The sequence below is a fragment of the Amphibalanus amphitrite genome, unplaced genomic scaffold, assembly GCF_019059575.1.
Source record: "Amphibalanus amphitrite isolate SeventyFive unplaced genomic scaffold, NRLGWU_Aamphi_draft 001762F_arrow, whole genome shotgun sequence".
NCBI lineage: Eukaryota > Metazoa > Arthropoda > Thecostraca > Balanomorpha > Balanidae > Amphibalanus > Amphibalanus amphitrite.
The window spans coordinates 27,028-98,882 of record NW_024883255.1 but is presented as its reverse complement, the minus strand read 5'-3'; the positions used below and the strand labels follow the sequence as shown (position 1 = coordinate 98,882).

Sequence of the window (71,855 nt, the reverse complement as noted above, 5' to 3'; positions counted from 1 at the left end):
CCTTAACACATGCAGATGAATTATCTGATGGAGACCTAACTGTGTACCGAGTTTCAATTCAATCGGCCCAACCGTTGTGCCGTTATTGAGGTTGCAATTTTGGGGGTTCTTAAAAAAATGTCCAACTTTACCACGCGCCACGTGCGGTAGTTGGCAAGAACGCATGGTGGCCATCACACCACAGAACTTTTACGTCCAAGTGACATTCAGTAAAGAAGACCGCTTGTCAATCGGATGTCCCGTTCCTAAGATATTAGCTTTTGAAGAGCGTCCCCACGGCCGGCCGGCCGGCCGGCCGGCCGGCCGGCCGCTCATACTCAGGATTTTCCCTTAATTCAGTATGAGACTCCGCTCGCTTCGCTCGCTCCGTAACAATAAATGCACACACTAAATCGCTATTACCGATATGCTCATCCAATCAAGTTTCGATAAACCCGTTCATCATCATCTCCTGCGGTTTCGAACACGCCTGTTAGGTGGTGCGATAGACCGCGCCCAAAGCCAGGGCCCCGGTAACGTGAGGTAGCCGAGTCGGGGCAGCGTGCGCTGACCCAAGCCGGGGCCGCGCGTCCTCCCGGTGTCATGTGATAGCCCGGGGCTGCCCGCGGGGATGCGGTAGACCGCGCCCAAAGCTGCGGCCCCGGCTTGGGTCAGCGCACGCTGCCCCGACTCGGCTACCTCACGTTACCGGGGCCCTGGCTTTGGGCGCGGCTTCTGCTCATACTTTGTGGTGCGGTGGTGGTGCGTCGGGCCGCGAGCTCTGACTTCGGCCAAGAAAAATGCGTCAGCTGATCATTGTCATTTCTGCCACTTGCGTGTGGTGAAATTGGGTCATAACTTAAGAGACGGCTTTTTCATATCAATTATTTTACATAAAATCATATTTCAAACCATAAATAATGTTCGACAGCCAAATAAAAGAAACAATACCAATACAGGCTTACAGTTTAAGGCTCGACATTGTGTTGTCTACGATTAGACAGCTGATAACTCATTCCCGTACGTCGTAACTCTATAATGACCAATGACCTTTGCTTATTGTGACATGTGCGCCGCATTCGCGATTGTTGCCGACGCCTGTATGCAGTTCAGCCGGGCTCTGGTATTAACTGGATAATTCGCCAGCTGACCCCGTATGGTGGCGCTAGTGGAGCAGCACCATATGACGTCAGCAGAAAACACCGTGAGCAGCTATGAAATGGGAGCGAGCACCACGGAAATATCGAAAGGTGATGGACATGTACTGACTTTGGTCATTCAAGTACCACCAACACCATACAAAAACCATATAATATCATCAAGACTGATTCTGGATTCGATTCGTTCGGGTATTTAAAATACATAAAAAATGTTTGTTACCGAATTCTGAAACAGTATAAGGATATTCTTGTTCCTTACTTTTACCTTGTGGAGTACTTTTACTTGCTTTCTAGTGCGCCCATCACTATCTTGAAATCTGGATTGCAACGCTGTAGGAAAACTTGTTTTTTCATTTGTCATTTCTTCCACTTTTAAGCAGTGATAATTTATTTGGTTTTATACATTAAATAATGAAGACGGCTCCTAACTTTTTAGGGATCTGCAGTGGCCCAGAGAGCAAAATCAGACATTTTCTAGAAACTTGAGGCCACTATTTTCTTATATGCTAGATAATATACAAATATTGACATGTAAAGAATGATACGGGTGTATAATTCTGCAGAAATATGAATTCAAAGTATTTAAATTTTTCAAGAACCTTTTTAAAATCTTCCATAATGACTTCTTTCAATACAAGGTGGAAGCAATTTCAGTTAACAATAAAGCAGCACAAGGCAGTACCTTGAGCTGCGATGATCCATAACCAATCGGCACCTGCAATTTGATTGATCTTCGAGATGTACCCTACCTCTGTTCCCTGACTTTCCCTTTTCAGTTTTCGTTGTACCGGGTGAAGTGAATATTCTGTGAATATTCTTCTGACAGTCAGTTTTAAGTCCTACATTATGTTGTCAATCAGATTTAATTGGTTCAAAAACCGTCGTAGTCCGTCTCATTCGCAGTCTACATCTCCACATGAGCACCCATACATGCTCAAAATTTTCACTACGTATGTACTATGTACCCTGCAGCGTATCCTGATGAAAAATGTTTTGTTGAAATCAGAGACACTTCCCAAGGTAGGCCATAGTCCATGGCCATATATTTAAGTCAAAACAGATGAAACAGATAAACACAATTCCAATCATCAAGTCAACCAGCATCGACAATCTGCACATAAGTTCTAAACCTATTGCAAGACTAATTTGCATTCAAACTTTGTATTGCAGAAGGGTGGAAGCTGCATGGAATTATGCGACAATTTCAGCGTGCATCCACGCTCGAAAGAGCAGGGTTAATTGTAACAATGTCAATACCATAACAATAACGTAATTGTAGGTGTTGTGATTCGGTTGTCTCTTGTCTGTGCTGGCCATTGCGCGGGCGGTCCAGCGGCGGAACTCGGCTTCGCCGCCGTGGCGCGCTGGCAGTTGCTTCTTCTTCTTCTTCTGCATCCCACCGCCAACCCGCTCAGGGGGGCGGCGGCGCAGGCAGGTCGAGCGGCGGCTCGGTCCGCCCAACATCCTCGATGAAGGTGACGACCTTCGTCGCCGGGCCGCCGAGGACGTCGACCAGGCGAGGGTCGACACCCCAGCGGCGGCGGCGGGCCACCTCATAGGCCGGACAATCGGTCAGTAGGTGCGCCGCGCTGTCGGGCTCCCCGCACGCGGGGCATTCGTCGTCGGCTTCCGGGCCAATCTTGTGGAGCGTGTCACGGGTCAGCGGTGATGTGCCGGTCCTCAGCTGGGACAGCGTCACTGACCCCAGCGCGCCAGGGAGTCGTGGCCAGGCGTGGGGTCCGGGTGTGGGTGGGCAGCGGTTGCCCTCTGTCGCGACAGCTCCCGGACATGGCGCGTGACGGCGGCCCGCGCACTCGACAGGTCGATCGGTGCGCTGTCTTGGTCGCCCGCCGTGGCCTCGCCAGCCAGGCGGTCGGCGGTTTCGTTGCCGTCCAGCCCGGCATGGCCTGGCACCCACTGGAGCACCGTCTCGGTGCCGTTCTCGGCGATGATGCTCAGCACTCAGCAGCCTCCACACCTCGGCAGCCAGGGCCATGGTATGGTTAGCTGGGCCGCGGCCGAGTAGTTGGAGCCCAGACCTTGAGTCGGTGAGGAGGCGGACCGACTTGGTCGACGCCAACTCCCCGTCCTCCAGGCCGGCCACAGCCGCGAACGCCTCGCGCATGGCGGTCAGTTCTGCTCTTAGGCTGGAGCAGACCGCCCCTGCAGGAGCGCGCACAGTCTCTTCTCTGTTGAGGTGGTGGAACTGGATCAGAGCCTGCGCCGCCCTGTTCCGTCCGCCGCGAGCCGAGCCGTCCGACCAGATAGTGACGTCCGGGTGCGGGAGCTCTGCAATGGCTTGCAGGGCAGCTTCCCTGCAGACTGCAGGCGGGTCCGACCGGCGGGTGGCCACGGGCAGGTCCACCCTGAAGGTGATGCCGCCGCGGTGGCCCAGCCATGGCGGGTCGCAGCTGTAGAGCGCCGAAACCTGTAACACAATAAAATTGCAATTGTAACAAAGACCTGCATGGTCAGCACACATCTGCAGTGACTGTCATCCCAAGTTGGTATGAATTGGCACAAAGTTGGGTCATGGTAGCAGACGTAGCACAAGCTGTTGTGATATGCCATACCGCAGGACTAGGTCGTAGGTTGTAAATTTTAGGTTTAAGGCTGTAGTTTGTAGGTCAGGTTAGGTAAGGTTTGGTTAGAAAGACCCATTCTCATGCATCGGGCAGCTTGTGCTACATCTACCTTACCAATACCCAATTTAAATTCCCAAAATTGATGGCAAACAGGCTTTTTGTATAACAAGTGTGGTTAATTGTTCTAATCCCCGCTGCAATATGAGGGTAACTGCTTTTCTACAATCACAATATTTGAATTCATATATGTAGGTGTTCACATGTTCAGAAAATGATACAAAATATGACACAATTATAGCTGCAACTGGATAGTGGATACCAACCTCAACTTAAAGTTTCTGCAGCCTTATAACCTAACAAATGACTAAATTGCCAAAATAAATCCCTCAGTACAATAGCTTGACTCTAAAATAACAGAAATTTTGCATGCAGACCCTGAAATGGAGGGTTTATGAAAAGTAACAAAAATAAACATTCACTAATATCAATATGTTGTTATAAATTTCATATGTAGCATAAGCGCCAATACTGCCTTCATTTACAATGTTGCTACTGTTTTCCACTCACAAACGCTGCCCTCCGTGGACAGCAGCAGCAGCAGTGAAACGTCACCCGTGGTGTGACATCATCACCCATGACGTAATGGAAATCCAGTTGTTACCAAGGCCCGTTCAGCCCACTACAGTTGTTATACATATCGAAAAACCGATAAACTTTTAGGCGAAAAAGGCACTATTCCAGGCCCATTTTTGATTTTTTTTGCGATATTAGGTAAAAACAGAAGCTTCTTATCCTAGGAAAAATAAAATGAGAAATCTTTCAAAGGTGGCACACTACCTTTAAAAGTTATAATTATACATAGGTAACTAATTCCAAAACATTTTATCGTTGATCACCTCTGGTGACCTCAATATTGACCTGACCTGAAAATGTTTTATGTAAAAGTTGTAGATCTTTAAACGACCTATCAAACGCCGTTCGCCGTTTGTCGCTGCGATGTGTAGTTTTTTAGATCTGAAGGGGGGGGCCGAATCGGCCCCCCCGCCAGTTTCTTGTCCCGGCGGAGCCCGCGGAATAGGGTTAATGGCAAAAAGCAGGCATTCTATGTTTATACGCGGGTAGTTCATAACTGACCTCCCGCCTCGAGATCCCTGCAAGGCATACTGTTCGACGATTAATTACCTAACTCATAAAATTAAATGTTAGAATTTAAGAACATTTACTATTTTACGATAGAAAAGGATACATCTTTAAAGATGATGTGTGTCGCCTGTTTCCTGAGCCTGTGACTCAACTCTTTGTCACGACAAAGGGACACAAAGGGCAGTTGTGTCAGTTCAATGTCGGTCACGTGACTCGTGTGTCTGAAGACGACAAACGTGAGAGCCGGTCCATTGATTTTGTCTGCAAACTGCGCAAACCATTGGCCGTTTCCATTTCACGCTCGAGGGCGCTCGTGTCTACCTCAGCCCTCTTCAAGAGCCGCTTACGTCTGACCGCGCCACGGCACAGAAACGTAACGCGTTCTGTCCGGCCGCTTTTTATTGGCCCCCGGCCACCATAAATTCAGGCACGCTACCCGTGGTCAACAATGGCCCGGGGGCGTTTGGCGCCGCCGGCTGGGCGGCGGACGGACCGAGCTGTTGCCACCAAAACAGCCATCCGTCTGCGAGGGTTTTGAATCTAAATGGGATGCCGCCCGCGGGGCCGCCTTAGCCGAGAGCCCTCAGCTGGTGGTCCGTGTGAGCCTCGCTAATCCTGTTTTCTTCTTTAGAAAGGCCGTTGGCGCAGATTTCGGGGGAAATTGAACAATCTTGTGCCCTTCGGCGAAGCGTTCTGTCTAATGAGTCGCTAATATTGCCGATCAAGATGAAAAACTGTCCCAGTGTTGATTAGATCATTTGGCGAGGATTTTCGCGTTAAATCGCTCAGAAGCTGGCGATGCCGCTGCGTTCCCCGGGGATAGTTAACAGACGTTAAACTTCCTCGGTTCCTCTAATCCACGCAATCCTTTCTAAAAACATAAGAGCCAATAAGGTTCAGTCGGAGTCCTTATCTTCATTTTTCGAGACGATATATTCGAGTTAATCGAGCGTGCATGATATATGCTTACCTGTGAAGTTGTTCGCGTCTAACTTTGCACGGTGTGTAGGGGAAGTTGGGGGAACGCCGAATACTTTTTTTCTGACGCCCGTAGCACGCAAGGTAGACAACATAAGCTATTCTTGTGGGCGTCATTCGAGAGGCCAGTCTTTTGTCTTTCAAACATACCAGGCGCATTTGATGAATTCGCATACCGCTAAGCGCAAAAACTAAAAATATCAAAGAACTGACTTTTTCGGCGTTGCCCCGGACTGCGGGGAAAGCCGAAAATGGGATAAATGATCTACGAGGAATGCCGACATTTATGTTTTGCCAATTTATCTCAAACTTTATTATTATTATTATTATTATTATGTCAAACATCCACCAACCACAGAACAGTGGGCATTACGGTGGCATAGCACAAACAGACGCACACATGCATACAATTTCACACATATTCATATATGAACACTTAATCGACTAACACAATATTCGGCGCAGTGTGAAGCAATCCATACGCGGAGATATAAATAACCATGTGTCCCATGTATGACAATTAAACTGTGTGCTCCTTTGTTTGAAGATATTTAATCAATTCCTTTTTAGATGCACTTCTTATCTGTGTCGGCAAACTGTTCCACAATTTTGAACCCTGGTATGATAAGGAGCGTTTTAAGAAGTCAGTTTTAGGAGCAATAAGATCAAGGTTACAAGCCTGTCTCGTATTACGTTCCGATTTCCTGGTCCTAAAGAGGGATGAAAGTAACGGCGACATGGTTTCTGGATAGAGTAGGCACTGGCGAACAACGGTGAGGACAGCAATGTTGCATTCCAACTCGAGGTCACCGCGCCATGCAATATTTTGATGTTCTCTACCTGCGATGCGCCGCGCAAATTTGACAATTTTTGATATTCTCTTCCTCTGAGCCAGACCACATGTGCCCCAAAGAGACACACAGAAGCGAAGATGAGGAAGAACTAGAGCATTTATCAATAATACGATGGTTTTGGGAGGTAACACATGACGAAGGTGACTTAGGCGGATTAACATGCCTATACATCGGCCTACGACGCTGTCAATATGACTGCTCCAGGTGAAACAACTGTCTATTGTCACGCCTAGACTCACCAATGTACTTTTGACGGGTATCACAGCATCAAAGATAGTAATGCTCCGCAAGTTGATTCGCCTCAAAATAGTTTTAGAGCCAAAAACAGCTACTTGTGATTTACTGACATTGATCGTCAGGCGATTTCGAGAGAACCATACACGAAGCCTGTTCAGCAATGTTTGAAGACGATTTATAATGTCATCAATGTCTTGAGGTTTACCTGAAACAATTATCTGAGTATCATCTGCGTATTGGACTAGGGAGCCCAAGTTATTGGCAACAGAAGTCATATCATTGACAAACAAATTGAACAACGTCGGGCCCAAGACACTGCCTTGCGGAACACCTGATGAGACCTTGCCTCTAAAATCATCACAGCCTCGAACATACTGACATCTCTCAGCAAGGTAGCTCTCAAACCAGGGGTGTTCAATTCCGTAATGAGAAAGTTTTTGAAGCAATATACTGTGATCAACAGAATCAAAGGCTCTGCTCAGATCTAATGACACCAAGATACATATTTTGCCGCTATCGATGGTGGACCGAATTGACTCTGTCAACGCAATGAGAGCATGGTTTACGGAATGACCAGGTCGGAATCCAAACTGCTCGTCCGATAACAGACAACAGTCTTCTAAATATGTCTTAAGCTGAAGTGAAACAACTCTTTCAAGAATCTTAGACACAACGTTTAACAGAGAAATCGGTCTGTAATTAGTCGCATCCCTGGGGTCACCTTTACCCTTAAAAATAGGGACAACTTCTGCAGTTTTCCAACACAGTGGTATGGTACCGCTGTTGATGGAGGCGTTCAAAATACGCAAAAGCGGCAGAAGCTGCCTGCCTGAGAAAGACTTAAATAAAAATGTAGGCAGCTTATCGGGACCAGCTGATGAATGCATTTTGAGCGAACGCACTACAGAACGAAGTTCGGCCAGCGTTGCTGGACGAAGATCAAATTTGGTGGATAAAACTCTAGTTGGACCAGAAACAACGTCAGTGTCATTCCTATTCCCAACAACATTAGCACTGGTGGATGAATTAGACCCTAACGAACAGAAGAAGTCATTAAATGACTGTGCTGTATGCTTATCTAGGACCTGAGTGGCCTTTGACCTACCCAAGGTCGAATTTATCAGATCCCACGTATCTCTGCTGGATGAATGAGTTGTGATACTGGACTCAAATTTTAAACGTCGCTCTGAGGAGATGGCACTCCTTACCTGCCGGCGCATGCGCTTATAAAGAGCAATGTCAGCTGGGGAACCAGAGACACGAGACACACGCAGCTGAATAGTTGCTGAACGGATAAGCTGTCTTGTTTCAGCTGAAATACCAAAACCAGATTTATGTTTAAGTGAAATAGTAATGAATGGGGCATGACGATCGATGACAGGAGTTACAGAGTCTGTCCACCCTTTCCATGCCTCATCAAGATATCATCACCTATTTGTGACCAGGAAATCGTCCGTAAATCTCTAGAAAATGACTCAAAATCGATATTTTTCCAGTTGCGGAATGTTATTGCTTTGGGTTTCACTTTAGTTCTCCTTACTTTAATTTTTGCTATAACTAAGTTATGATCGGATGCAATACAGTCTAGCGAAGAGCATTCTGTCACAATAGAAGAATCACTAACAAGAACTATGTCAATGAGGGTGGAACTAGAGCTTGTAATGCGGGTCGGGTGGCTGACGCACTGTTGCAGTCCAGTATTGCCGATGACAGAAAGCAGTGATCGAACGTGGGGAAGGTTTGGTTGAAGCAGATCACAGTTTAAGTCGCCACACAATACAACACATTTACCTGCCGATAAGAGCTTTTGAATCGATAGCTCTAGCGTCTCAAAATCTAATTTAATGCCATCGTACTTGGGCGGTCTATAGACACAACCTATGGCCAGTGCTCGGTTATGGCCACACTGTACATTTATCCAAGTTAACTCAAGCCGGCTGGAGCCATGAAGAGCCGGGCTAGAGAGTTTCGAGAACGTAAGGTCATTGCGGCAGTAGATGGCTACACCGCCACCCTTCTTCCTCGACCTATCGACTCTACTGGCCAACTTCATACTGGCAATGGGTACATCAGGCTCACCCCTCCTTAGCCAAGTCTCTGTAAGGCACAACACATCAATGTGGTGACGCTTAACATAATCTGACACAATATCTGATGAGGGTGTCAAAGATCTTACGTTCAGGTTACCTACTGATAAGACGTATTTTGATGACGGCACGCGACTATGGCTGATGCTGGTACCCAGCACTCTACATGGACTCGAGACCAAGGCAGCGGCTACTGATGGCAAGGAAGGCGAGGTACGAGACGCGGGGACTGGGGAACCTGACGATTCCTTGGCTGGCTCATTAACTACACTATGTTTGGGTCTTCGGTGCTCAGACCCTATAAAAAAGTATTTCCTGTCAACTGTAAGATCGATCTGAGGGTCTGCGTGGCACCCTCCCTATTGTAGTGAACTGCGTCTCTCGCTAATCCGCTGAATCTACAGCTGTGCAGAGCCTGCCGCAAGTCAATAAATTTGATGTCAGGACTCTGTGAGCAGAGAGTGCGCAGCCTATTGTTGACGCTCTCAGATCTGCTGTAGATGAAGGATCCGGTGTCCTTTCTTGGGATTATACTACATATAAACACATCGCTTACACCATCCCTACGCTTAGTTTGGTCAGCTAAACTGAATATGTCCTTTGCGACCAGTTCGGATCCTTTGCGAGTTACGTCATTAGTCCCAGCATGTATAACAACCCGTTTAGCACCACATTTGCGTATGGCCTGGCTGATGTCCTGTCTCACGTGCTCGGTAGTGGCACCTGAGATGGAGTGAAAAGCGGGTTTACTGGGGCCGCGTTCACTCATTCCCTCGAGGCGCCTCACGTTGGAGTCACCGATCACCAGCAAAGACGTCCCTGCATTAGCGGGCTGGCGACCGGCGTGCCGTTCTCCAGCGGTCGTCCGGTGTTGGCGAGATAAGTCCTCAGCTGTCAGTAGCTGCTGTGTGTCAGCCTCTGCTGGGTACTGGGCATGACACGCTGAAGAGCGTTCAGGTTGACAGCCGTTCTGCTGCTGCAATGAATGAACCAGCTGCCTCACCTGACTGATGTCTTCAGCCATCCTGTCCAAAATTCATCAAAGCTGACACGCGTTTTAAGAGCTTGAGGACGCTTGGTGCACACTGGAAGTTATAATTGTGTGATATAATAAGAAAATGCCAGGTAAATCATTCCTTATAGGTAACAGGCCGTTGTGCCGGCTGAAAGTGTAATTTGTAATTTGTTTAACTAAAAATACGCGTTGCTATTCTACAGCAGTAAAGTCCACGTAGCGTGCTTTAACGTGCGTGCCGTAATTGCACGTTTTCGGCATTACCCCAGCCAGGCGCCAGCCATACTTTCATTTGCAGGCCCATAACTTTTAAACGTGCTGTATAAATTTCAAATAGGCAGCACACTTATGCAAAGACATGCTGAAGATTACTTGACCGAATTGGCCAGACAAACAGTAGCATAATGAGTAAGAAATGCAGCTTCAAAGGCGCATGTAGTACAAGGGAAACGTACCTTGAAAACGCTTTTGGCGCCCTCACAGCCGAAGTATTCCAAATGACGACTCGTAACAAACATGCGATAATTGTAGTCACTTAAGCTTCAGAGCATCACTGGACACTGAGGCGTGGCATCCATGTCGTACGGTTTTAGAAATATCTCGAATTTCGGCTTTGCCCCAACTTCGGCATTGCCCCAACTTCCCCTACAGTGTAAGTCTACTTACTTACTTAGAAGTACAGAATTTAGTTGGGCCACTTGGCCTTAATGTCCGTTCCAGTCGAGCTGCTTAGTGTGAGTTTTACTAGTCTCTATTGTATTTCAAATTATTGCCTCGTTTTTTGAAAGTGTTTGATATTGACCCAATTTTTTCTTTAAAAAAAAATTGAGTTTAACAAAAAACGGATTATGTGTTAGAGAGGTAGTTTCTGTGACCTACAATTCATTTTTAAGAGGAATCAGTTAAAAACTGTAGTAGTTATTTAAATGTTTGGGTACGACGTCACGACGCATTAAACGTAAAAAAACGTAATTTTTGGAAGGTCTATACCTTTTACGACTCGAGTACAAAAAAGCTCCATTCGATTCATTGTGAAAAACTGCATCAGATGGACACCTTTCTAGTTCAAGCAACTTCAAAATTTGACCTCACTTGACCTGAACTTGACCTTAAATTCATCCAATTGTGGTCCATGTCACTAATTGAGTGTGCCCATTGAATTCTACGAATAAACAGACCCATAAAACATATGTCGCACATGACTTTTTCTATATTTCGTTTGCGGTGACCTGACCTTACCTTGACCTTTGTATGGCCTTGTATGCAACGCATCTTGTCTTGGTAGTCTAAGAATGCGTTTTGGGTCATTAGTCCCAGTCCATTCTTCGCCAACTGAGCTCCAAAGCCGATAATGTAGATATTGGCATTTTGCATCATTGACCTGACCGCTGACATGCGTAAGCAAAAATAAAAATGACATCAAAGAGAGAGCTTTCGATTGCCGTTTTTTCCCCAGCTTTCTACGACCATCGGTTCGGAAGTTAGACAGGGGAAGGGGGAGAATATGCCTCCGCCAGCAGGGAGCGTATGGATGAAGCACAGCGGGACGCGGGTTAAATTTTTCTGTCGTCTCAGCTTGATATGTATCGTACCCGTACGTAACTCGTAGTTTGTACAGATGCCCCATATTCTTATTAAAATGAACAAAAGTTACGAAAATACCCTCATAACTGCCCGCATGGACTCTTCTCTTCTGTCATGTGGAATATGGGTACCTAAAGCTAAGCACTAAATACCACATGTATTATTAACATGGGTGGAGCTTTTCCAGGAAAGTTGGTGGGGCAAAAAGTTGTGATATCTACAATATCCATTTGTTAAGTTAGATAAAATACAACAATAAATAAATTCCTATCATTACAGAGATATTATTTTGCATTACAGACATTTCAAAGCTCTTCAATGCAAAAACATTGGTTTGCTAAGCAGTAAAGTCCTGCAATCGGCTTAAGTTGGTGCAGCAAAACGCCTATTGGTGGGGCAAAACGCCTATTGGTGGGGCAAACTGGCAAGTTGGTGGGGCAGCCGCCCCTCCAAGTGAATAGGAAGCTCCGCCTGTATAGGTAGGTAAATGCCCTCGTAACAATTATATGCTTACTCTCCATGCCAAGTTTTCGGATCCAGGAAGGGCACGCAAGGAAAGGGTGATTTGCCCCTACCGCTCTACATTGACAAAATGTTGTGTTTCTCGCGTGGAAAATTTTCTTCTTGGTATAGTTAATCATGAAAGACATGTGATGGCGACCACCCTGTGTTGGTCGGCGGGTCCCGATAATCCATTTCGTTTCCTCCAACTGCGTCGTGCCGGTCCATCGGATCGTCGATCAATTCTCTGAGGCGGAGCTGAGGACCTTGCCCCGGGCGGTCGGCCGTCGAAGACAGAGAACAGGAGCTCGGAGAAGGGTACGGACGGGCTGGAGCATCAGGATAGGGGTGCGGCTGGGAAGGCCCCAGCGGCCAACTATGGAGCGCTCCATAGTGTGGTCGAGCCGTTTTTGGAGCTCCTACGTCTTAGACTGGCCAGTGAAAGGCGAACTGAAGCGCCCTGCTCTGCATATCAGTGTCCGCCACTGGCACGAGACCATTCAGCCAGTCTGCGGATCATTATTGACAACTGAATACATGCATCTAAAAGAGATCATAGGCCGTACTGGAGCTAGCCGATTCTAGCTAGCCGAGCTATGGCTGAATCATGAGCCAGGAACCCGGAACCGGCGGCGGCCAACTGGCAGCCAGCAGGCGAGACCGACTGATGAGCAGCGCTGCGACCCACCGACCATGCTCCGCGAGCGAGTCGGTGTGTGCGTGGGGGGGGGGGGGGGTTGCACAGTGCACACCAATGCTGCAATTCAGGGGAAGCGGGGGGGATTGCACAGTGCACACCAATGCTGCAACTCAGGGGGAGCGGGGGGGGGGGGGGGCAAAGTGACCCATGACACTGTTCAGGGGGAGAGGGGGGGGTGCACACTGGCAATCGACATTGTTCTGCCGAGAGGTGATGATTCCACATAATGACGGGATGATGGTCCACAAGTAATTATTTCACTATTTGCTTCTTTTTACGTCGTTAGAATTGTTTATTCACTAATTAATTCCATTGAAACTCGTGGACGAAATGTCGTTGTTGAAAGCGATCTTGAATCTAATAACATTCAACGTTATATGATCTGCATAATATCTACTAATGATCATATACCTAACTTATCAGTTAGGTATACAGATCATATGACTGTTACTTGTTTGGAGCCACATGCGCTTTTGCCGAGCGTAGCTATCCGTCAATGTTGTGTTCTGTGCTAAGACTTCACTCACACTGTTGTGGTGCTTCATGTTCGTAGTTTCTACGATAAAAATACAGTGGTGGAACGTTTCACTGTCCAATCTCGTATTCTTTCCAGTCCGCACATATTCCAATCAGCCCCATTCATACCCAAGGCCAACGCCCATGACAAAGGCACGGTGGGCGTTTTGCTGCTTTATTCAGTCGTCCAATATATATGCAACACCAGCGGGAGGCGCAGTAAACGACATTGCCGATAAGCAAAGCTATGGTGAGACAAACGCGCGTGCACCCGCCACCGAAGCGTTGTCAGTCCGACGTAGGCTCGGCGACCCCCAATCGGCCTCCGCTGGTAAACGGGTACAGAACAGAGAGCCTGTATCGCGGCGTCGCGGGTCGACAAAACCAGAGACAACCTAGCCCAAAGACGCGCGAGGGACGGCGCTAAACGCAGCACAGAGATTGAGACCATAGACGGACCGGCGACGAACAGAGAGCAGACGCGGCGGGACCGGAGGGAACAGCGGAGAGACGTGCCGAGCGGGCCGAACACAAAACGGCCCGCCGCCCTCTCAGCTGGCGCCGGCACGACAGACATTAGCCGAAAACTACCTAATGCTACATCTAGTACATCCAGTGTTAGCCCGAAGGGATGTGGCGGCGGAAACCAGCCTGCCTGACGGGCCAGGAGCACCGGAGGGGCAGACCAGCGGGACGCCAGCTCCGGTGCACCCTGGCCGAAAATCTAATGTGGGAGCCCCCATCGAGCGGTCCGGGATCGGGCGGCACAAGACCTATACAGAGCAGACACGGCGCCCCCATTCGGTGGCCCTCCTTATCCAAAATAGCGCGCTGCGCCGGCACAATGGAGGCGGCTGGCGCGGTCGCCGGCCGGGCGGCCGCGCCGTGGCCGGTGTGGGAGCGGCCGCCGATCCGGTGACCTCGTCTGACCTCGGCTGACCGGAGCGGCGCGGCGCCGGCCGCTCGGCGGCGTCCGGCGCCGCGCCGGGCGGCGGCCGCGCCCCCACTCAGGTACACGCTCTGGCGCCGGCACGTTTGTACTCGCTTTAAAGTACCCGGGGCTGCGGCGCGGCGGCCGGCCGTCGGCAGGCCTGGCCGTTCGGCGCGCCCGCCGCTGCTTCTAGTGAGCACTGACACACATACACACACACACACACACACATAGAAAGGGGACGGCGCCGGCGCGCCCGCCGCCCGCACAAGCGGCCACCTACCACACAACCTACCCGAAACACGAGCGCCACAAAAATACAACAGGTTTCCGCATCGATTTTCACTCGCTTTGCGTTCTTTTCAGAGTGTTTCTATGAAAAAGCATGCAGCCCAAAATAGTCTGGTGAAGCCGGCGGCTGCGGCGCCTGCGCCGGCAGCAGCGCGCCGTTCCGAACGTCGCGTCGGCGCCATGGTACGACGCAGTCGGCGGCGGGCCGCCTCGCCGGGACCGCCGCACCGCCGCCCAAAGTCAAGGTCGAATAGAGGTGAGCCGGCTGTTCGGCGGCAAACACTTGGCAGCGCTCCAGCGCGGCGGCGGCGGCGGCGGCGGTCCCGTCGGCCCGCGCCGGCCACGACGCCGAGTCTCAACAGGCGACGTTGGGGGGGGGGGGGGGGGGAGGGTAATGGCAGGTACTTCAGGTACGGTACGGATCATGGACACTGATCGCCCTTCGCAGGGCGGCACAGAGGCTATCGTAGATCAATATTTTTGTAGTGTTTTGTGCGTATTACAATGGCACTGGACGAAACTAACTTAACCTAATCACAGCGGTTTCGGCTATGGTTGACACTGGTTAACACAACGAGACACGCAATCACATTCGAACAGCAAACTACACAATACAAATATGCCTACGTCAGTCAGAACCCAGACACCGACACACAACTCGGAACCACTCACACAAACACACGCTAGAACCAAGCACTACAAAAATCGACACACAAGTCACAGCGCAACGCAAAACGGCCCGGCCGCCGGGGGTTGGCCTCGGACACGGGCGGAGCGCCGGACACGGAGACACGAACGGGGACACACGCGGACACGGACACGGACGCGGACACGGCCGGCGGGAGCGCGCGGCACGGCCACGGAAGCACGCCGCCCGCTGGGTCGGCCGCGGGTAGGGGCAGGGGCCTGAGAGGGACTTGTGAGGAGGCTGACGGCGGGCGGCCCCGGCGCCGGCACGGGACCGGACCGGGGCGCGCCGCCGTCTCGCCGCCAACACCTGAGTCGAAATTTTGAATTTGAATCAACTCCTGAGGCGATTTCTGTAAACCTGAGTACGACTGTGCATCCGAAGTTTTCGACCACCGGTGAGAATCCAGGGCACAGCCTAACTAGCGGGCCGGCGCTCGGAGGCCGGCCGTCTACGGCGCCCCGGTGAGCCGCGGCGCGCGCGCGCGCGCCGTTACCTCGCGGTCGCGCTCCTCGCACGCCATTGGACCCAGACACCCGAACACGGCCCGACCGGCCAGGAAGACAGCCGCCGTCACGGCGCCGGCAGCGCGGCGGCACGAGCCGCTCAGACACGACCCCGTCAGACACACCCGCGCACCCCCTGACACAACCCCTTCAGTCACATGCACGGACCCCTCAGACATTACCCCCTCAGTCACACCCGAAGACCCATCAGCCAAACAGCTGCTCAAACAAAAATCCTTAGCCAAACTCTCAGCTCCCAGTCACACTCCCCCAGTCACACACACGGTACCCTCGACCACACCTTCCTCAGACAGGCGCACTTTGCGTGTCCTGGTCGGCCGAGCGGCCTGCGCCAGGCCACAGCCAAATGATGCCTCCCTTCCCATCAAGTCACCCCTCCAAAGGCGGAGCGCGGGTCGCCGACAGCATAAGGCATGAACACAGAAATACTTCACAAAGCCAGCTGAGAGAAAAGGCAAACGCGGTCTATTTGCGCGACAGAAAAGCTGGGATTAGTGCAAGGTGTTACTGGTGAGGAGTGGGCTCTGTGAGGTATTTCTATGACATCGATCGGCCCGCGATCCGCCATCGTCACAGCCCTTCAATGCAGCGCTCACGCAGCTCTCCAGAGCGGCGCTGCCACAGCCCTCCAATGCGGCGCAGGCACAGTTCAGCGTGGAAGCACAGCGCCGCCGCAAGTCAGCCACGCGCAGGTACGGAAGCAAGAAATGCACGTGTCCCAACTACACACTACGGGGAAGACGGTGATTTTTCGGGGGGAAGGGGATGAAGCGAGGCGGAGCGAGGTGTACCGAGCACTACAGCTGCGTCCCATCCTAGCGTACAGCAAGAGTGCACCGGAACATATCTAGGGTAACTGAGAACAAATCCGGGTTTCGCCGGCACCAATTATCGCACGAAAACGGATCTGCACCGGTAACTGACATCGAGATTTGAAGTCAGGCCAGAGAAGGACACGAAGGAGATCATTTCCAAATGGAGAACTAAGCAAACCTGAGGAATGAATAAAACCACTGGCGTCTTTCGGGCGGCCCGACTTCAGATCTGGATGGTATGCGGCTGGCCAGAGGAGCACCGAACGCGGAAAATGAGGATCAGGCCAGCAGGGACGACATTGCGGGCCACGAGACGAGAAGCCCCAACGGGCGTGGAAATGCACCATTGGATTATATCTTACGACGAACGCTGTCAGCGGTTAGCGATGACAACGGACGGCGCCCCACAAGACTAACCGCCGAGTGTCACAGCCCAGCACATACACACGCACACACACACCGCGAGCGCAAAGCGAAACACCACACCACAGCCTTACAGCAGATTATAGCCGTTCGAATTGGACAGGCGCATTTCGGAGACCAGCCGCCACAACCACAACCCCACCAGACAAGAGACCTTGTGTCCCCACCGGGCGCCACTTCTTAACACTAATCACAGCCGGCACCGGCCGCTGGAGACGGCACATTGGACAGGACAGGACATTCACTAAGGACACTCACACGACTGAGGTCAGGAAACAAACACGGCTGACGGGTGACATCACCTGAACGCAGGCCGATACAAACGGAAACTGACCGGTGTCGGCGCGGCGGTGGCGGCTGGGCGGGGGCAGGGCAGCCGGAGACCGCCAAGCCGCACACGCCACCGCCGCCGCAGCGCCGAGACCCTACCCTGCCCTCCCTCAGAACACCCCTCACAACCCCCCACCGCGAGCCTGCCGGGGTCAAGCCACCGGCGGCCGCGCCTACTACACCCTACCGCTCACAGCCCGACTTGGGGCGGCCACAAGGCTCGCCCTCGCCCTCTCCGCTCCTCGCTACACGTATGTATGGCTAGTGACCAGCCGCGCGCCGGTCGCCGCACGTCGAGCGCGCTCCGCTCGAGAGCGGTCAGCGCGCGCCAACCGGCCTGCTTTCCTCGCTTACACACGATCACATACACGGCACACACAGAGACCTCACGTTCACCGACCGTGGCGACAGCACGGCCATACTCAGCTACAGCACGCCAGGGCCAGCCCACGGCCGGAGCGCCCCATTTGGTAACAGTCCGTCTCGGGGACGAGGCTCCCGCCGGGTGCGGGCGGCAGCGATAGGCCTGAACGGTGTCGGCCGCGCCCGACGGGCAGCACGGTGGGTGCAGGCCGCCCCAGTGTCAGCGCGTGGGTGCAGGCCGCCCCCAATGATAGCGAAGTGGGTGCAGGCCGGCGCGGCGGGTGCCGGTCCAACTCTCTCGGCTCACCCGGCGGCGGGAGAGCCGGGAGCCGAGCAGCCCGAGGGAGTTCGACCGGCCCACGCGGCCGCCGACCATGAGCGGCCCGAATCGATAGCCTTGGCGGCGTTGCCATGACGACCCACGGTCAGCGCTGCGCTGGAGACTCTCGAGGCCAGAAATGGACGCAGCGACCCCGGATGTTCAACCGGGGCGGCCGCACACACAAATAGACGAGAATCCCTCTGAAGCAAACTGAAACAAGCGCTCTTCAACCAAACCAAAACAAGCACTCTCGAACAAACATCATATAGTTACACTGGCCCTAAAGTTTCGAAGCTTGGTGAAGTGTTTGACTGATTTGTCTTTTTCTGCTCACTCAAAAGCGACCACTGAACACCTTCCGAAATGAGAAAAAGAGCAGACCGCTTGGTAACCCTTACTGTCCTTATTTCCATCGAGATGTCTTGGATTGTGAGTAGGGTGGCCTTTTCCCCAGAATGAGAAGTAGCTTTTTATGGGCCTTAATCAATCGATCTTGCCGGGAGAAGATATCACGTGTCGGTTTCCATACGATGTCTTGATTTCCAAAGAGAACGTTCCTCATTGGAAGTCAAGGCAGCCCATGGAGCTGGTGCGACTGGAATTGACAAATCTCGAGTATCGAGTTCGCCGCCATCGTCACGGCCTCGGCCCGGGTCACGTGACAGCGCCCGTGGAACGCTGGCCGGACGGGCGGGCGGTCACGTGGTGCGGCCGGGACGCGCCCGGCCGACTAGACTAGCACTATTGTTACCGGCGCCGGCCGGCGGGCTCCGCTCACCACTTGTACTGCTTCAGGATGTTGTACTCGCTCTCCGTCCCCGTCAGCGGGACCTGCTCCCCCCACGGCGCCGGACGCGCTCTCTCGCTTACACATCAGCCGCCACGACAGCGCGGGCCGCCGGCCGGCGCTCTCAGCTGGACTTATGTACAGGCGCGCGCGCCGGCCCCGCATCGGCGGCCGGCAGCGGCGCTATCTCAGAATCGGGGACACCAAACACTTGCAATGACAGCGTGTTGTACTTGGGCACCCGGCAGGTGACTTCCCGGAGTGGACGGGCTGCCGGGGCCGGTCACAGGACACTCCCGATCAGAGGCACATCAGTCGAGAGTACGGCAATTTCGGGCGACTGGACGGCACGTCGGGCCGGCTGCCGGCGGTTGGCGCGGCAGGCGGCCCGGCTCCGAACAGTCACCTCGGAGGCACGCGGCATCAGTCCGACCGGCCGGCGCGGCGGCGCCCGCGCGGACTCCGCCCGGGCGCCGCCGGCCGGCGAGGTCGAAGGCGATCTCAGGACGCACCACAGACGCTCTTCTGACACTCTCCACGACAACGTCCCGAAGGCCGGAAAGAAGGTACCGCCAGACGGGGAGACTAGGCAACCACTCCACAGCGAGCGGCCAGATTAGAATTTCTGACTAAAATCTGTTCCCTGTTTGTGAACTAGAGTAACTCATACATACACGGCTTCTTGCTTGATGAGAAGAAGTGCTGGATTTTTTGTGTCGTCATGTTATGGGTTTATTTTTTTATTCTTAACTGCCGAGGCGATTCGCACTGCGGCAGAGGTTTTCAACATTCCCTGTTATCGTGTCATTTGTTATACAAAAATACGGACGCATGCACAGCTTTCCATTCATTAATTTGCCTGGATTATTATTTCTCTTTTTTTTTTTGTTATTTTTTACCGATCTAATATCGTGATCGGGGACGGGGGCGGCGGCGTGGAAATTCGGCGTGCGCAAGACCACGCCTGCTGTTCTATTTACACCCACACATCCACTCCCACAGCGCACGCACACAGCAAGGGTAGAAAGACGTTTCGCCAGGCCGCCGCGCCCATCCCCGGTCGTCGATGGCGTCTCCGCGCACTACCTTACCGGCTACTCACAGCCGCCACCGGGCGGGTCGGCTCTGTGGGCGGGGGCGGCCGGAGGCGCCGCCCGACCGCCCCCGCCCTCCGCCGGCCCGCCGTCAGGTACGTCAGGACACAGCAACACGTAGTGCGCGGCCCGCCGCACCCTTACACCTATCAGGTACGGTTTTGTCACACGACACACTCACACTGTGGAACGCTATGGTGAACGGGACAAGGCACACAACGTCGATTCAGCACAGGGCACACTGTCACTGGAGGCTACACAGGCGCGCGGCGAGGCACAGCGCTTGATACATATCAGCACGGACGAAATACACTACGCAAAACACAGGCGATTGACGGCAAACACACAATACACGAGTATGGACACGTTATGCATTACACCACGACGAAATTACACTACATACAGCCACGTGATTATAAGCAACACAACACCCATCGGGACACTGAACACAGAGATGACGAACAGAGCAGTACAAGCTAAACTGCCACAGCGAGGCGGACAGGCGGCACACACCAGGCGAGCTCCACCCACTCTGTACCAAACACAGATACACAGACAAGCGGGAACCAGCCACGCGCACACACAAGACACAAGGTGGAGCACTCAGTCAGACAGTGTTCTCATGCGGGAATGGCCCGACTGGCGGTGCGCAGCCTGCCGCTCAGACACAGCTGATACGTCGAGTTCGGCGGGGCGGAGGCGGGCGGGGGACGGTGGGAGTCGGGTCAGGTGCGGCGGTCGGTGCGGTTCGCCAGCGACAGGTGACAGCAGGTGACAGTCGCTGACAGGCCTGTCGGCGGTCTGTCAGGTCGGACGGTGGACAGGGGCCTCTGGGGACCAGAGGCTGTCGGACGGGTCGAGATCTGGTGGCCGGGACTGGGACTGGACTGGAGTGGAGGCTGTCCCGTCTGCTGGGCCCGCGCCCGGCGCCGCGGCCGGTGGGTCCTCTGTGGCGCGGCCGGGCGCGGGCGGCGGCACCGGACGGCGGGCCGGCCGCCGGCTCTGGTCGGCGGCCAGCGTCACAGCCGGTCAGCGCACGCCGTCCTCTCACACGGTATTTGTACTGGGTGCCGGCCCGGTGCCGACGCCAGCAGACAGGACAGGGGACAGGAGACAGGCGAAAAGAAAACAGCGCAGAGACGGGGGGGCTAGGGCTAGAGAACGGAACAAGGTGACGCTCGACAAGGGACGAGGGAAGGAGACAGGGACATGGGAAAGGGTGGAACAAAGGACAAGAGCTGGAGAAACTGAGACACGGCGGAGACGGGATAAACAAGAAGGGTGGTGGGGTTACCGGCCAGGTGGACGGCGCAGTGCACAAGCCTTCGCGGCGGTCAGCCGGTGGGGTCGGGGGCGGGGTCGCTGGTGGGGTGGGCGCCTGTTGAGACTCGGCGGCGGAGGCCGGACTGCGGTGGGCGGTTAGCGCGGCCCCTCGGCGGCCGACGGCTCTGTCAGACAGCTCAGTATGGCCCGCCGAGGGACCGGTGTCCGACAGCGTCCGACGCGCCACTCAGCCTACAATGTAGTCGGTAGAAAAGTACCCCTCCCTCCCCCGCTCCCCCGGTAAGCCACACACACACACACGAACAAGCGCCCTATGTACAAAAATACTGGCCCTGGGCACGGTCAGCTCTGAGCGCCCTCACCTTCAGCTGGCTCACCCAACGCAAACGGCAAACGCAAACATAACGCGAGACTAGGCAAACACAGGCTAAACCAAAATCATCTAGTGAGTCCCGAGCGGGTGGCCGGCTGGAGGGGGGTCAGACAGTCCCGCGCCGCCGGGCCGGTCCGCGCCGGCGCCCGCGACGCTGCTACGCTAGGTATCAAAACATAGAAAACCGCCGGTCAGGTCAGGTCATGTGTTGCCTGTGGCGGGCGGCGCGCCGGGCGGCGGGCGGTGCCTGCTCGGTCGGCCGCCGGCCGCCGCGGGCCGCCCCACCGGTCCAGTGAGCCACCTGGCCGGGACTCGAGTCCCCGTCCCCACCCATTGCCGCCTAGTGGTGAGGCCAACATTACGCTGTCGGCGGCACGCGCTGGTAGAAGGAGAGCGCCTTGACGAAGTGGTTCTCCAGGGCCGTGCAGAACGGACAGCTGACCATGTGGCTGTAGTCGGAGTAGAAGTTGAGCCGCTGGTCAGGCGCGATCACCGGGCTGTCGCACTCGTTACACTAAAACACACAGAGGGCAGAGGATGTGTTTTAGCGAAACACGTCGCACGTCGTCTGAAACATGTCGCACTTGTTACACTGAAACATAGAGGACGGAGATCTGTTTTAGCGGACTGAAACACGACACAACAGAGGCATCGGTTACATCTAGACAACAGTTGGGATACTGGTACAGCAAAACAACAGTTACACTGTTCAATAAAACATGCTGAAAGGAAATTCGATCGGTTTGTCGTGCTCAAAACAAAGGTGAGACACCGGAATCGTCACGAGACTCCACCTGACGGCCCAATGACGCCAGCCTGCATGGGGTACATGGGCAGAACCGCAGATCACCTGTCTGAGCGCGTTTAGCACACAGGCCCTCTCAGAGAGCATTATCATTACCCCACCCCCCGTAGCGCACACATCTCGTGTTTACTCTCCGTATGAGAGCACAGCACTTCGACAGGCGTGCCAGCTTATTGCCAAACCGGCCGATAAGGGATCTCCACTTCTCTATCGGACACTTGGCCAAACGTGGAGAGACTAAGCCTTAGGACATCGACCCAGGACCAAAAACAGGAGAAAAAACACTCGAAACAGCGCTGCGCAGTAGTCACCTGAACAGGGGGTGTCAGCGCACGGATTAGCAGTGGTGCCACGATCAGAGGGGGGGGGGCGTACAGGTGGCAGGTGTGTAGATCACTATCACGAACACTCGGCTCGGCGGAGAGGACGCAATTCAGTGAGCATAGGTATAGGACCGGACCCAAATAAAGAGCGATAAAAGGGAAAAGTGATACGGACCAGTAGTTTCGTAATTCAGGAGCGTTTAAGGACTGATATTTGTTTTGTTTTACATTGGTTTGTACAGTAGCTAGGGAGCTAAGATTTAGTTTGAGTGTAGAGGGGGTTGTCAGTTAAACGCAAAAGCCATGTGTGATGTGGCAGCATCATCTCATTGCCTGTCGAGCTCTCTGTCGGAATGTCGAGCTACAGAGCTCTGGAGCTCTCGGTCCGAGTCCGATCCCACTCCGTCGGCCTGGATCGCTCGGCGGGCCGCTGCGCCTACCTCCCTCGGCCCTCGGCCGCACGCGGCGCCGGCCGGCCGGCCCGGTGGCCTTGGGCGGTCGGTGCGCCCGCTCGGCCGGCGGCCGCTGCTAAAAAGCGACGGTGACCCACTAACGGGTCGTTGGCCTGCGCCTGCGCGCCATGCACGTCACGGCATGACGCAACCGGCGCCGGCAGCTGCGGTCGATGCCGGTCGGTCGGCCGACCCCGCCGGCGGCGGCCCGACAGACGTGCCTCTCGGCCCCGCCACTGACCGCGGGGAGGTATTGGTGACACTGACCGGCCACTGGGACGGGCCAGCCACGGGTCAGACACAGAGATCGCCCCAGGGTGATCGTATTGAAGCGAGGAACCGCTGCCAGGAACGCTGCCCCGCTCTATGCATATGAAAAGACGGCTTACTGCAGGCGCCTGAGCTGCTGAGGACTTTTCCACGGTGTCACACACCGGCAAAGGCTGTGACTGACAGGGGGCTGGACCGGCACTGATCGGTCGCCAAGGAGCTCAGGTCGGGCCCAACCTCTCCGACCGCGGCCCGGGAGCAGTGGCGCACAGACCGACACAAAGAGGACCATCGGCGGCGGTCGGCGGTCACAGGGAGCCCCGGCGCGCCGCCCGCGCCATCCAATCTACTGCTAATGTGACTGTAACGCGCCGGAACGCCGGCACTCGGCAGCCGGCGTGCCAGGAGGGCCGGCGGGGCAGCCACGCCGGGCAGTTTGAGTTAGGCCGGGCACCGACCTCCCCATCCAGGTCAGACGTGCCGCTCCCGCCCGCAGCCGCCCGCCGGCCATGACCGTGACAAAGTGGCAGTCGACTGGCAGCGGCGCGACGTCCGACCGCCAGACCCAACAGCGCCGTGCCATTGTCAGCAGAACGGCAAAACAAAAAGCTCGAAGATATGCCTTCGTAGAGAAGAGACAAAGAACAAAACCGAAAGCCAAGGATGATAGCGTCACTGACCGCAACCGGAGGGCAACGACACCTCACACGGCCTCGAGCGTTAGAAAGGGCAGCAGATGAGGAGGGCCCGTCCCTAGATGGGCGCCGCTCGGGGCAGGGGAAAGTGACCCCCGGCCGGCGCGGCTGGCGTCACTGATGGTTTGCCGGCCCCCGGCGACACGTGGCGGCCTCACAGGGCGGCGAGAGACCGTTTCACAACGCCAGAGCGGCGGCAGCACGCGGCGGCACCGGCCCACCGACCCAGCCGCAGTGAAAAATGACCACAAAATGGGAATAATTTTGCACAGTCATTTCCTGTTTTAGATCGCAATTTTCCAGGGCAATAGCGTCAATTATGTTGGGTGAGTGCCCTGATTAAGAGTGGCATGTAACGCATTACCAAACGATTCATCAGTTTCGCTCTGATGAACAAAAATATTTAGAAATTTTAGTTCATAACATCATTAGCTTCATAACATTATTATTTACTGGGAATACAAGTAAAGAAGGGCTTCATTAATTAAAAAAAAAATCCTCTCGGTGAACGCGACATTTACGACTGATCACATCTCACAAACTGCAACCACGTGTGAATTTGACCGACGTGCAAACACCACAGCCGGTGCCACCACACCCCAAATAGTTGCACGGTTCAGCCCACACTAGTCCCGCCGTGAATCATACTTCTGACATTTAATGCCGCGGCAAAACTGAACACCCGTCACCGAGGTCGCAAACCCGACCTTCACAGCAACACCCGTCAGCCCGTCATTTCAAACAGTAGCGGACCAAAGACCCACCCCCTCGCAACCCTACCCGGTTTAGCGACTGACCTCTACATAAAAATACTTCTTGCACAAAAATACTTAGGTAACTAAATAGATAGTGATTTACGAAGATTTCTCGGCGCACTACAAAAAAAAAATCAGACAATTTACCTAGAAATTATACCGAGAAGCTGAAGGATTGCATTAGGAAGTTGGCACATTAGATAATTTGCCGCCGTAGGCAAGTTTACTAAGAATATTATTTGCCCATTCTTCCTAGCTAGGTATTTTGGTGCAAGAAGCTCTGTTCTCTACGGCCTGCTCACCTTCAGCCTCTCGGAGCAGCACGGCGTGGCGGCGAAGATGTCGAACGTGTACATGGTGCCCAGGATGAGGTGGGATCCGTCCCAGGGCTGGTGGCAGCGGCGGCAGCGCAGCCGCACCGTCCAGCCCTCCAGACAGCCCATGCACACGGCCGACAGGTACTGCACACGGTTGTCGTACCGCACCTGAGACAGGTCACAGGTCAAAGGTCAGATGGGGAGATCGGTGTGCGACTAGGGGGCGGGAGGGCATTTGGGGGAGGCAACTCTGGGGCGGTACACAAAACTGCGACAGGCAGACATACCGCGTGCTGAGTGGAGTGTGGACATGACTGGCGACTGCAAACACGCACATAGTCACGACATTGTGTGGTGGCGGTGATGTATAGTATTGTGTAAAACGTGACCGACTTTGTGATGTCAGTACGGCAATGTGTTGAACATGTCCGGCTTGTCAGAGTACAGCGCCGTGGGTTGCATGACCTTGACGAAAATAAATCCGGCTTCTGAGAACGACCATGGGCTTGGCGATCGACCGTGGGAGGCGGCCGTGGCGGCCGGGCCGTGGCCCACTGACAAAGCCAGCCCACTCCGGGGACGGAGCCGTCCACCCCGGTTTGGTCCGGCGCGCAGCTCGGCACTTCCAGGAACTGAGCCGCACAGCTCGGCAGTTCCAGGAACTCAGCCACCATCATCGAACGGCCGGGGTGCTGCAGCGGGCTCCGGCCAAACGCGGAAGGCTCACGGCCTACGCCTTAGAAGTCATTGAGCGCTCCGGATCGGAGATCTACAGCCTGCTTCTACCGGGTGACTGTTAAACAGGGCTAGGGGAAGCACCACAGTGGCGCATGAATCCACAGGTTTTAAAAGCATTCTAATTAAATTAGAAAGGTATTTGATAGACAAATTGAAGTCAGATCCCACGCTAAGCAGAACTTGTTGCAAAAGCCCTGAGCTCCTTCGCCCGATCGGTACCAATCTGGTTCACTGGTAAATAGAAGCCGAAGTTCACACATAACCGGACACCGCGATCTCAATAAGTGAAACTTGGCTGACTGGACCATACCCGACAATGATCTCTTGAATCGAGCGCTAAGATAGCACGGGCTCGGGCTCTTGTCACCGGGATGTTCTACCAAATGATCTATACAGCGGACAGTCATGCCCCGTGCACGGCGCCCACCGAGCGCCCGGCATTCGCATCTGTCCCAGTCCGGCTGCCAAAACAAACCGGCTGCCCGCTCGGCCCGCTGCAGATGTGGAGCAGCCAGCGCTCAGCCGGCGGCCCTCCCGTCCGTCCAGCCGGCTCTGGAACCCGCTCCCTCCCTCTCGGCTCGGCGGCAGCTGCTGCTCACTAACCGGTCTGTTCAAGGTCAGCCGCAGCTCGCGGCGCCGGCCGCCACGCCAGGCCCGCCGGCCGCCCCCACCGCACTGCGTAGTAGAACTAGAACATTGTGGCGACGTGTGGCGAGGCAGTAACGCGAGGTCCCCCTCCCCCCTCTGCAAGAGACGTCTGACGTTCAGGAAATGCGAGCCGACCGACGAGCTAACCGCATGACGAAACGGACCAGCGGCAGTGGCCGCTGCTGCAGGGGACATGTTTGGAACTACATACGACCGATACGTGCCCGCCAAGTCAACAGCAGCAGTTCTGATAGCACACCTGCACAAGATAGAACTGGTCAATAGCGTCTCCGACGGTTGTCCGACGGTTGGAGGCTGGGCGATACCAAATGCGCTTCGAAAACAGCCCGGGAAGTCAGATACGCCACCGAGGGCGGCTGTTTATAAACAAGTGGTCACGACTGTCAGATTATGCTTGCGAAGCGCGCCTGACCGGCTCGACCTAATTCAGTAAACACGGCAGTGCAATGGCTGGTATCGCTCTAGCGATATCGAACAACGCAATTCAGCAGTCGGCCCACAGTCTGCTGAGCCAGAGCGACCGATCTGCTCTGGTGCTGACCCTCGGCGACCGGCCGTGGCCGTCCGCCGCCGTCCGCCGCCTGTTGACACAACGGGGCCCCAGGGGCGGCACCCGAGCCTCGGGCCAGCCAAGAGCGCAGATGGCTCAGCCCGCCGGCCTCCGTCACCGGCCCCATCCCTCTCCATGGCCAAACACGGCTAGTGCCCACTATTTATAGACACGCCGAGTGTTTTAGTGTTCGTTGCGCAGGCTCCGTGTCGCAGCGGTTGCTAGGGTGCCCCAGAGAGCTCTGAGTGGGGGGATCAGCAGCGCTGGCGCCAACTGAGCGCCGGGCCGTGGGCCGGCCGGCTCAGCCTTGACGTTGGCCCTGAAGCCGTCAGCCTGGGGGCACTAGCAGCCGCAGCGCGTATCATTATGGGTGTGCGGGCCCATCAATCCTATCATTATGCACCGTGTGCGCGCACGAAGAATAGCGCCATGGAGAGGCGTGCTCGAGTGTGCACAGCCACTCGCTATCGCAGCGTGCACGGGCCTTCCTGTGCACGGCGCACCGATGTGCACAGCCTCTGTGCAATTGTGCACAGCGCAGACGAGCAGCAACGGACGAAGCGCGGTGTGAGCACTGCAGGATGGCTGCCAAGGCCGCCGCAACGGCCGGAGCCGCCGACAACGCGGGCACTGGGCAATGGGCAGTCAAAACACACGTGTTGTGGACCGACTGCCCCTTGCCCGGCGCCGCTGCACGTGACGTGGCCGCCCGGCGGACCGGCAGCTCACGTGCCGCGGCTACCGGCGCACGTGACTGTCAAGTCGAGCTCCAAAGGTCGGATAAACGAGTTCTGACAGGAGCCAAGTGACACATGTCCTTAGCAAAAGTGGATCGCGGATCAAAACACTGACCAAAACACTCGAGTGGATTGAGTGTATCCTATTATATGTCGGCAGATGCATACAATCGTGTGACGAGCGTTTATGCGTTCTGTGTGTGAATGTGCTCGTGTATCCTGCTAGTTGTAGATGAGGGTGGTTTGATGAGGATTGTTTGATTGTATCAGGGGCGTAGGCAGGGGGGGGCCACTGGGCCATGGCCCCCCCCTTGGGCGCCGAAGGCGCCCTTTGCGATTGGAGGGCGCCGAAGGCGCCCTCCAATCGCAAATGCAATTGTGATATAATCGAATCGAAAAACAATCGCGACTGGAGGGCGCCCTCCAATCGCGAATGTGTTTACAGGGAAAATACGGATGGAGGGCGCCCTCGGAGGACGCCCATTCCAAATACGCCCTCCAAATACGGTTGGAGGGCTCCCTCGGGCGCCCTCCAACCACATTTGTAGGCTGTAGCTCTCTAAGCGTAACGGTGGTCGCCTATGTAAGCCGCTGTCCTGTAAATAAACGCCCTCTCACCCGAAGGCGCCCTCCTGTAGGTCGCCACCCTGCTACACATTGCCGCCCTTCTGCTGATCGGCGTCCTCATAATTATTGGCGCTCTCCTACCTATTGAGCCCTCATGTGAAATTTTGAAGGCCGCCTTTCTCCCTTTTGGCACCCTCTTGTTCAGTGCCGCCCTCCTACCTATTGGTTCCCTAGTCCTTCCTGTTGAATGTTAATCGGGGCCCTTCTCCTATTGGGGCCCTCGTGTAGATCGCCGCCCTCCTAACCACTGGCACCCTCCTGTTGATCACCGCCCTCCTATCCACTGGCACCTTCCTGTTGACCAGCGCCCTCCGCACAGACGCCCTCCTGTTCGTGTCATCCTCTTGAGCAAAGGCGCCCTCCTCACCATTGCCACCCCCATTTTAATCGTCACCCTTCCGCTCATTGGCGACTTCCAGTTGATGACCGCCCTCCCACCTATTGGCGACCTCTTGTTGATCGCCACCCTCCTATTGGTGCTCTCCTGTTCCTCGCCACCCTCTTACCTGGTGGCGCCCTCCTGTTGATTGTTGATCGGCGCCCTCCTACCTATTGGTGCCCTCCTGTTGATCGCTGCCCTTCTATCCATTGGCGCCCTCCTGCTGCTCGCCAACTTCCTACCTATCGGTGCCCTACTGTCGAAACTCGGGATGTTGATCGGGGCTCTTCTACCTATTAGTGCCCTCCTGTGGATCGCAGCCCTTCTACCTATTGGCAACATCCGTTGATCGCTGCCCTCCTATCATTTATTTACTCCTTTGGCATGTTTTTCAACTTAGTCGTTCTATTGCACATAGTTGATGTCTTGCCTGTGAAAACTGCCACAAATGAACGTGCATTCAGCACAATGAATGAAGTATCTATACCTACCAAAACTATCTACGCTCTACGATGCATAAAACACGTCTTTGGTCTTAACGGATTGATCCTACTTTACGTGCATCATGGCATCTATATGGATTACGATTAAGTATTGTCAACAGGTTCGGGCGCAACAGCAGGCATCTGAAGTTTCGGTGATTGAAACTGGTTATGTGGGTACACTGTGTGTATGCATCTGTGAGAAGGCTATGAAGGCTGGTCTGAGGTAATTTGGATGATGTTTACGCATCTCGCGCTCCGGTATCAATCCGATACGGTGATCTGGTGCGTAGATATGCCACCGCCAATAAACTTTTATACATCGACACCCATGAGCCAAGCTTTCTGTACAGTTTGTGTGGCAGCGGCCCGACCAAACCTTAGGTATTTTTTACACCTTCAAATTTGGTAAAAGAGCGAGAGGAGCTTTGAACAGTGATCGTATAAAAGGCGTGCCTAAAAAGCGGAGGAAAAGGTTGTTTTCAAAAATTTCGCGCGCCTTCGGCGCAGCATTTCAAGAACACTTGACCTTTTGTGACCTGGAGTATAATGAATACACACGATGCAAAATCAATGCAGCACGACCTATACGAGGTTACGCAAAAAAAAAACTGGTGGCATGGTAAAAAACGCCTCCCAACCCCCCAACCCCCATTGAGCGATTTTTTTATCTCGCGACCGTATGGCGCCCTCCTTGGGTGAGGTGGCGCCCTCCAAACCCTTGGCCCCCCCCTTCGCGATTTTCTAAATACGTCGCTGGATTGTATACTAACTATAGGTGTTGTATTTTTTTTCTGCGGGGCGAAATAATACCTCATGCTTTATAACGAAATTGCGTTCACATCCCAATTTCGTTCGTCATTACGTCACAGTCAACGCCCGACACATGACCCGTCAAATTACACGTCCCGTTTTTTGCCTCGTGCCCATACCTTTTCTAAACTAGAGTGGTTATCGAAAAAAAACCAGCAGTTAAAATCCCGAACAATGGAAATTCAGCACTAAACGAGAACCGAGAACCACTTTCACTATTGGAAGTGCAGGACCTATGACGGGGAGGGGTGGCACAGGGTCCCATGGACCCACCCAGATCCTCGGGAAGGGTAGTACGCGAAGGGACAGGGGGAAGTCAGGGCCATGCAGTGAAGGGCCGAGACCAACAGGGCGGGGCGGGGCCTACCTGGACGGAGGCGCGCGAGTGCTGCCGCGGCCCGATGAAGAACGTGCCGTCGATGATGGGGTAGCGGTCGTACACGGTCAGCGCGTCGCCACAGACCACGCAGAAGGTGCGGCACATGCGCGCCGACGCCAGGGACGACAGCAGGAAACAGCGCGTGTCGTCGTTCCCCTGCGAGCCCTCGTCCTCCATCTGGGGAATAGACAGGTCGCAACAGGTCAGAACAGGTCACAACGGGTCACACTCACAACAGGTCACAGCGGGTCACAGCGGGCCACAGCGGGTCAGGTGAGATCACAGCCGGCCACAGCAGATCAGATCACAAAGAACAGCGGGTCCGAGGTCCGGTCGATTGAGATTCAGGACAGGCCGGCTACGACATAAAAGAGAAGCGGGCCTCTCAAAAGTGGACAGCTCAGATCGGGTTAGAGCGAGGCGAGCCAGACGCTGGCCTCTTCGATAAGAAGTGTCATCATATTTGAATAGCAAATGCATAAAGAAATCCCTGAATCTGCCCATACTGTCTCAATAGCATTCCTCAACTGACAGAGTTCCCGCTCGATCCGACATGATCCGATAATGGCATCGGTTCCGCGTTGTTCTCCAAATGTGGCGGCGCGGCGCACCTGCGCCGCCGGTCAGTGCGCAGATCCGGCAGCAGGATTGATTGCACTGCCAGTTCCGACACGGTCATGCGCGCCACACGATACGGCTGATGCAAGAGGCCGGTGAGGGGAGGACGGAGGTCGATTTGGATGACCAGCTCGGCAGCCAGCCGTCCGGGCGGGAGGACCGTGGTTTACAAACAGCGACACGGCACGCGGCACTGCACGGCCAATAGATGGCTGTATCGGGCGCCCTTCGACTCGGTAACAACACGGAAGGGGCGCGTCGCGCATAGAGGCAGAGACAGAGGATAGAGAAGACAGAGTGCTGGAAACGAGGGACAAAGAAGAAGCAGCCCTTTCCGCTGATCGCCACGCGCTGTTTTAATTGCCGGCGCTGAACGAAGCCATTACGTTTAAGCACCCTGGGGCCGTCTGGGAGCCGGGTGGAGCCGCTCCATTTGTCTCGGGGGAGTCGGCGAGCCGCCGGCGGAGCGCCGCTTCCCAGTCGGCGCGGCGCCCCCGCCACAACAAAGCGGTGACGTCAGCCGCGGGGCGGAGGGGGCGGGGCCGGCACGGCGGTGGGGGCGGGTGGCCGCCGGGTCGGGCCGGGTCGTGGGCAGCCGCTCCGGCCCGCCCCACCGTCTGCAGCCCAGTCAGCACGGCCGGCCGACCGCCGCCGCTGCACGGCCGGCATGCAACAAGTCAACTGCGCCGCGGGCCGACCTTCAGCTGACCTCTGGCGCCGCGCGGGGGCGCTTTAAAGCGGCGCTATCGCCGCGTTTAAACACACGGCTGGCCCGGACCAATAGACAGCCCGGCAGAAACGGCACTGAAGTCGGAGCCGAGCCAACGCCAAATCGAGCGCACACTCCAGCACCGTCCAAGACTATAATTTATATATAGGAGTCTGTGCGAGGTGTTTACTACAGCATGCTATTTATCCAAGCTAGTCGTGGCTGGCAGATGCGATATCGAGCAGGTCCCAGAAGCGACGTGCGTGTTTTGGTTGGAGGCTCTCGCTAGCTAAACACTCGGTGTTACAATAATACGATGTTGCTAGGGCGCCCGAGACTCGCTCTCACTAACAACCTTGGTCCCTCGCCAGGCTATTGGGCAATGTCAACAACGCAAAAAGGTCATCCAGGAATGGATGGAGGACGACCTCTACATCCGGACGGCTACCGTCCGGCGCCGCGTCCGGCCGGACACAGATTGGCTAGACCCGGACGGCCCAGACGGCCGGACGTCAGACAAAGGTCCTGGCTGGGCTGGCCCGGACGGACACCCGGTGCAGCCCGGCAGCGGGCCCCCAGCCATGCAGCCGTGTTTGTGTTGAATGTTGATGTCACCTTCCACGAACTAAGTTCTCAAGAACCAGGTCGAGTGTGTTTATTATTGGTTATTTGAAGCTATGTCGGGGACATTGCCAAACAACTTCTCATATTTCAATTTTTAGAATGCGTTATATGCATCTGATGTTTACTATCGACACAGCCAAAACAACGGTTATATTTTGCTACCAAATTTTCAAGCATGGAAGAACGAAAAAAAAACTCCTCTTCCCCATCCCAAAACTGTCGGTCTTGTGCTACGGTAAGTGCACATCGCTTCCACAAGTAGGCCGATATCCGTCGCTCCTTCGCTGCGCCGCACCCTCGTCCCGTCTGAGACCCCGCCGTCGTGTTCGGCACCGGACACATTTCACTGTGGCGGGCTCCGGTCTCAAGGGGCGGCCCGAAAATGGGGCACATTTCCTGCGGCCGCCGCGCCGTCGGCGCACAAAGGCACATAAAGCGCGCCGTGGCGGCACAAAGAGCTTCCCCGCGTCGGTCGTCGGGCCCGACTGCGTGCGTGCGTCGTACACCGGTCGGGGAGACGCCGGAGGTCGGGACGGGACCAGTCCGACACGCCAGACAGGGGACGGAGCGGCACGCGGGCCGCTCAACGCTGAGACGCCGGGCGGACGATAGGAGGTCGAGTGGGCCATCCACGGCTCAGCGATCATCTCACGCGGGTGACCTCGGCTGAGGTCAGCCCTTTACCTCGCCACCCTGCGTGTCCCTGTCCCTCGCGGCGTGACGCCACTCTTCCGGAAGCGGCCGTCATCGATCGCCGTCGACATTGACGGTGGCGTCGGAGGGCGCGCGCGGCGGCCGGCGCGAGTCACTGCCAAGGCGGCCGGCCGAGCGGCCTCGCTTCCGGGACACGCCAGACAAGGGGGCGGCGCCGAAACCGAGTGGCTGGCAGAAGGGCGGGAGACAACGCAGGACCCGGAAAGGGGTCGGGTCAAATTTGATTTTATGGATTACTACACATCGCGAAACCTTCTAGATGATCTTTCGCCAGAGTAAATAATTTTCTTCACAACCCCTTGCCGGAAAAAAGTTGCTCGGAACAGAGAACCCCTCGATGCCTTGCCCCTCAATTTCATTGCGACGAGTTTCGAGGAAAACGAGCGATTCGCGATTGATATAGTCAACTGGGGATCTGACTGGTCAGTTTAACAACGCGTATTTCCAGTGTTAAAATTTCGTTATTTGCCTTGTTTATGAATTGTCGGCAAATTGTCGTAAAACAACCATCTTAACACCATTGGTACGTCGTATCACCCCATGTCGTGACATAATCTTTGTTCGGAAAAGATAACGATTAATCCAACATTAGCTTTGTTCGGAAAATAAAACGATTAATCCAACATAAGCTTTGTTCGGAAAAGAAAACGATTAATCCAAGCCAAATACCTACCTAATATCGGGCGAGGATCTCGAACGAGCAAGAAAGTAGGCATTCCCTGCATAAAATAAACAAAGGCCAAGACCTTACCAGTACCTCTGATGTTAGTTGTCGGACTTTCGTCCCCGTCTTGAGTTGAGATGTTAGTTTCACAACGTTTCGGCCAGTTACTTCTCCGGCCGTCGTCAGGTGTTCTTTGGCCCTTAGAAGGACCTGGATGTTGGTGGCGTTGCGCCGTACGCGTCATACCGTTCGAAAGCTCCTGTAGTCAGCGGGAATCGAACTCGGGTTTCCCCGGTGATAGTCCACGGTTCTAACCACTCCACTATCGAGGCAGACATCGTTATGGAGCTGGAAACTTGGTGTCATTTATCCCCCAGATGTTTTTGTGATTTCCTTAGTAGTGGGAGCCATATTGGGCTGATGTCAACGCTTGGCTTGCTGATGGGGTTGCTAGCCAGCGCCATGTGTGCGGCTTCCTTGATTTTTCTGATTTTCCAGTGTGGCTCCTTGTCGATGATGGTGGTATCATCCCAAGCAGGTCTGTGATCTCCTTCAGACCATGCATGCTCCGCCACACCGGATTTCAGTGTTTCGCCTCGGATGGTGGCCTTCCTGTGTTCTTCGAGCCTGACCGCCAGTGGGCGGCCAGTCTCGCCCTTGTATGACCTGCCGCAGCTGCACGGGATGTCGTATATGCAGTTCTTTGTTTGCTCCTTGGTGGTTGGCGGTCTGACCTTTGTGAGTGACCTGCGGAGGGTGGTGGTACTTCTGAAACTAACATCTCAACTCAAGACGGGGACGAAAGTCCGACAACTAACATCAGTGATACTAACACCTCGTCTCAAGCATTCAGAAGAACTTACCAGTACCTACCCGTAAACAAGCTGAACGGCAGCTGGGACATAAAATAAACAATGAAACGATCGATTAAAACGATTTGTCTCGTGTAACTGTAATTTAAACATAACCATTTCCTGGCTCCTGCATTCCTCACAGCTTGTTAATGACTCCTAGGGGCCAAACCATACCAAATAGCGCAGTAACTAATAATGCACAACATAAAAAGGCGCATTTTTGGTTTTACTCGACAGTTGATAATCCTGAAAAACGGGGGACCATCAAAGCGTTCAAAACCGCAGCATCCAAAGTACGCAACATCCAAAACCGCAGCGTCCAAAGTACGCAACGTCCAAAATACGTCCAAAATCGGGTATATAGGGAGCATTCACAACGTCCAAAACCGAAACATCCAAAACCGCAACGTCCAAAAACGTATCATCCAAAAACGCAACATCCAAGGACGCATCATCCAAAGTACGCAACATCCAAAGTACGCAACATCCAAAGTACGCAACATCCAAAACCGTTAGGTTAGGTTAGGTTAGGCTAGGTTAGGTTAGGTTAGGTTTCCTTATCCCCGGTAGGCATAAATCAGTAGGTTAGGTTAGGTTAGGTTAGGTTAGGTTAGGTTAAATTGGGTTTCCTTATCCCCGGTAGGCAAAAATCAGTAGGTTAGGTTAGGTTAGGTTGGGTTAGGGATAGGCAAAAATCAGTAGGTTAGGTTAGGTTCGGTTAGGTTAGGTTAGGTTAGGTTAGGTTGGTTTTGGATGTTGCGTGCGGGGGACCATCAAAGCGTCCAAAACCGCAGCATCCAAAGTACGCAACATCCAAAACCGCAGCGTCCAAAGTACGCAACCTCCAAAATACGTCTAAAATCGGGTATATAGGGAGCATTCACAACGTCCAAAACCGAAACATCCAAAACCGCAACATCCAAAACGTATCATCCAAAAACGTAGCATCCAAGGACGCATCATCCAAAGTACGCAACGTCCAAAGTACGCAACATCCAAAGTACTCAACATCCAAAACCGTTAGGTTAGGTTAGGTTAGGCTAGGTTAGGTTAGGTTAGGTTTCCTTATCCCCGGTAGGCATAAATCAGTAGGTTAGGTTAGGTTAGGTTAGGTTAGGCTAGGTTAGGTTAGGTTAGGTTTCCTTATCCCCGGTAGGCATAAATCAGTAGGTTAGGTTAGGTTAGGTTAGGTAAGGTTAGGTTAGGTTAGGTAAGGTTAGGTTAGGTTGGGTTTCCTTATCCCCGGTAGGCGAAAATCAGTAGGTTAGGTTAGGTTAGGTTAGGTTAGGTTAGGGATAGGCAAAAATCATTAGGTTAGGTTAGGTTAGGTTAGGTTGGTTTTGGATGTTGCGTGCCTTGGACGTTGTGGTTTTGGAGGTTACGTACTTTGGATGTTGCGTCCTTGGATGTTGCGTTTTTTGGATGATACGTTTTTGGACGTTGCGGTTTTGGATGTTTCGGTTTTGGACTTTGTGAATGCCCCCTATAAACCCGATTTTGGACGTATTTTGGACGTTGCGTACTTTGGACGCTGCGGTTTTGGATGTTGCGTACTTTGGGTGCTGCGGTTTTGGACGCTTTGATACGGACCCCTGAAAAACATCCGAATATTTTTTCACATGCTTCAACGCTAAAATTGTCGTTACCTTCCCGAGGGGAAGTGCCGCAGGACTGACGACGCAGCCCGTAATTCACACCTGACTATTGTGTACGCCCGGCGTGTGTTTATCGAGCGACGGCGCCCCTCCCCCATCCCTCCCACCGGGGGCAGACCACGCTCGCCGCCACGCCGCCTATCGATTCGGCGGCCGCCGCCGGCCTGACCTTGGCCGTGGCTCAAGGGCAAACTGCGCGGTCGGCTGGCGCGCGGCCGCCGCGCCGGGCCGCCGCGGCCGCCACCCGGAACAAAGTGAAACCCGCCGCCCAACTGACGGAGCCACGGACACGGCGGGCCCCGTCAGACCGAGACGGATAACTGGAGCCGTGACAGGAAAACACGACACAAATATTGTGCTGTGTTCAAAACACAATTCAGCTGTTCATTGAAGTTTCGCTTCACAGTTGTACGGCACGCAATGCAAACGCGTATTTGAGGCATACGAGTACTTTTACGAATACTTTTACGAATACTTTTGAGCCAATATTATGGATCGCTTCAGCAGCCATGGTCATTGACCAGGAATACATAAGCAGGGCAAATTCGCAATACAAGCTTATTACAATGCTGAGCGAATGGGAAACCCTGTTCGTAACGCGTGTTTACTTACAAACGTATCCCCGGTACAAAAAAAAACATCGGCGTGCCCCGAGGGGGCGGCTGCATTCAGTGTATCTGTTTACACTGAACTGCACGAGATGATTTAATATGAAAAATAATGCATTTGTGCAAATGCACAAGAAAAACAAAGCGCTATAAAATCAGACGCAGAACTTAAAAACTAATGCATACCTATTCAAAGGCGTCTCACACCGGACTGAAAACACGCATTTGCTTTGACCCAGCTTCATGCAGTCCCACTGTTTTGAAAAAAGCTTCATGTGACAACCAGCTCAGATCATATGCAATAGGCATATCTACATCCTCACTCATTACCGATAGCCTTGAGGGCCCAGCCGTTTGGAAGGGGGCGGGCACGGACGAGATAACACGGGCGTCGGGCGTCCAACCGTCAAAATTGTAGTTCGATTTCGAATGTTTATTGTTTTTCAAGAGCTGCTATTCGCGTTACACTAAAGCCCTTTGGGCGAGCCATCGCCTTGCGGCAGGCAGGGTGCACATGACTGCGATTCTCACCTTGATATGATAGGAGTTGATTTTGTGTTTCGGTAGAATGTTGAAGGAACTGAAGTCCGTCCTGCGGGCGAAAATTCCATTGCCTCCAGAATTGTGCCTGTGGAAGAAAGCATGTTATAGAATACGTTTTTTTCAGTGATCGTATGTTAATGTACTTTAGGTTAACAAACATGCAAAAGATAAGCCAAAGATCTTTGCTTTGGTAATACTCAATATATTAGGGCTGGTGAGCGCATTCAATTAAGATGAGAAACACGAATGACAACAATTAATGATAAAACTCTGGAAAACGTTAAAATGAGGGGTCGGTCGTACACAAGAAATGGGTGTCTAAAACCATGACAATCTTACCTAAGGCGTTCCGTTAAGAACTCGTTCTTTGGGTTGGACCGTTTTCGCACAGACTGGTAGTGCTGAGGGCTGTGAGGAGACTCGCAGCCCGAGGACGGGGGAGATGATCCCGTCGACCCCAGGCTGTTCGCGCGTGACCTGCCGTGACAGCCGATGGCCGGCGTCTGAATGGTGAGGGTCAGCACGGGCTTCGTGCTCTTGTTATGCTTCTTCCTCCTCTTGGTGTTGTCCTCGTCATTTGTCTTCGAAGAGTTGGTCCAGTCGAGATCTTTCTTCAAATGCCCCCTGCCACAACGACACCCACAAGCCTTGAAAGCCAGATCATACCCTTTTTTAGTCCACAAGTTTTGGTGCCGTTGCTTCTCAGACCACGACCTAGCGCGTCCACAGGATTTGAGGTATGCCAGCACACCATCTTCCCAGTTGTCAAAACACTGCCGGTGCATGTAGCCCGAAAAGGGACATTGTTCGTTGTTACAGAGCACCTTGCTGACCCCATCCTTGTCTTGAGGGTTCAAGACAACATCAGGGGCCAGACAGCCGTTCGGCACACTGCAAAGTACCGATTCGTAGTTTTGGTTTTCAATGGCGGCTGGGTCCAGTCTCTGTTGACCAGCAACCACTGGGGCTTGGTGGCGACGATTATGCGGCATCTTCGCTCTCACACAATCAATCACACTTCACAGCCAAAGTTCCACCAGTCTCCACTTCTTTCTTCACATTTCGAGACCCTCCACACCCCTTCGCCTCCTACATCCGACTAGCACCCTCGCCGGCCGGCTCCGCTGTTTTGATTCAGCTGCGGCGCTGTCTGGCGCGAGCTGCCATGCGCGACTCGACGTAACAGCGTTACCGCCACCGGATTGGCTGACGCCAGACCACGTGAGACTTGCCCTTGAACGCTCCTCCGCTGTTTTACGGCAAGGTAAATGAATTTACTACTAGAGGGGTGGGGCCCGTCCGCTTCGGGGGGCGGGTAAGATGCACTGAGGATGATATGCGGGCAGGTCTAAGTCCGATTTGCCGGACGGGGGCGGAAAGGCAGAGCTTTGAGCGGTAGCTCTCCCGCCCGCTATCGATCGCGGTGGCCGGTCGGAGCCGCCGCGGAGCCACGTGGTCGGCCCGTCGCCGGCGAACAAAGAAACCGTCTTCTCCCCTCGTCACCTGCAGTCTGCAAGTGACGAAACCTCAGCCATTTTTCTTGTGTTGCAATTGCTCTAGGGTCTTATTTTTGAAACAGCGAAGCGACCGGGTGTATGGTGGTATATGCTCTCAAAAAGGGCAGGAGGCCATCATCGGTTGGACGGCTTTCTGTCGACCCGGACCACGGTGCCGGGTGCGTAACGAATAACTATTTTTTCTAGTATCCAGACATGGTATTGTATTGGACCGGAATTTACGTAGCAAATATTTAGATCATGCCCAAATCAAGGTCATTTAACCCTCGCCGGGCCGGGGGTGTTTGAACACCCCCCCCCCCCCCTGCGGTTTTTCGCAAATATCTCAAAAACGGGGGCGCGGAGCGCCGCCGTTTTCTGCCTTCTGGCACACCTGTTCGTGCATCTTTTCCGCTTATGTTGTGAAAATTTCAGACCCAGACTGCTTCCTTATTGCATAAGAGGGATAGACTGCGACACACACATAATTTAATGGTTTCTTTGAGTATATAATTGGATAAAAGCATAATAAACTAATAAGTAAGTTGGATAAAATTAACATTACCGATGATAATTGGATTTGGGCATATAAGAATACCTAAGTAGGTATCCCATGACCTCACATTAGGTATCTTACCTGCGCCCTGGTGGTGGTGGTGGTGGGGTGGGGGCCGGGGGGGCTATTTTTTGCTCCCCTTCGGACTTTTCAATATATCTCCAGAACCGCTGCGCCGATCTTCACCAAACTCAGTACCCTCGCGGGCAACAACTCTACACATTGTGACCAAAATTTTTCCAAAGGCTATGATGAGGTGGCCGCAAATGACGTCAGAGTGACGTCATGCTCTGCCGTTTTCGACCCAAAAAAGATTGCCCAAAAATGAAAAAAGAGCTGTCAGGTCTATAGCTTTAAAGATACAAAAAATGTCTAGAACATAAAAGGTGTAGAATTACCAGGGCTACTAAACTGCTGTCACGAAATTCTCGGTTTGAAATTCTCGGTTTTTTACCCCAAAAATAAAGAAATAGTATTTTTTGATATAATAGCAAAAAAAAAACTTTTCGACTTTCGAAAAAAAAAACGGAATATATGTGATAGCCCCTACCGACGTCTATTCACGTACTAAATTTTAGATCGATGCCTCTTTTTTGGCCAAGTTATACCAGAAAAAAAATGTTCAAAATTGACGACGTCAAATATTAAAACTCTATTTTTACGATTTTAGACGACGTAGCGCAAAACGAAGACCATCATTTGACTCGCCGTCACGAGTTGCATCGAATTAATACCATTTTATGCAAAAATATCAACTTTGAAATTTGACCTTTTTGACCTGACATTGACCTGACCTCCACCAGGAAGTGACCTAAACTGTTCCTGATGGTCTTATAACCAACACCATTGAGTAAGAAGAAATGCAAATTGGCCGTAAAATTGTAAAATTGGGTTCATGTGCTGACCCTTGGTGACCTGACCTGTTCTGTGACCTGACCTGGTTCTATCAGTGACCTCTAATAGCAACATATGTATTAGGCAATTGACGCCCTATCGCTGATTTTCGATTAAATGCGTTTTACTCGATCTTATAGCGCCTATTTCTTATAAGACCACCCGTGAACGGCAAAACATTTTATCTTTGACCTGAACTGTGACTTCATCGATGACCCCGAGATTAATGACATTAATTTTCGTTCGACAAATTCTTCCGAACCGATGGTTGTAGAAAGACGAGAAAATGACAATCGAAAACTCTCAGCAAGACGGATCTTTAGAGCCGTCGTTTTGCTTTGGTAGGTCAGAGGCAAGGTAAGGCCGGTCAGGGTTCAGGTCAAGGGTACAAATTGCAAGTTTCAGCATCATCGGCTTTGGAGCGCAGTTGGCGAAGAATGGACTGATGTTGATTACCCAAAACGTGTTCTTAGGCTACCAATTGACAAAATGCGTTACATACGATGTCATGCGAAGGTCAAGGTCAGGTCAGATCACCAGAGACGAAATATAGAATAAGTCATGTGCGACACATGTTTTATGGGTCATTTTGTTCAAATAATTCAACGAGTATACTCAACTAGTGTTATGAACTATATTTGGATGATTTTCAGGGCGAGGTCAGGCAGTGGCGGCGGAATAGGGGGTGCAGGGGGTGCAGCTGCACCCCCATCGAAAAACATGGGAGTGCAAACATATCTTTTTGCACCCCCAAAATCCGTACAAGGGGCCCGTCGCACCATCCAATACATTTCTCCTGAAAACCAGTGATCGTGAACCGAACACTGATGTGGAATAATCCGGTATGTCCAATTATGGTCAGGAGCGCCCCATGCTAGTCTTTGGGGCCCCCACACCGGCTAGAAGTGTCCTGAGCCGCGTTTGGTGCTCCACGCGGCATCTGAGGGCCCCCCCACGACGGCCTCAGAGGGCCATTTTATGACGATCTCTGAGGGCTCCCAACTGAGGGCTTTGTCCCCTAGGGCCCTACAACGGCCACTAAGGGCCCTCATGACGACTACTGAGGGTCCCACAGAGACTCCAGGGCCCCAAGGAGACTCCAGGGGCCACGCTGGCCTCTGAGGGCACCTATGACGGCTTCTGAGGGCCCTTACGATGATCTCTGAGGGCTCTCACGACGAACTCTGTCCCCTGGGGCCCTATAACGACCACTAAGGGCCCTCATGACGACCGCTGAGGGTCCCACAGGACTCCAGGGGCCCCACTGGCCCCTGAGGGACTCTACGACGGTCTCTGAGGGTCCTTGTGACGGCCCTAGACCCAACTCAAGTCTGAAGGCCCATTTGGCTTCAGACGGCCCAGCGACGGCCTCTGAGGGCCTCAACACAACCAGGCTGCAGGGGCTATGCTGGCATCTGAGGGCTCTGCAACGGTCTATTGAGGGCCCTAACAACAATGGCCTCTAGCGGTCTTACCAAGGCCTCTGAGAGCCCTGCAAAGGTATCTTAGGGCCCATGAAGACCCTCAATATGACCAAGGACCCTCATGACGACCTCTGATGATCCTCTCGAAGGCTTCTAAAGGCCCTCACAACAACTTCTGAGGACCCAGGACGGTTCCTGAGGGGCTGAGGGCCCTGACGACGACCTCTCTGGGCCCTCACGATGGTCTCTAATACCAAACGCAAGCTCCAAAGGCCCACACTGGCGTCTGAGGGCCCCACGACGGCCTCTGAGGGCCTCGACGCAGGCAGGCTCCAGGGGCCATGCTGACCTCTGAGGGCCCTCTTGACGGCTTCTAGGGCCTAACGAAGGTTTCAAGGGCCAACACTGGCCTCTGAAGAACCCTACGACGGCCTCGGAGGGTCTCAACTCAACGCAGGCAGGTGCCAGGAGACATGCTGGCCTCTGAGGGCCACGCAGAGCTCAGATTCAGAGGATCCAGCGACCTTTGTGGACCTTACGAAATGCGAAGGTCTCCGAGAGCTCACGCAGGCTCCTGGAATTCTACACTGATTCTCAGGCCCCATGTCGGCTTGTTGAGGCACTTTATCTGCTCTTGGTGCCCCGTCGCCGGCGTCTGAGAGTCTCAATGTCGGAACTTATGGGGCCATGGGCCCTACACCGGCTTTTATGGCCCCTACACTACATCGACTCTTGGGACTCATGACCCATGAAATGTGGGTCTAAGCGGCTTCTAAGAATCCCCATGCTGGTTCTAGTAGCCGCCAGCCGAATATTAGGGCTCACACGCGAGCTCCTGGGACCCCGTGCATACCCCAGGGTTCTACCTGCCTCTAAGACCCCACACATACTTTTGGGGCTCAAACGCGTGCCTCTGAAGGCCCCACTGAGACCCCTTTCCTCTATTCAGTCCTCCATACCGGCTCTTTAGGCTAAACATCGGCTCCTGTGGCCTCCATCCCGGCTTTGGAGGGCCTCGATACAGGCTTTTTTGGGTCCGATGCCGGTTTCTGAGAGCCCTCAAAAGACTTTCGAGCCTATACTGCCTTCTGAAACCTTTCAGCAACTTTCAAGGGACCGACCCTGATCGGAGGGCTCATTCAGTCTGGGGAGTCATGTATAGGTCTCTAGAGGAGTCCCTATGTGGTCGGTTTCCAAGGGACTTCTAAACACGGTCTTCTTGGAACGGTCTCGTAGGACCCTCAATGGTCCTTTGCGGATCCAGAAAAGTGGTTTGGACGCTGCGGGTGGTGGCTAGACTAAAAGATTAGCCGATAAAAAAACTAGCTGCATTTGCTTCTTTAGGTATGCTTTCATTATTTGAGACAGGTAGGTACACTGCAATTTCAAACCTTTTACAGAACCTGTGTGTATGGGAATAGTTTTCCAAAATCTTCATTTTTCATAAATCAATAATAATCACTCAAAAAAAACTGAAGGGGGGCCCAAAACTTCCAGAGGGGCCCTTTGAGAAAACTCTGCACCCCCATCCAAAATTACCTTCCGCCGCCACTGAGGTCAGGCCAAAGTCAGGCCAAGTTGGGCCATCAGGCCATTTTGAAGTTGGTTGCTAAGGCCCAAAACAGGTGTCTATTTGATGCAGTTTTTCACAACAAATCGAATGGTCTGTTCCCACACGAGGTCTAGAAATTATAAATAAATATTTTTGGAAAATTTTATGTACCTACTTTGACGTTATGAAAATTTAACCCGCGCACCGACGGGGGTCTGCGCCAACTTAGTACCGACGGGGGGGGGGGCGGATGACCGCCCCCCCCTGAGATCTCGAGAACGAAGCAAGATAGCGACAAGCGGTAAACGGCATCGGATACGCACGGTCAAGATCTACAATTTTTACTAAGGTCATTTTCAGGTCAGGTCAAAGATGACGTCACAGGGGTCGAAAAAGTCAAAATGGCGGCGCTAAATATGGAGAGAGTTTTTCTCGAATAACTTTCGAATTAGTCAAGATAGGAACAAACTAAGGGCATCATCGTGATCCTCTCGTCAATCCGCATCGAATGATATATATGTTGACCTCGAAAGGTCAAGGTCAAAGGTTGACCTCAGGTCACGTGACCTCGAGGTCATCATGTATATCATTCGATGCGTCTTGACGAGCTGAACACAATGAGACCATCCACGCGTCTGTATCTTGTTCCTGTACGGAGTTATTGGCCAAAAACCTTTGGTGACCTTTGATGACGTCACATGACCTCACAGCTGCCCAACAGCAAAACAGACCTCAAGGTAGTGAAGGTTGATCGTATATGAAGTCATGTATGGTATATGGGGCCATTCCGACCCATTTTAGTGGTAAAAACAGGGAGTTGATTTTTCCCCCATTGACTTATAATGGGGAGGTCGCGAAATTGACCTGACCTTAGGTCACCGATATCAAAATTCCGAGATATACAAATTGTAGCTACTAATGACCTAATAACATCCTGCGACTTTCAAAGGCCTCCGACATCTACTGTAGCTCTGGCACGGTGACAAAGTTGCAAAAAAGTGACTTGAGGTTGGGTCATTCAAAGTGACCTGGTGACCTGACCTTGAAAGGTAGGAGGTTCAAACTTGCACACCATGTGTAAAATTGATAAGGGAATAGTCATACCAAATTTCGCGGCGCTACGCGCCGCGGTTTTCCCGCTATTCGCGAAAAACCTCAGGGGGGGCGGATATCCGCCCCCCCCCCACGTCGGTGCGCGGGTTAAACTGCTACATTTTTGAACTGATTTCTCTAAAAATTGGAATAATTATTCTGGCATTGGTGAGTGACGTGCGAATGACAGTGGCTCTGGCCACCACTCTTCATTAGTGACGTCTCTCTCAAATATATTCATATCCTTTGAAGTGCGCGAAATGGAAAAGGTTGAGTCATTGGGTATTCACTGAGTTAGCATGCGACGCACCATCTGTCCAATAGGCAATATTTTGGCCGGGTTCGTGACACCCTTGACAGGTCTGCGCCAGCCTAATGGCTTTACTGCTTTTGTTGTTGTTCTTTTGCTTCTCTTGGGCGTAGTCTCCTACCATTAAATCATTTTTGACTTATTTGCCGTCGAGACCGTGCGGATTGAAATGGAAATTTGTATTTCTGTGAGTAAACACACTGGTCGGCAACAAAGGAAATTCCCGTAATGCACTTCCGACGAGTTGGACAGCTCGGCCAGACGTAAAAAATGGCCGAAATAAATGGCGCGTGTCAAATTTCCGCCATATCCACCGCTTTCTTCCCGGCTGATGTCTCTTTCAGAGCCGCCGGCGCCGTCCCACGGTCGGGCTGTGTGGTGAAAATGATGCCTGGTCGGCCTGCTGACGGCGGTGCTGAATGACACCAGCACTGCCGAACAGCCTGCATCAGGCAGTTCGCAAACGACCCATAACCCAGTGTGGCCCACGTGCTGGAGGGTATCACAACGGTATCACCAGTAGCGGCAGGCGGCGTTCCGTCTCTGCGTTCTCGACCGATGCGCGCCTGCAGCTGTGTAACGCTTGCATTGCGCACTGTGCACTTTGGGCTGTGTACTGCGCGCTGTGCAATGAGTCAGTGGGTGGACTTGTGAGGAAGATGCGCCGGCACGTCCGACGTCGGTGTCGACAGCGACTTCAGAGGGACGTGAACCTGTCAGCGGCGCCGCCCGACAAAATAGGTGCAGGTGTGGACTGTGGCTCTCGGCAGATCTTAATCTACAACAATAAAATAATGGCACTGTGATAAACGTATGTCGAGGAAAATAGATGCAAAGAAAGATATTTCAGGTTCTGAAATAAGAGCGAAAATAGCGTGTTATTTTCTTTTAAACGTTCTCACGTATGCATTTTGTAGTTTTGTGGACAAGATGGTCATTCAAAAAAAAAGCTAAACATAGGTAACTAAACTACTTTCAAATAGAACAAGGAGTAAATGAATGAGTAGTTCCTTTCACGTGTCACTTATGCAGCCTCTTATAATTGGGTTAATATACGCAGGCACGTTTTCACAAGGCGATCGTTCCTGTATATCTGCTCGTAAGAACCTGCCGGCTTTGGTTGCCGGTTGTCACTCTCATCTCTCGGAGCTGCCTTAGACAGACGGTTATCGTCGTATTTTAATATATTTCAGTCGTCAGGGACAGCATTCAGCGGTCAATTTTCTCACTTATCTTTTCTCATTACGTGCTGAACCTTGTCGGTTTCAATCATCGATTAGGATACAGTTGGCGCATTATTGCAGGCATGATCCTGACAAATGTCTCAGGACAAACAAGTCATCTTTCATTGCACAATGCTCCGCAAAGTCCATTAGTGTCGCAACACAGGGAAACGGCCTCCCCAGCCCCTTCCACCCCCGTCTTCACCCCTCGCACTGCACCTCCATCGGTAACGCCCGTCCTTATGACCGTGCAGCTTGCTGAAGCCCGGCTCAGGCTGTGTTGAGAAAATGCAGCGTGCGCTGTTGTGACCCGAAGGTGCCCAAAGGCTTACCGCATATAATCCTAATCGAACAGACTGACTTACAGCTTCCGGATGATCCCCTGATCTCCTGAGGCAAGTAATTAATTAAGGCGATAACGAGCATTATGCAGGATAATAGTCAAGATTGCAATCGTTGCAAGGAAGATTGCGTCCGCAGTGCAAACGAAGCAAACAGACATGCACCCCGACACACACACACGAGCACACACACAGACAAGCACACACACCCAGGCGGTAGTGCAGACATAGCGGTGCTGTTTTTGCGCAGTTGGCGGCGCCGGAGGGTGCCCACGCCGCCTGCACGGCCGCTCGCCCGAGGGTAGCAGAGGACAATTCAAGGGCGAAGGGGGTCTGTGGGTCACAAGTATGTCTTTCCAAGGGCGAGGGCGAGGGTGCTCCCCCAGCGGACTGCGCAAAACGGCAGGGGGAGAACAAATGCCTGATAAGAGGGACAGGGGAGTCGGATCGAACGGAACGGGCAGTGCGGAAGTCCGGGCTGCCGATTTGCTTCCTGCATAAAATTTGGTGGTCCTATTTACCCTGCCGCGCTGCCTGGATTGAACCGTGGCTAAATATTGTCCAGAGAAAATAAATATGGACAGTTAGCATCTACGGGAGTACCTACCGCTACATATTTCGGCACAGAAAAAAATCAATCGAGACTAAACATACCATGTCGCTTGAGCTCAATTATATTGAGGCCTATATTACAGTGTAAAGTTAAACAATGCACCACATGGCTAATATTAGCTGAAATGTTAATAAAAAGTTACCTATGCAAAAAAGTTTTCTTACAAATGGCAATGACTGCAGGCGTGCCGTTTTTGTAGGTGTAGTTATCTTCAACCGATAAATTTTTAAACGTTTTCAACAGGCAATCGACTAGTGGATATATTAATAGGTATATGCCACTTCTTGGAGCTTCATTTTAGAATTAGACAGAAATGCAGGAGGCGGAAATGTCGATGTTTTGGCAGGAGATAGAGCACATTTGATTTCAATTGCAATGTTCGGTCGTATGACTATATTGTTTTGTTTTGCAACTCACTATTCACTCGTTCCTTGTCACGTCGGTTTCACTTCCATAAAAAATTAACCTGAAGCAAAATTAAATTTGAGGTTAGCTCATCATGAAAGGACAGTTTATTAGTTACGGCTTGATTGAGCTAACATGACGAGGCTGTTTTAAAGAAATGGAGCCGAAAAATTTTAGTTCATTCGAAAATCCATCAGCGACAGGGGACCTTGGAGTGTGAAAATGAGCGTAACGTCATCAAAATCAACTGGGCCGGCGCGCGGCGAGGCAATGGAGGGACAGAGGGGGAGGGAAAGGGAAGAGAAAGAGTGGTAGAGAGAGAGAGAGAGAGAGAGAGAGAGAGAGAGAGAGAGAGAGAGAGAGAGAGGAAGAGAAGGAGAGAGAGAGAGAGAGAGAGAGAGAGAGAGAGAGAGAGAGAGAGAGAGAGAGGGAGAATAAGAGAGAGAGAGAGAGAGAGAGAGAGAGAGAGAGAGAGAGAGAGAGAGAGAGAGAGAGAGAGAGAGAGAGAGAGAGAGAGAGAGAGAGAGAGAGAGAGAGAGAGAGAGAGGCAGGGAGGAGAGGAATCTGGGCCCTGGCGAATCCTCTGGAGCCATCTGCCCCACGCCGCTGTCATACCCGATCGATGCCGCATGACAGGGGAGAGGGTCAGTCAGAGGCGTCCGTGGGGAGCCCCCGAGGGGTACGCGCGGGGTCTTTGTGGCCAGCCGACGCTCCTGCCCTGTGTGCCCTCAGGGGATGGTGTGTGACCCAGTTCTGTGCCCGCCGAAACCACCGCCTTTGTCAGCACATCTGACGTGACTCACAGAGCCAATTAATTGTCCCCCTGGCCGGCGGTGCACGGCGCACCTATAAATCCTGGGGACGGGTAACGGGACCGGACCGACGGGAGCAGTCTTTGTTGTCCACCGCGGATAGCCGGCACCGACCCGCCTCCCCCTATCGACAAATCTGACGCACAAGTGGCAGCGGCGTCCGCGCATGGCTGCCACTCACGAACGTCGGCACACAAACAAACAGTTCGCCGAGTGGGACGCGACGCTGAGTTACACCTGCCGCCGCTCCCGCGCCGCAAACGCCGCTTTATGGGCCGTAAATTGGCGGTCCACCGCTGGGGAGCGCCGGGGGAGATGGCATCACCCTGCGCTGCAACCGGCACAGCGCGCGCAGCGGAAGTGACTCGGCGCGTTAAAAAGCGCGCGCGCCGCTGAGCGATCGGTGTTTGCGTGCACGCCAGGTGGACGGCGCTAACAGTAACGGTAAATAAGGCCGTTAATTTCTGCAGGCCGGCAGGCGGCGCGCACACATCCAGACGGGAATGTCTGCCAGCCACGCCTGGCCGACCGGCGGCGGATGGCAACAAAGGCAGGAGCCCGCACACATACACACACGCTGCACGCACGCTGCCAACGCGCCCCCTCCCCGCGTTAGAGGCGCTGCTGCGCGGCAACTGTACCTACACACAGCGTCTGGAGGTCGGGACCGACAGCTTGCAGGCAGGAACTGCACGAACTGCAGCAGTTTCGACACGAAGAGGCGCTCCGACGAGGGAATACGTCAACATAAATCAGGCCCAATTGAACTCCAAAGGCAGCAATTAAACGTACCTGATGGAATTCCGCTCATTCCTTTCATATTATCGCAATTACCCCTTGCTACTCAAATGATGCAGAGCTTCACAGGATTCTCTATCCGCCCAGACCTTGGCGAGGTTCGACGAAGGACGCCTGACACATCATTACTGTCGTAACGACTTTGATACATAGGTAGACACTCGTTATTAACTTGCTTGTGAAGACTTTCGTTTTTAGAATGTAACGTGTGATTCAAAGCATTGCAATTTAGGTTAACGGCAGGTAATCATGCAATGTTTAGGGCTGAGAAACATAAAAACTATACCCTGAAGCTACAAAGCCTATCAATGTAATCGAGTTCCAATATCATAATCCGTTTTTTTTAGCATAATATTTCTTAGTAGACTCACTCGCTAGTTCTTTTGCTCCATGCACCCATATCCGGCGGTTGATTTGAATTCTGCTGGTTCGTTCCCGCCTCGGCTGGCCCTCCTGGCCCGGGCTGCGCCTCCCCTCGCAGTCGGGAATGGGGACAGGACGGCGATGGGCGCTCCGGTTCCCACATCAGTCCTCGCTATCCGTCTGTCTCCTGTCAACAGGTCACCGATCCCAGGTCGCTCAGAAACAAGGCCAGACCGCCGCGCGGGTAGACGGCATATATCGACTGTAGAGGACAGGGGCGCGGGAACTACTTTCCGACTGGGGGGGGCACACCATAATAGAGATTAACCTAGGGTACCCCCAAATCTAGTTTTCTCACCGGTTTTAGGCCACTTATTTTTCACCCCTCGGCTTTTTCAACAAAAAAAGAAAACATTTGCAAAAAAAGTGTGGTATTCCGTCTCAAAGCTGTAGGGGCACCGCCCCCACGGCCCCAGAGTTGGGGGGGGGGGCAAGCTGCCCCCACTGCCCCCCCCCCCGGCTCCCGCGCCTATGGTAGAGGACGAGTGACTCATTAGTCGCCATTTGTTAGTAAAATATAGAGTATGTACATAATCTGTTGATGCAAAAATTTGCCGTACCTACATTTATTTTGCAAACCTCATCATTGTGAGCGTTCCGTTTCCTAAAAAGAGCATTGTATCCGCTTCAGTGATTTCACCCATGCAGCACATCGGCCACTGTCGAGTGTTTCTTGCCCTTTCGGACCACGGTACGATTCACGATTGCTCAAATCATAACTTGCTAAAAACACATGCTTTTATTCTTAGCATTCCGCTGAAAAGGATACCAAATGATATAAAACAAAGTCACTTAGAGATTGTATGACACATATTTTTACATACGTGGGCAAATCCACTGATGTTATAGGTAAAGCTTTGATTGATGTTTCCTAAAACACTTGGACGTTTGTGCGATATTGAGGCATAGGCGGCGGAACGGGGTAGGGGCACCGGAGCACCATGCCCCCCTTTGATTTTGACATTTTAGCCCTATCGGGCGTTGCATGGAAAGAATGGGACGTCGGCAGTGCCCCCTCCCCCGAAGGTGTTCCGCCGCGCACTGCATTCCTTCCAATACCAAGTAACGCATTTCCTCCATTCCACCGCCCATCATCAATCCATTTATTTTCCGTCCATTGTCCATTTGACATTGATGTTTACGCTCGGAGACGATCATTTCCGGTATGTTCATAGACACTTCCGGTCAGTTTTGTCCGGTTCTGGAGCACTCATGGAGGCGAGGAGGGCGTCATATGACACCTGCTGCTGTTGACATACCGCGCATCGCAACCGCAGGTCATGGCCCGTGGCATGGCTCAGGGCTCTACGTGTCACTGATGCACTGGGTCACAGACGGGACATACCGGGTGGCCCAGAAAAAACGTTCCCAGTTTTAAGTCAATATTTCTCAGAAAGTGTTTAAGATACAACATTGAAACTTCCAATAGTCAATGCGGCATATATTTTCAGCAAATGGTATGATTTTTATGTTATTCGGTCGATAACTTTTTAAACGGTTCGTGTTTCTAGCATGCCATGTAAAAATCACTTTTTTGCTCAGATGTTTACTAAAAATGTGAGTGAACGGGCCACTTCCATCTCGGCACCACAGCCTGCAGCCATGACTGCTACTGGCAACTAGCCTCATTGATGGTTCAGGCCTCAGGGTGACACATTCCCTCTAGCTTTTTTCCTTATTCGGTCGATTTACTATTTGATCTTCTTGAAGGGAGGGCGATCAGCAGTAGCCCATGCACCGTGCCGCTCCTTCTCTTCGAAACAGGACTTGTGTTGAAATGAATGACATCCATTAATGCAATTTTGGCTTAGCATTTGAATATTTGGCACATAAGTGGGACAAAAATATTTAAAATAACAGCACACGTGCTGGTATTATTCACGTGTTCTATTTTTCTATTTTTTCTAACATGGTACGTACGTACGTCTAAGCCAATCATTACTACCGTTCAAAAACGGCAAAAAAGCAAAAACGTCTTACTTAATTCAACATAAGATTGCTGGCTTGAAAATGCTGGTACAGTGTTATAATTTGGCATACCATTGCGCAAAGAAGTGACGCAAACTTGATGAAAATTTTGGCTCGTTATTTGCACTCGAATTTGAGATATAGGCCTCCAAAGTTCGGAACGTTTTTTTTGGGCCACCCGGTATAATACAGCCGTCAGCCGGGCAGCCGGGCAGCCGGCAGGGCACCACAACCGGGCAGGTGTTGGAGCAGCTCGCGGCCTACAGCAGAGAGCCCGCCCGGCTGCGCCCAGCTCTGACCGACCATGAGTGTCGCCCCCTGCTCCCCTCGCTATCGATCCACGCTGGCCTCGGCAGCGGTCACGGTCCCCACCCTGAACCCGGCCATGTGGTGTGGTAGGCACCGGTGGAGCGCCCGCACCACCCGATTCCCGGAGCTGGCGGTTCAGCCGGCGCGGTGCCGCCGCGGTTCGGTAACGTTGATCGTCATATAACCTAGCCTAACCTAATCTTGACGAACTTACCTCGACTTCCTAATTCTATGAAAAACTGATTGGGGCCAAGCTCTTTGCTGTGCAAATTGTATACTGCGTACTGTACTGTGTACATGTTACAGGCAAAGTGAAAACTCGGGCATTTTGCAAAATGCCTAGGCAATTTGCAAAATGCCTGACCGGCCAGGCATTTTGCAAAATGCCTAGGCAGTTTGCAAACTGCCTGACCCACCAGGCATTTTGCAAACTGCCTGAAATATTTTCCCAGGCATTTTGCAAAATGCCTGACATCAAACTCGCACTAGCGGTAATGTATAGGTAAGTATCATTTGTAACTGGCGCTTACAAATGTTAATCGCTGTCAATACGCACCAAGTGAGAAGACACTGCGTTCTCCGGGTAGCGCCGCCGAGTTCAGGTCACTGAGCCCCAGCGGCCGTCGGGTGCCGAGCACCGGGCGTGTTTTCGTTGGTAGACATGCGCTCGGTGCAATAATTGCGCTGTTTCTAAGAGTCCTTGGTGGCTTTTTGAAAATACTGTGGGTGGATATTGATCAGGAAAGAATACTCTATCAAATTACGAAAATTCGATCGTTACACGTTTACATTATCAATCGCCTCTGCCAGAACAGTAGCCCACCAGAGCAGAATACTGGACATCGCAGCTTTTATACACACGGGTACAACTGTCAACTCCGTATATACGAAAGGTACGGAGACGCCTATATACGGTCTTGCGGAGACGGTGGCTCAAGTCCATTCAGCGGTAGTTCCATCTCGACGGAATTGACGCAAGACGTAGTTTACAGATAGCACGAAACTGATGCGCGGTTGGCACGGTCTGTTATGTTGTCCCTCCCATGTCCCTTCTAAGTGCTGAATGGGCGTAATTTTAACGGGTTCGGCACCAGGGCATCTGGACCAGGGCGCTCATAGGCGCGGGAGCCGGGGGGCAGTGGGGGCAGCTTGCCCCCCCAACTCTGGGGGCCGTGGGGGCGGTGCCCCCACAGCTTTGAGACGGAATGCGACACTTTTTTTGCAAATGTTTTCTTTTTTTTGTTGAAAAAGCCGAGGGGTGAAAAATGAGTGGCCTAAAACCGGTGAGAAAACTAGATTTGGGGGTACCCTAGGTTGATCTCTATTATGGTGTGCCCCCCCGGTCGGAAAGTAGTTCCCGCGCCCCTGAGGGTGCTCGACATCTAAATCGGCCATCCCCCGGTATCTGAAGACCTTAACATAAAGCTGAGGCCGCTAAACCTCAGGCTGCAACCCTGAATTTATACCGTCATCCAAAAGTGATGCAGCTGGATTTCGCCAAGACCAACCAAATCTGGACCATTCAGGACTATAGAGATTCAGACTTTTTCAGTGATGAGGCGATCATAGAGCTTTTCTAAGTTACTAACCATCCCGACAACCAGTTCTGGGCCAACAGCAGCAGAGGCGCTGCACCGTCGAGACAGTGAAGCATCCACTGGTGATTCTCGTTTGGGGCATAATGGGCTACATAGGCCTCTTTGAGCTTCACCATGTGCCGCAGGGACAGACCACGTGGCCGCTGATAACTTGTCAGCGAGGTGCTGGAGGACACTGACGCAACTACGAGCAATCAATTTCGGGACACAAGTACAATATCCCGCAACAATTTCGTGACAACCTGTATTCGTGACACACCTGTATTTGGGCTCAGGCTCAGTGGAACGTATATGGTCAACGCCTGAAGTCAACAAAAACGGTGGAATATATGGAAACTCAGGCATTTTGCAAAATGCCTGGCGGGTCAGGCATTTTGTAAAATGCCTAGGCAGTTTGCAAAATGCCTGGTGGGTCAGGCAGTTTGCAAACTGCCTAGGCATTTTGCAAAATGACTGGCGGGTCAGGCAGTTTGCAATCTGCCTAGGCATTTTGCAAAATGCCCGGGTTTTCACTTTGCCTGTAACATACATATTACTGTATATATGCCGGGCAGTGGCGGTTTGACCGGGCAATAGGCACCTCGCTAGCCATTCGTCACCATTCAAAGATTCCAAAACTTCTCAAAAAGTTCCTCCATTGAAAGTATGACGACGGGACCGCGGACCGGACCACGGACTGCACCACAGACCGGACCACGGACTGCACCATGGACTGGACCACGGTCTCCGGTGGCCGTCGTGGGCAGTCAAGGCAGCTCAAAGTGCTCTGCAAACGTCGCCACCGTCTACAAACGTGCAGTCGCATACTAAAGTGTTGATGCATGATAAAGCCTCATTGTGTGATCCATGTATACGTGACATCGCATTCACGCACATTTGTATGCCACGTTCTTGAAAAATTACACTAGCAGATCCTTATACGCATATTTATTTATGAGCGCACATTTTTTTATGAAACTATGAAGCGTGTAGCTGTCAGTTGTCACCTTGCTTTTCATATGAGTGCGTGCTTACGTTTATAGTAGACAGATGCCCAGAGAGGCGCTTTTGGTGAGCCAATAAGCGTTCCATGCTGGCGCTACCATCCAAAAGAATGTTTACACTTGTCCCGCATTTTAACCCGCGCCCCACTGGGGTCTGTGTATAACACGCCCTACTGGGGGGGGGGCTATTCATAGCCCCCCCCCCCTAACTCCGAAACTACTGGGCCGATCGTCAAAATTCAAACGGCGTCTGATAGCCCCGGAAAAACTGTCGTGCGAAACCTAATTTCATAGACCTCGAGGTCACCGATGACGTCACAGGTCAGGTCAAAGTAAAAATTATTAGCACTTTGGCTTGTTCACATTTTGGGCTCTGGCCGCCGTCTTACAAGTCAGATCAGGCTCATTTTTGGTTTCCACACTCGTGAACAGATGCTCTAGATACCTTGAGGGTATCAAACTTGTACTTTGATTTTCAGGTCAGGGTCAGGTCATCACAGGTCACGAAAATATTATATCATGCGTCGGTCATGTGACACATGTTTTATGGTCCATTTAGGCCATAGATTTCGAATTTGATGTCGTCTATGTCATTCGAGGTCATTTTGAGTCGAATTTAGCTTAGGTCAGGTCACTTTCAGGTCAAAAAAGGTCAAATTTTGAAGTTGAAATTTTTCAACAAAAAAGGTGTCTATTGGATGCAGTTTGAGCTCAGGAACACGATGGTGCCATTTATATTGGTGTACGATGCCAAATACGTACTGAAAAATTGATTTGAAAAATTAATAATTGTGAATTATTTGCAATAATGCGTATAACTTGGCCATTTTTGAAGATATTTAGCTAAAACTTGCTAGAGTTAGTCATAATCATGCGTTCTGTCACATATATTCCGGTTTTTTTCGAAAAATCAAAAACTTTTTGAAAAAAATATAAAAATATAAATTTTGAATATTATTATATAAAATTTTCCAAATTTTCAAAATTTTGAAAATCCGAGATAGCAGTTTGATAGCGCGATCAATTCTGAGTTCTCTCATGCAAAGAAATTGGATCTAGCTTAAAAACTGAGCTCTTGGGAGCGATTGCCGTGGATCAATGTTTTGCGTCGAAATCGGACGAACATGACGTCACTCTGACGTCATTTCCGGCCGACCTATGGTAGCTACGAAGTTCAAATTTTGACACAAGGTGTCAAATTGATGCAGCCGAAGGTACTGAAAGTTTGGCGTCGATCCGTCAAGCGGTTTGGAAGTTATTGCAGAAAAACGGGAGGGGGGGCTATAAATAGCCCCCCCAGTGGGGCGCGGGTTAAACAGGAATGCAGGGATACAGGACCATAGAGATCTTATAGCACACTGAGAAAAAATTTTACCACCCCATGGAAACTAACCCTTTTATTCAGGATAAGACTCATGCCATACTCAGGTAAACTAACGTATTTACCAACGATGCCTTAGTTTGTTCGTAGCTCCTGCGATGATGTGAGGCAGTACTCATCGATGCTTGGTATTTATGCTCAGGATCATGAGTATGTGGTTAGTAATCTAGCCGTGAGTAGGCTTCCAGCTCGCTGATTGGTTGAGCCGATGTGGCACAGCCGCGCACGTTTCGCGCGCGTCTGCCATTATTTCAGTTGAATTCTGTTGCTTGGTGGTGAAAGTGCGTCGCTCGCGTGTGCAGCATTTTATGGACTTGGTGTGCAGAAACTGAAACTCGGATTCCGAGGCCAATAGTAAGTATGTTCATATGCTTACCTTATTAGTATTTATTATTGATCAATGACCACAAGCGCAATTGTGTGTCGCGAGGAAATAGGCATATAAGGTACCGTGAGATATCAGGGAGATGTGAGAGCACATCTCCGAAGAGAGATGTGCCCTAAAGATAGGTAATTATAAATAGTGAAGATTTTTGCTTTGTAGGTGTTATTTTAATAATGGAATGCGTATTTAACGATATTCAATGCTTTTGTTCTATGAAAAGTTTTGATGATGAAATACGTGAAAATATTATGTAAATATTTTATCCGCTGGGTTCCTCTGGGTTGTGTTGGACTTACATTAAGGTAGGGAAGTAGTTTTTTCAAAAATGTGTCGTTAAAATATACCGACTGTAGTCTCCTTTCACAGTTTCTTTTGGATATACCATCGCACTGCTGCCGGGGCTGGTGCCGGTGCAGACGCCCGCCCCGATCGACGCCGGATGCTCGCCGCCGGGTGGCTTCAGAATGTGAAGTCTGCCTGCTCCTGTTCGATAGGTACGGAGATCTATAGCTCATCTTAACAGGTTCCTAAAAAGTTACTAGATTTTTTTTACTTCTTTCTGTATCTTGCGATCACAGTGTCAGTATATAAAATATAATTATGCCATCTGCATAATTTACCGCGGCATGCTTTGCAAAAAGAAAAACACTAGCCGTTTTCACGACGGGTTATTTCACGAGTTTTTTTTTGATATACCTATCTCCAGAAGCGCTGCGCCGATTGTCACCAAATCCGATACAAAGCCGATCGTATTTCTTCATTAATATAGAAAATATTTTTTTTTATAAAAAGGTTTTATTTTTTGCTGATCATTTTGAGCATAAAAAATCATAAATCCATTGAAAAAACTATTTTCGTGAAAGTGAACTATTCCCTTTAACACACCTCGCCGATGTCTTCTGAAGTTTTGGCTTTATTTCTTAACAGCTTATTGTTTTCGGTCCATAGGTAAAGTTTCGGAGACACTGGTGCGTTTTCTGGAAACTGCAGTCTCAAGGATGGCGACGGAGAAAGTGCGCCCATGGTCTTCCATGCCCTCGCGCTACTGAGCCAGAATACCAGCAGCCAGCACCCTTCGAGCTGCAGTGCGCCGATCTCGCGGTAGGAAGCGGTTCAAAAACTAAGCGATCTCGCGCAGTGTTTGCGATCTATGGGAGTGTTTCATTGTTTTTTTTTTTACGGACCTCTTTTAGTGTTGTGTTTAACGGATTGCGCCCCGTACCCGGCTCTTGAATTGCATGTTGGCAGAGATTTCGTATGATGGGTTTTGTAATAAACTTCAGTGTTTTCCTCGTGTTTGTCACGTCTGCAAGGCGTAAGGTTAACGAACGCATTTTTGGTTTTATGCGTTGGCATCCGCGTTAGTAAGACCCATCTTAAATGGGTTAGTATTATCATTATTCAGGGTCGGTGACTCGCGTACTTCACGTTGAATTGTTGAGGCTATTGTGAAATTGTGCGGGAGAGTGCAGGAGCGGGGAAGGCGTGCAGCGAAGGATGGGACGGGCAAGTTATCTGTGAAGAGCTCGGTGATTGTCGATGAAGCTTTTATCAATCGCATGCGCCGCGGAGAACAGGGAGGTGAACTGATGGACCAGCAGACATTCCCCGCCGGGGTCAGGAGGTCGGTGCCAACCGTGAACGGCGGAGCAGATCGATCGAGAAACTGAGGGATACCTACCCGGCATAGTTCGAAAAAGAAGAGGTGAGTTATGTTATATTTAAATTTAACCCTTGCATGTGTGCGGCGTTTTCCAGCTTCTAATGTGTAGGGGGGGGGGGGGGTCGGTTGGACCCCCCCTTGCCGTTTGGCCCCTGATCGAGCTAGAGCTTCGCGGAAAAAACGAGCGTGTTGCCCGTGACGAGAGGAAGCCGATGATACCCAATTTTAAGGTCCTAGGTCATTGGTTGACCTTCCAGGTCAGGTCAATGACCCAAAGTCGGGAAAATCGGGACCTATTAGAAAGTCGTAAAGTGTGGCTGCTAAGGGGTTTTTCGGGGTACTGATCACGAATATCGTGTTAGTTTTGATCACAGATGATGTCTTTAAGCATTTAGACCAGGTCGGGTCAGGTCAGGTCAGGTCAATCAGTAGGCGTCGTGACGGGTATTCGTAGTACGTGTCAACCGCCTCTGACAGCTTCGTAACATGTTACGAAGGCACCAAAACTACTTCGTAAATGTTCAAATGGTTGTTAAATTCGAATTCAGCTCCAAAAACTAGCCTAGAAACATGTAAAACTCGAAAAAGTGAACAGAGGTCACCCGAGGTCACCAAAGGTCAATGACCTGACCTGACCTTCAGGTGACCTTGACACCCACCCTAATGCATGGGAGCAGCATCAAATCACATGTTTGAACGTTTGAAACCACGAAAAGCTTGCAAACGCGCGGCTAATGCGAGCCGACGTACGCCGAATCGCGATTCCGGCCAAACATGGTCTCGGAAAAGAGGTCACAGGTCAAAGGTCATTTGGGTCAGGGTCATGAAAGTTTCAGGGTAGGTGTAAAATTGATCAATGCGATGGTACTGAAAGTTTCGTCGCGATCAGCCGCTTTTTACGCGAGTTATTCGCGAAAAACCATGGGGAAAGGGGGTCAATCCGACCCCCCCCCCTACACATGCGAGGGTTAAAAAAAACATGTTTGTGGGATAATGTTGTCCTTATCCTAAAAGAACGTTCATTTGACCCTTTTTACTTCTTTAAACAAGAACTCCGTCACGACCCGATGTTTTTTTTTTTTTGGGGGGGGGGGGCGAAGGTTGTTTGAAGTCGATTCTTTCCATGCAGCATCCATAGGCACAATGTTAAAAATGTAAAAATGTAAATTTTTTTTAACATTAGCATCATATCAGTACATTATATCTAGTATCAAACACATAGGACCAATAATTATAAACAAGACCACCGCGTAGTACCAAACACTACAGCATGCCACCGCTATATGCCGCGAACTACCCTAGCCATTTACAGGGTGGGACAGCCGGCATCCGGCGAAGGTCACATAAAAAATCAGTGAATTACCAGTGATTATCGCTCCAAGTGGGAGTCACCTTGAACATAATGAAACCCTTGTGGTGTCCACCGGCGAGCCAAAAGTTACACGCCTTCATTAATTCCGGTGATTCGGTGAACAATAATGGTGACTTTTGGCCTCGGGGCAGACAGAAACCGCTACTCGTAGCAACAGGGAGCACCAGCATGTGGGACATTCCCCGGCTATAGCTGCACATGCTGGCTGGACGTATGGATCTGTGGCGTATCTGTTCACATCTCAGTCCAATCCACAAGTTAAACACAGCTGAACATCATTTGGGGCGGCATATATGTACTTGTGCATAGGTACCTATACTCGTATGTGCACCATAGGCAAGGCAATAACATTTCATTTTTCATGCCTATGATTACATATGATTGCATTTTACGAAGTATAAACACACCAAAACGTGGCTCTATTGATACAGTGCACATAAATAAATTTGTCATAGCCTTGCAATTTGCATGCATGGGCAGCTCCATCTAATTTTTATCAAACTCAAACTTATTTACCTCATTCCTGGTATAGGTACATAAAGAACAGCATTACACTTCTGACACTAGCTTTATAAACACATAAATTACACCACGTAAATCTGAGTGCGCTCTTCTCTTAGCCGACATAGAATCACGAGCGCTTCATTCCTGCAGAGTCAGTGGAATCTGCTTCAATGCCTCCCCCCGAACACGCCTGGAGGCTGAAGCCATGAGACTAAGGGATAAGTCCCGGGGAGGGGAGGGGAGCCCCTCCCCTGGGGAGGAGAGAGGTGTTGGCCTCTCCAGCTGTGATTTAAGCCGTTCCGAGGAATACTCATAAAAGTTTAAAGTACACGCGAGTCGTGCACCCAGGTATTCCGTGATGCTACGCTTCTGCACAATGGGTAGGGTCACAAAAACGTGACCACAAAATGCGGGTGTGAATTAAAGCCGCTTTTGCAAATGTAAGGCTGTATGGTGCATCATGACATACGTCTTAGCGTTTATATGCAGGCGAAAAGACGGACGGTGATGTCTGAGTCAAGTGCGCCGTTGACCAATATTATCCAGATCGAGGCACACAATGAATGAGAATGTTTATCGGTAACACGTAACACTGAGTAAAAGATCGAATGCGCAATACGCATATGTGTTTGCATTTTGCAATCAGTCCAGTTACGCATGTCATCAGCTCAACGACGTTGCGCAAACAAGTTTTAAGTAAGGGTACTTTCTTGTGATACGTTCAATAAAATGGATCCTCAACCCACTGTGCAGTAATCTACAAATACCTATGCATTTACTTCGACTTGCATGCTAGTCGACACGGACAATACGACTTTTGACTCCATTGGTAGGCGCAGTGTTGGTGTAGGAGTGGAGCCTGGAGGCATAACATAAACCTTTTTTTATTTTACCACAGATATTCTTACTCCAAGGCGCTAGCAGAGTTCCAGGAGGTCACCTTTACAGCCACGTTACACACCATACAACAGCTGCACGCAGGGAGGGGCCGCCCTCACAGCATGTCGCCCAGTTCCACGAACCGAGTGCTCCCCAGCGCACGTGGTTCGGTGGTCCCTCGCCGACGCGCCGGCTGGCGGGCCCGTGCCGTCAGAGTCGTTCGCAGAACTACGCGACCGGCGACACAGAAGGGCCGGGGCTCGACGGGTAGGCCATAGCCGACGCCTTCGGGGAACGGACAGCCAACAAAGTTGGACGGTTCAATGGTGGAATGCGGGCAGGGTAGTGAGGGTGGGGACGATCCAGGGTAGGGGCAGCAGAAGGTGATGAAGGGACGGTCGAGGGTGAGGATGGGGACGGTCGAGGGTGAGGATGGGGACGGTCGAGGGTGAGGATGGGGACGGTCGAGGACGAGATAGGAGTGGCTTAGGGCGAGGTAGGAGCGGCTTAGGGCGAGGTAGGAACGGCTGAGATCTCGTTCAGAGGTCAGTTTTACCAACAGAAAAATAGTCACATGTCGGAATTTTTAACCTAAAAACCGCTTCACATACAGTAAACGCGATGGGCACGTAAGTGGATAGGACTTTACCGTTTGTATGTGAAGCGGTCTTAACCCTATTCCTGGCGGGGGGGGCCTCAGGAGCCCCCCCTGAGGTTTTTTGGTTATATCTCCCAAACGCGTTGAGCTAGGAAGCTCAAATTTTCTGACTTTTCCTAAAAGGCTTCTACGCAACATGTCTGAAAATTTTGAGTTGATCTGACCTCAGGTCAGGTCACCAGAGGCGATTTGGTGACGCTACCTCAGAAAAGTTTGCAATCACGCCAGAGCTAGAGTTTTTGACCGATCAATTTCTTCTCTTCAGGGTTTAGTTAGGGTACCAGTATGTGCAATTTGTATATCTCGGAATTTTGATATCGGTGACCTAAGGTCAGGTCAATTTCGCGACCTCCCCATTATAAGTCAATGGGGGAAAAATCAACTCCCTGTTTTTACCACTAAAACGGGTCGGAATGGCCCCATATACCATACATGACTTCATATACGATCAACCTTCACTACCTTGAGGTCTGTTTTGCTGTTGGGCAGCTGTGAGGTCATGTGACGTCATCAAAGGTCACCAAAGGTTTTTGGCCAATAACTCCGTACAGGAACAAGATACAGACGCGTGGATGGTCTCATTGTGTTCAGCTCGTCAAGACGCATCGAATGATATACATGATGACCTCGAGGTCACGTGACCTGAGGTCAACCTTTGACCTTGACCTTTCGAGGTCAACATATATATATATATATATATCATTCGATGCGGATTGACGAGAGGATCACGATGATGCCCTTAGTTTGTTCCTATCTTGACTAATTCGAAAGTTATTCGAGAAAAACTCTCTCCATATCTAGTGCCGCCATTTTGACTTTTTCGACCCCTGTGACGTCATCTTTGACCTGACCTGAAAATGACCTTAGTAAAAATTGTAGATCTTGGCCGTGCGTATCCGATGCCGTTTACCGCTTGTCGCTATCTTGCTTCGTTCTCGAGATCTCAGGGGGGGGGGGGCCGAATCCCCAGCCAGCAATTCGTCCGGGATGCGGTTGGGGACGGTCAGGATAGGCTCCGGATGTCCCGACTTGTCCCTACCGGGTTGGGTAGGCTTGGGTTGTCCCAATCGATACCGGACCTCAGAGGCCGGCGGTAGGGGTGACTCGGGATTTCCGGACCGCATGCTTAATCGGTTGGGACGCGATACGGATAGCCCAATCGAATCCCATCCCATGTTTCGAATCCCATGTTTAGACAGGCTTGTGATTTACGTTGTTATCCCAACCGATCTGAGAAGGCGCTTCGGGCACCATATCCGGTGGCCCAGAAAGCCTGGAAAAGCAATCAGATGGGCCGCGTGCAGGCAGACGCGTCCTCTGAGCGCAGCGGCCAGTCTCGTTGCCGCGTTGGTCAAGTGTCTATCCCTCCTTTGAGCTGCTGCCTCAGGATATTGCTTTTGAACTGGCTCTACATAGCAAGCGGTCGGTTCAACTGTTGTCGTTGCAGGGAAATCAGTCCGTCTTTGAGAACAGGGTGAGTATATGTAGTGCACACTTCATCCGTGATGTAGGGAGCGGGAAAGCTATAGGTAATAAAAATTGTTATGTTCGTTGTGGTTGTACGACATGTGAATTACAATCGTGCTGTCGCATGCTTGATCAGTTATCATGGACAGAAGATGTTTGGTCTCATTGTCAAGTGTCGTTAATGGTTGCATTGTAGGTTTGAAAACCTGAATTACCAGGCATACCATGTAAAATGTCAGATGTGGGTTATTTCTTAGTGATTTTTAGTGTGTCACAGACTTTGATTAATTACCTCTTGGTCATTTTCAGATGCTCTCTTCGCACAGTGGTGAACCGCCCGACCAGATGCCAGCCGTCTACATAGTCTCGCGGTGGCTCTCTGGGGCCCGTGACGGCACACGGACACACTGTCCGCAGAGGAGCCGACACGAACAAGGCGCAGCCTGCTATAATGACTGTGAACACCGGAAGTGAGTCCGCTGTGCCAGCGCCTTGCAAGTTGCAGCGGCGCTAAGATGATTGAAACTTCCAATAGTCAATGCGGCATATATTTTCAGCAAATGGTATGATTTTTATGTTATTCGGTCGATAACTTTTTAAACGGTTCGTGTTTCTAGCATGCCATGTAAAAATCACTTTTTTGCTCAGATGTTTACTAAAAATGTGAGTGAACGGGCCACTTCCATCTCGGCACCACAGCCTGCAGCCATGACTGCTACTGGCAACTAGCCTCATTGATGGTTCAGGCCTCAGGGTGACACATTCCCTCTAGCTTTTTTCCTTATTCGGTCGATTTACTATTTGATCTTCTTGAAGGGAGGGCGATCAGCAGTAGCCCATGCACCGTGCCGCTCCTTCTCTTCGAAACAGGACTTGTGTTGAAATGAATGACATCCATTAATGCAATTTTGGCTTAGCATTTGAATATTTGGCACATAAGTGGGACAAAAATATTTAAAATAACAGCACACGTGCTGGTATTATTCACGTGTTCTATTTTTCTATTTTTTCTAACATGGTACGTACGTACGTCTAAGCCAATCATTACTACCGTTCAAAAACGGCAAAAAAGCAAAAACGTCTTACTTAATTCAACATAAGATTGCTGGCTTGAAAATGCTGGTACAGTGTTATAATTTGGCATACCATTGCGCAAAGAAGTGACGCAAACTTGATGAAAATTTTGGCTCGTTATTTGCACTCGAATTTGAGATATAGGCCTCCAAAGTTCGGAACGTTTTTTTTGGGCCACCCGGTATAATACAGCCGTCAGCCGGGCAGCCGGGCAGCCGGCAGGGCACCACAACCGGGCAGGTGTTGGAGCAGCTCGCGGCCTACAGCAGAGAGCCCGCCCGGCTGCGCCCAGCTCTGACCGACCATGAGTGTCGCCCCCTGCTCCCCTCGCTATCGATCCACGCTGGCCTCGGCAGCGGTCACGGTCCCCACCCTGAACCCGGCCATGTGGTGTGGTAGGCACCGGTGGAGCGCCCGCACCACCCGATTCCCGGAGCTGGCGGTTCAGCCGGCGCGGTGCCGCCGCGGTTCGGTAACGTTGATCGTCATATAACCTAGCCTAACCTAATCTTGACGAACTTACCTCGACTTCCTAATTCTATGAAAAACTGATTGGGGCCAAGCTCTTTGCTGTGCAAATTGTATACTGCGTACTGTACTGTGTACATGTTACAGGCAAAGTGAAAACTCGGGCATTTTGCAAAATGCCTAGGCAATTTGCAAAATGCCTGACCGGCCAGGCATTTTGCAAAATGCCTAGGCAGTTTGCAAACTGCCTGACCCACCAGGCATTTTGCAAACTGCCTGAAATATTTTCCCAGGCATTTTGCAAAATGCCTGACATCAAACTCGCACTAGCGGTAATGTATAGGTAAGTATCATTTGTAACTGGCGCTTACAAATGTTAATCGCTGTCAATACGCACCAAGTGAGAAGACACTGCGTTCTCCGGGTAGCGCCGCCGAGTTCAGGTCACTGAGCCCCAGCGGCCGTCGGGTGCCGAGCACCGGGCGTGTTTTCGTTGGTAGACATGCGCTCGGTGCAATAATTGCGCTGTTTCTAAGAGTCCTTGGTGGCTTTTTGAAAATACTGTGGGTGGATATTGATCAGGAAAGAATACTCTATCAAATTACGAAAATTCGATCGTTACACGTTTACATTATCAATCGCCTCTGCCAGAACAGTAGCCCACCAGAGCAGAATACTGGACATCGCAGCTTTTATACACACGGGTACAACTGTCAACTCCGTATATACGAAAGGTACGGAGACGCCTATATACGGTCTTGCGGAGACGGTGGCTCAAGTCCATTCAGCGGTAGTTCCATCTCGACGGAATTGACGCAAGACGTAGTTTACAGATAGCACGAAACTGATGCGCGGTTGGCACGGTCTGTTATGTTGTCCCTCCCATGTCCCTTCTAAGTGCTGAATGGGCGTAATTTTAACGGGTTCGGCACCAGGGCATCTGGACCAGGGCGCTCATAGGCGCGGGAGCCGGGGGGCAGTGGGGGCAGCTTGCCCCCCCAACTCTGGGGGCCGTGGGGGCGGTGCCCCCACAGCTTTGAGACGGAATGCGACACTTTTTTTGCAAATGTTTTCTTTTTTTTGTTGAAAAAGCCGAGGGGTGAAAAATGAGTGGCCTAAAACCGGTGAGAAAACTAGATTTGGGGGTACCCTAGGTTGATCTCTATTATGGTGTGCCCCCCCCGGTCGGAAAGTAGTTCCCGCGCCCCTGAGGGTGCTCGACATCTAAATCGGCCATCCCCCGGTATCTGAAGACCTTAACATAAAGCTGAGGCCGCTAAACCTCAGGCTGCAACCCTGAATTTATACCGTCATCCAAAAGTGATGCAGCTGGATTTCGCCAAGACCAACCAAATCTGGACCATTCAGGACTATAGAGATTCAGACTTTTTCAGTGATGAGGCGATCATAGAGCTTTTCTAAGTTACTAACCATCCCGACAACCAGTTCTGGGCCAACAGCAGCAGAGGCGCTGCACCGTCGAGACAGTGAAGCATCCACTGGTGATTCTCGTTTGGGGCATAATGGGCTACATAGGCCTCTTTGAGCTTCACCATGTGCCGCAGGGACAGACCACGTGGCCGCTGATAACTTGTCAGCGAGGTGCTGGAGGACACTGACGCAACTACGAGCAATCAATTTCGGGACACAAGTACAATATCCCGCAACAATTTCGTGACAACCTGTATTCGTGACACACCTGTATTTGGGCTCAGGCTCAGTGGAACGTATATGGTCAACGCCTGAAGTCAACAAAAACGGTGGAATATATGGAAACTCAGGCATTTTGCAAAATGCCTGGCGGGTCAGGCATTTTGTAAAATGCCTAGGCAGTTTGCAAAATGCCTGGTGGGTCAGGCAGTTTGCAAACTGCCTAGGCATTTTGCAAAATGACTGGCGGGTCAGGCAGTTTGCAATCTGCCTAGGCATTTTGCAAAATGCCCGGGTTTTCACTTTGCCTGTAACATACATATTACTGTATATATGCCGGGCAGTGGCGGTTTGACCGGGCAATAGGCACCTCGCTAGCCATTCGTCACCATTCAAAGATTCCAAAACTTCTCAAAAAGTTCCTCCATTGAAAGTATGACGACGGGACCGCGGACCGGACCACGGACTGCACCACAGACCGGACCACGGACTGCACCATGGACTGGACCACGGTCTCCGGTGGCCGTCGTGGGCAGTCAAGGCAGCTCAAAGTGCTCTGCAAACGTCGCCACCGTCTACAAACGTGCAGTCGCATACTAAAGTGTTGATGCATGATAAAGCCTCATTGTGTGATCCATGTATACGTGACATCGCATTCACGCACATTTGTATGCCACGTTCTTGAAAAATTACACTAGCAGATCCTTATACGCATATTTATTTATGAGCGCACATTTTTTTATGAAACTATGAAGCGTGTAGCTGTCAGTTGTCACCTTGCTTTTCATATGAGTGCGTGCTTACGTTTATAGTAGACAGATGCCCAGAGAGGCGCTTTTGGTGAGCCAATAAGCGTTCCATGCTGGCGCTACCATCCAAAAGAATGTTTACACTTGTCCCGCATTTTAACCCGCGCCCCACTGGGGTCTGTGTATAACACGCCCTACTGGGGGGGGGGGGGCTATTCATAGCCCCCCCCCCCCTAACTCCGAAACTACTGGGCCGATCGTCAAAATTCAAACGGCGTCTGATAGCCCCGGAAAAACTGTCGTGCGAAACCTAATTTCATAGACCTCGAGGTCACCGATGACGTCACAGGTCAGGTCAAAGTAAAAATTATTAGCACTTTGGCTTGTTCACATTTTGGGCTCTGGCCGCCGTCTTACAAGTCAGATCAGGCTCATTTTTGGTTTCCACACTCGTGAACAGATGCTCTAGATACCTTGAGGGTATCAAACTTGTACTTTGATTTTCAGGTCAGGGTCAGGTCATCACAGGTCACGAAAATATTATATCATGCGTCGGTCATGTGACACATGTTTTATGGTCCATTTAGGCCATAGATTTCGAATTTGATGTCGTCTATGTCATTCGAGGTCATTTTGAGTCGAATTTAGCTTAGGTCAGGTCACTTTCAGGTCAAAAAAGGTCAAATTTTGAAGTTGAAATTTTTCAACAAAAAAGGTGTCTATTGGATGCAGTTTGAGCTCAGGAACACGATGGTGCCATTTATATTGGTGTACGATGCCAAATACGTACTGAAAAATTGATTTGAAAAATTAATAATTGTGAATTATTTGCAATAATGCGTATAACTTGGCCATTTTTGAAGATATTTAGCTAAAACTTGCTAGAGTTAGTCATAATCATGCGTTCTGTCACATATATTCCGGTTTTTTCGAAAAATCAAAAACTTTTTGAAAAAAATATAAAAATATAAATTTTGAATATTATTATATAAAATTTTCCAAATTTTCAAAATTTTGAAAATCCGAGATAGCAGTTTGATAGCGCGATCAATTCTGAGTTCTCTCATGCAAAGAAATTGGATCTAGCTTAAAAACTGAGCTCTTGGGAGCGATTGCCGTGGATCAATGTTTTGCGTCGAAATCGGACGAACATGACGTCACTCTGACGTCATTTCCGGCCGACCTATGGTAGCTACGAAGTTCAAATTTTGACACAAGGTGTCAAATTGATGCAGCCGAAGGTACTGAAAGTTTGGCGTCGATCCGTCAAGCGGTTTGGAAGTTATTGCAGAAAAACGGGAGGGGGGGCTATAAATAGCCCCCCCAGTGGGGCGCGGGTTAAACAGGAATGCAGGGATACAGGACCATAGAGATCTTATAGCACACTGAGAAAAAATTTTACCACCCCATGGAAACTAACCCTTTTATTCAGGATAAGACTCATGCCATACTCAGGTAAACTAACGTATTTACCAACGATGCCTTAGTTTGTTCGTAGCTCCTGCGATGATGTGAGGCAGTACTCATCGATGCTTGGTATTTATGCTCAGGATCATGAGTATGTGGTTAGTAATCTAGCCGTGAGTAGGCTTCCAGCTCGCTGATTGGTTGAGCCGATGTGGCACAGCCGCGCACGTTTCGCGCGCGTCTGCCATTATTTCAGTTGAATTCTGTTGCTTGGTGGTGAAAGTGCGTCGCTCGCGTGTGCAGCATTTTATGGACTTGGTGTGCAGAAACTGAAACTCGGATTCCGAGGCCAATAGTAAGTATGTTCATATGCTTACCTTATTAGTATTTATTATTGATCAATGACCACAAGCGCAATTGTGTGTCGCGAGGAAATAGGCATATAAGGTACCGTGAGATATCAGGGAGATGTGAGAGCACATCTCCGAAGAGAGATGTGCCCTAAAGATAGGTAATTATAAATAGTGAAGATTTTTGCTTTGTAGGTGTTATTTTAATAATGGAATGCGTATTTAACGATATTCAATGCTTTTGTTCTATGAAAAGTTTTGATGATGAAATACGTGAAAATATTATGTAAATATTTTATCCGCTGGGTTCCTCTGGGTTGTGTTGGACTTACATTAAGGTAGGGAAGTAGTTTTTTCAAAAATGTGTCGTTAAAATATACCGACTGTAGTCTCCTTTCACAGTTTCTTTTGGATATACCATCGCACTGCTGCCGGGGCTGGTGCCGGTGCAGACGCCCGCCCCGATCGACGCCGGATGCTCGCCGCCGGGTGGCTTCAGAATGTGAAGTCTGCCTGCTCCTGTTCGATAGGTACGGAGATCTATAGCTCATCTTAACAGGTTCCTAAAAAGTTACTAGATTTTTTTTACTTCTTTCTGTATCTTGCGATCACAGTGTCAGTATATAAAATATAATTATGCCATCTGCATAATTTACCGCGGCATGCTTTGCAAAAAGAAAAACACTAGCCGTTTTCACGACGGGTTATTTCACGAGTTTTTTTTGATATACCTATCTCCAGAAGCGCTGCGCCGATTGTCACCAAATCCGATACAAAGCCGATCGTATTTCTTCATTAATATAGAAAATATTTTTTTTTATAAAAAGGTTTTATTTTTTGCTGATCATTTTGAGCATAAAAAATCATAAATCCATTGAAAAAACTATTTTCGTGAAAGTGAACTATTCCCTTTAACACACCTCGCCGATGTCTTCTGAAGTTTTGGCTTTATTTCTTAACAGCTTATTGTTTTCGGTCCATAGGTAAAGTTTCGGAGACACTGGTGCGTTTTCTGGAAACTGCAGTCTCAAGGATGGCGACGGAGAAAGTGCGCCCATGGTCTTCCATGCCCTCGCGCTACTGAGCCAGAATACCAGCAGCCAGCACCCTTCGAGCTGCAGTGCGCCGATCTCGCGGTAGGAAGCGGTTCAAAAACTAAGCGATCTCGCGCAGTGTTTGCGATCTATGGGAGTGTTTCATTGTTTTTTTTTTACGGACCTCTTTTAGTGTTGTGTTTAACGGATTGCGCCCCGTACCCGGCTCTTGAATTGCATGTTGGCAGAGATTTCGTATGATGGGTTTTGTAATAAACTTCAGTGTTTTCCTCGTGTTTGTCACGTCTGCAAGGCGTAAGGTTAACGAACGCATTTTTGGTTTTATGCGTTGGCATCCGCGTTAGTAAGACCCATCTTAAATGGGTTAGTATTATCATTATTCAGGGTCGGTGACTCGCGTACTTCACGTTGAATTGTTGAGGCTATTGTGAAATTGTGCGGGAGAGTGCAGGAGCGGGGAAGGCGTGCAGCGAAGGATGGGACGGGCAAGTTATCTGTGAAGAGCTCGGTGATTGTCGATGAAGCTTTTATCAATCGCATGCGCCGCGGAGAACAGGGAGGTGAACTGATGGACCAGCAGACATTCCCCGCCGGGGTCAGGAGGTCGGTGCCAACCGTGAACGGCGGAGCAGATCGATCGAGAAACTGAGGGATACCTACCCGGCATAGTTCGAAAAAGAAGAGGTGAGTTATGTTATATTTAAATTTAACCCTTGCATGTGTGCGGCGTTTTCCAGCTTCTAATGTGTAGGGGGGGGGGGGTCGGTTGGACCCCCCCTTGCCGTTTGGCCCCTGATCGAGCTAGAGCTTCGCGGAAAAAACGAGCGTGTTGCCCGTGACGAGAGGAAGCCGATGATACCCAATTTTAAGGTCCTAGGTCATTGGTTGACCTTCCAGGTCAGGTCAATGACCCAAAGTCGGGAAAATCGGGACCTATTAGAAAGTCGTAAAGTGTGGCTGCTAAGGGGTTTTTCGGGGTACTGATCACGAATATCGTGTTAGTTTTGATCACAGATGATGTCTTTAAGCATTTAGACCAGGTCGGGTCAGGTCAGGTCAGGTCAATCAGTAGGCGTCGTGACGGGTATTCGTAGTACGTGTCAACCGCCTCTGACAGCTTCGTAACATGTTACGAAGGCACCAAAACTACTTCGTAAATGTTCAAATGGTTGTTAAATTCGAATTCAGCTCCAAAAACTAGCCTAGAAACATGTAAAACTCGAAAAAGTGAACAGAGGTCACCCGAGGTCACCAAAGGTCAATGACCTGACCTGACCTTCAGGTGACCTTGACACCCACCCTAATGCATGGGAGCAGCATCAAATCACATGTTTGAACGTTTGAAACCACGAAAAGCTTGCAAACGCGCGGCTAATGCGAGCCGACGTACGCCGAATCGCGATTCCGGCCAAACATGGTCTCGGAAAAGAGGTCACAGGTCAAAGGTCATTTGGGTCAGGGTCATGAAAGTTTCAGGGTAGGTGTAAAATTGATCAATGCGATGGTACTGAAAGTTTCGTCGCGATCAGCCGCTTTTTACGCGAGTTATTCGCGAAAAACCATGGGGAAAGGGGGTCAATCCGACCCCCCCCCCTACACATGCGAGGGTTAAAAAAAAACATGTTTGTGGGATAATGTTGTCCTTATCCTAAAAGAACGTTCATTTGACCCTTTTTACTTCTTTAAACAAGAACTCCGTCACGACCCGATGTTTTTTTTTTTGGGGGGGGGGGCGAAGGTTGTTTGAAGTCGATTCTTTCCATGCAGCATCCATAGGCACAATGTTAAAAATGTAAAATATTGGGGGACACGTCCCCCGTACCCTTCCCCCCCCCCCCCCGGTGGTGGAGCCCATGGTCTCCACTCGCTGAACCGTTTAAGATTCTTTTGTCTCGTTTGTGCTTATTATTTTTCCACTGTTATTATTTTTTCCGACTGTTTTTTTTTTTAATGCCTACACACATATTTTCGTACACTATTCGATTTCAGCGAGCATTTTCAACCTTCCTTACATATTAGATTATTAGATACCGCGGCGAGACGCGTTTGGACGTGACATACTTATTTCCATTACTGTTAAGTAGAACACATTTTATGTGATTGTTTCAAGCTGATTTTAATATTGGACGCCCATGGAAGTGTTTTGCGAGACTAAAACCCGACTGTTAAGGTGACCATCCGACCTTGACCCGCGCTGTGCTGGGTGGCGTTTTACGCCCCCCACCCCGCCCCCTCAGGTTTTTCGCGAATATCTCAGAACGGCGGCGCGCAGCGCCACCATTTTCGGCACACCTGCTCATACATTTGTTTCTGCATATGAAGAAATTTTAGACCCAGGTCGTTCAAGGTCAGGTCACGTCAAATGACTTAACATCGGAAAAATTTCAATGGTCGCTGACGATCGCACCGTTCGCAACGTGCCATGGAAACCGTTCGATATTTTTGTCAT

The 71,855-nt window shown here is 51.2% G+C and overlaps 1 protein-coding gene and 2 long non-coding RNA genes across 5 annotated transcripts; 2 read left to right on the top strand and 1 right to left on the bottom strand.

Moving 5' to 3' along the window:
* Positions 1-13,498: 13,498 nt before the first annotated feature.
* On the bottom strand, positions 13,499-38,670 carry LOC122375035 (headcase protein-like). Its single transcript, XM_043354179.1, has 5 exons — positions 37,887-38,670; positions 37,536-37,632; positions 30,547-30,735; positions 25,170-25,352; positions 13,499-22,081 (listed from the first exon to the last, which is right to left on the bottom strand). Exons 1-5 carry the CDS (start codon positions 38,537-38,539, stop codon positions 21,926-21,928), a joined length of 1,278 nt encoding a protein of 425 aa, XP_043210114.1. The 5' UTR covers positions 38,540-38,670; the 3' UTR covers positions 13,499-21,925.
* A 17,149-nt stretch (positions 38,671-55,819) lies between these two features.
* On the top strand, positions 55,820-57,399 carry LOC122375037. 2 transcript variants are annotated; one of them, XR_006255326.1, is made up of 3 exons: positions 55,820-56,079; positions 56,477-56,604; positions 57,059-57,399. It is a non-coding gene; the product is annotated as an uncharacterized LOC122375037 (long non-coding RNA). The 2 variants fall into 2 exon arrangements; XR_006255327.1 differs by lacking the exon at positions 55,820-56,079 and adding an exon at positions 56,127-56,235.
* A 10,697-nt stretch (positions 57,400-68,096) lies between these two features.
* LOC122375036 lies at positions 68,097-69,675 on the top strand. 2 transcript variants are annotated; one of them, XR_006255324.1, is made up of 3 exons: positions 68,097-68,356; positions 68,754-68,881; positions 69,335-69,675. It is a non-coding gene; the product is annotated as an uncharacterized LOC122375036 (long non-coding RNA). The 2 variants fall into 2 exon arrangements; XR_006255325.1 differs by lacking the exon at positions 68,097-68,356 and adding an exon at positions 68,404-68,512.
* Positions 69,676-71,855: the final 2,180 nt, after the last annotated feature.

What these genes read in the sequence shown, in the direction of transcription:
- LOC122375035 (XM_043354179.1), bottom strand. Translation starts at nt 38,539, where the DNA reads ATGCCGCATAATCGTCGCCACCAAGCCCCAGTGGTTGCTGGTCAACAG. An exon ending in TTCTTAACGGAACGCCTTAG is followed by an intron (nt 37,633 to 37,886) that starts GTAAGATTGTCA and finishes TTTCTTCCACAG; the next exon opens with GCACAATTCTGGAGGCAATG. An exon ending in TCAACTCCTATCATATCAAG is followed by an intron (nt 30,736 to 37,535) that starts GTGAGAATCGCA and finishes TCTATTCCCCAG; the next exon opens with ATGGAGGACGAGGGCTCGCA.